Raw genomic sequence first — 72,089 nt, forward strand, 5'->3', positions numbered from 1 at the left:
CTTTGGTGCATTCTTCCGCTCCGCGCTGTCATCTTTGGGTGCGTCCACCATGTATACGTCATGTGACGAGGTGGCGTTCCAGGGCTCGATAGGCACTGATTCTTCATCGTCTCCTTCATCGGCGTCCATACCGTTAATGTCGTCGGAGTTGAAGTCGAGCATGTCGGTTAAATCGTCGACAGTGGCTACCAAGTGGGTGGTGGGCCGGTTTTGAATTTCTTCATCGTCCGAATCCCAACCTTGCTGACCGTAGTCTGGCCAGGGTTCTCCTGATAAAGAGAGAGACTTCAGTGACTTTAGGATATTGCCGAAAGGCAAGTGCTGAAAGACGTCCGCGGCCGTGAACTCCATGATCGGCGCCCAATCGGATTCGCTCAGCAGGGGCGCAGAGAGTTCGGAGTCCGGAGAAGAATCCGGCTCCATGGAGTCACGAGTCTTGATGAGTACGGGGCTGGTGTTCGGCTCAACCGCCGTTGGGATCGCAGCCCCCGAGGTGGCGTCCAACAGCCCATCCTCGATCGGCGTGGTCGGCTCCGAACTAAGGGTCGGAGCCGATGCGGGTGCGGCCTCCAGGGCACTGTTCGGCGACAGAGCTAGATCATGCTCGTCGTGACAGAGCGGCGTGCTCGACAGTGGTTCGAATCCGTCGAAGATCAAGTCCCCGCGGATATCGTCCGTATAGTTTAAACTTTCGAATCTGACCTGACGGCCAGGGGCGTAGCTTTCGATCTGCTCTAGATGGCCAAGTGAATCGGCCCGCAGTTCAAAGCCGCCAAAGACGAAGATCTGTCCGGGGAGGAAGGTCTCACCCTGGACTGCATCGCCATTGATGATCGTAGGAGCCATCGGGCCTGACAGCGACGGCACAGAGGAACTCTCAATGAAAGCACAAATGTCGGTGTCAAAACCGGCGGATCTCGGGTAGGGGGTCCCGAACTGTGCGTCTAGGCCGGATGGTAACATGAGGCAGGGGACACGAAGTTTTACCCAGGTTCGGGCCCTCTTGATGGAGGTAAAACCCTACGTCCTGCTTGATTAATATTGATGATATGGGTAGTACAAGAGTTGATCTACCACGAGATCAGAGAAGCTAAACCCTAGAAGCTAGCCCATGGTATGATTGTTGATGTGTATGTTGTCCTACGGACTAAAACCCTCCGGTTTATATAGACACCGGATAGGGTTAGGGTTACATAGAGTCGGTTACAATGGTAGGAGATCTGAACATCCGTATCGCCAAGCTTGCCTTCCACGCCAAGGAAAATCCCTTCCGGACACGGGACAGAGTCTTCAATCTTGTATCTTCATAGTCCAGGAGTCCGGCTTGAAAGTATAGTTCGGCTATCCGAACACCCCCTAATCCAGGACTCCCTCACACCTGAATTTGCCTCAATTTAGAGTACACTTCTCCTAGATCTTAGGTGAACAATCTTGAAGAATAGTGTTTGATTCTTGAAAAATCATATGAATTTACTTATGGTTTGAAGAAACATATGAATTTCTTTATGGTTTGAAGAAACATATGAATTTCTTAGATAATCATGGTTCTGATTTTTTACTCTCACCCCACAAACAAGACAACTAATCATGCTAACAGTTCATGTGATGATCCGTTAATCATCACATAGCAGAAATCAATGGTTCCTATTGTGCTTTGTATTTCTATTATGTCATTGTACTTCTTAGTTTGGCTGTGAAGACCTCAGCTATACTTCATTGTACTTCCTATCTGAGGATCCAAAGGTAGCTAAATCATGGGAATGTAAAATTGCATATTTATCTATATGGGCGTGGATTATTAATTTATTATACTTCATTGTGATTTAGAAAGTGTAATTTCACTGACATGCGGTTGTAATTAGTTAACCAAATAACCCCCATACGTGGTTAATCTGAAGGCAAATTACACAGTCCTCTCTTAATACTACCGTTGCATCGTATGAGATAAGTTACTCCAGTTGTACATAGGTATCCATCCTTTTCCTGCTCAAGTATCAAGTGGATCATATGTTGCCCTAACCTACATCATCTTTTCTTGCAGGTAGTTTCTTCGTTTAGCTGCATACTTATTTGGATCTCTCAGTTGTTAAGTGCAATCTTTTCTACTTATTCTCTATAGGCACAGTGTTACTGGTTTGTTTTCAATCTTAACATGCCATCTATCTGAATTTTGTATAGCTTGCATAGTGGCTAAGTTCATGAGCTAATTCTAATATTATCTATAGAGCTTCCATATTATCATTAGGATGATGAAGCCTGTCAAGTATTGTCCACTACTAATTGCATTAGCTTCGCCTCAAAACTTGGAAAGAGGAAGTAGAGTTATCAATAATGATCAGTTATAAAGTACCGTAGATATTGATGTTTCTAGAGCATCGTTTCCAATTGTATGTTATCTCATTGTGTTTATGAGCAGATACAACATCTCCTGTAACACTTATTCTTACACTTGCTGGTATGAATTGCCTAGCTATATTTATAGAATCTATGTCTTTATGTTTTGTACTATTTGATGCAAATCAGTTTTCCTCGGCAAACATTATGCCTAGCTTTTGGTACAAATTTTGCCCTTATGATCTGTAGTGAAATTGCGGTTATCCCGAGCAACAGCTATAGTTCGCTTTTGGTACATATTTAATCTGTATGCCCTATACTAAAATCAGTTATCTTGGGCAGAAACTATACCTTGCTGTTGATAGATCTTTGTAGTGTTTGTGATATATATTGAACACATTTATTCTAAGCGGTTATTCTAATTTCTTTTGGTTAAATGCTTTGTTATGTTGAGGGTTTAGACGCTGGGGTCACTGTGCTGAGCCAGGCAACGCGCGCCAAGGCACGCTTCCGATCTAGTAATTAATTAATAATTGAAGTCCACTTCACTTGCGATGCCCACGAACTTGGTTTTCTTGGGGGCAGACATTTGATACGATGACTGTAATATCTCTAGGGGTATAAACAAAGATTGTCGACATGATACAAAAATGAGCCAAATTAGTGGAATACAAAAGGTAATATGACAAAGAAAAGATCGATAATAATATTGAAAAATACCTTGTGCGAGAACATTTAAATTGGCATTTTTTGGGTTTGTTATGAGATATCACTGTTTCCGCATCATTATGTTGTAAAAAAACTCGTAAATTTTCGGCCCCTTTCAACAACGTCACTTCGGAACCCTTGTCGATGGATTCTTTTTGTGCATCTCCAAAATCCATATATATGTCTCCTATATTTGAGAAAAAAATATATAAAAAATACACACTTTGTATTATCATGTTTAACATACATACAAAGAATGATTAGCTACATGCACATCCTCTCGTGGTGTTTCAGTCCGGTTTGTCATCGTTACATCAGTGCGTATGTCGGAATCCGTCACTTTCTATCTCTCATGAAATATAAACGCTATTTTATACTGCATCATATAAACATATATAATGTATAATAATAATAAAAGTGAAACTAACACAACTGTTTTATTTTGTAAAAAAGAACAGCTTTTTCATATTATTAAAAAAGACGTTGCATTTCTCTCGTGGAAAGCAACCAACAATAATGTTCATATATAAATAAGTACTCATCTAAAATTTCCTAAATCATTTTAAATTATTTATATAGGCTATGGAAAATTGTTCAACAAAAGATAAAAACATGCAAGCAAACCAACATAAACCAAGTATATTCGGTTTCTTCTCCCAATATTTTTTGTGATACTCTCAATATATCTAAAAAGTATATAAAATATTTATTTGTATGAACCATGTTTAATATATATATACATTATTTATTTTTTTGAGGTATATATACTTTATTTATCTATCTATTTTCGTAGAGCAAACGTTGCCGATCCAAAGCCCAAATTAGCTATCCAGCACGGCCCAACCAGCACCCAATCTAAGCCTAAAAAATTAGGAATTCCAAAAAAAAAGTTTATTTCGTTCGGCACCGAACGAAACGCAACCTTATCTCCCCCAGTACTCTCTCCTCTCCTCTCCACTCACTCAACCTCTCTCGCCCCTCTCCCGGTCTCCCCTCCCCCGCCGCATCCGCTGCGCGTGACCACAAGCTCCTGCCGCAACCGCGCGACTCTGCCGGCCGACCACCGCATCCGTCGCATGCATCGGCGGTTGCCGCACAACGAAGGTCACGGCTGGTCCCGCGACGGCCTCGGTTGGAGGAGGACGATAGGTCCATAGCGACGGACGCTCAAGTAAGAGGAGCGGCCCAATGGCGGCGGCCTCGAGCACAGGGATAAGTGCAGGCTGGGGATGCAGGAGAGGTGCAGCGCGGGGTTTGGAGCTCCCATGAGCTGGGTGTGGCGCATCCGACGGCGACAGACACAGGGACGCGTTGATCCGGGTGTGGGTGCTCAATTCGGTCCCGTTCTGGCCGGATCCGTGGCGGTGCTCATCTCCGGCGAGGTGGCCTGTGACTCGCGGGACGACGGCGGCGCAAGACCACAGGAGGGGCTCATCTCATGGGACAGGGGCGCGAGGTCTTGTTGGCTTCGGTTGCCGGTGGCTTGATGAAGGGGTGGCCGGGGTCCGGCGCCATGGAGGCTCTTCGAGGACGAGGAAGCAGACAGCGACGACAACTTTGAGGCCGGCGGGGGCGCCGTCTCCGCGTTCGATGGTCAGGGTCCAACGCGGCCGCCGTTGGCTCCATCCCCTACAGGTAATTCCCTCTGATTTTTACCCCTTGAAATTGCCATGATTATCCCACGGAGAGGCACAACCTTTTTCTTTTTGAGATTCAGAGTAGTAAAGCTACTATGTTGAAACCACAAATTCAGAGATCATAAGCGGGTGAGGCAGTCCGGTACGTCAGCAATCCTCTCCTGGTCTTCCGAATTCCTGGCCAACGTTCCAATCCCATCAGCAAGGGCATTGCACAATCTCCCCACACTGCTGATACTATGATCCGAGAAGTTTGTCGGTGCTTGCTTGATGTCTCTTAGCAGTCCATAGCAGGGGGAGAGGGACTGCTTCCCTGTCATCAGTTCCTTAATCCGAATTTGGCAGTCAAGTTCCAAAATCACGGGGCTCCTGTAAATCCTCGAGAGTGCGTGCAACCAAATAAGGGTTGCTTTTTCTTCAGCCTCCTCAACACTACGGCTAGGTGACGTATTCTGACAGATAGAAATAACAACATGCCCTCTGCTGTCCCTTGCGACAGCACCTGAAGAATATTCACCCGTTTCCTCCAAGTACGAGGCTACATAATTTACTTTGATTGATCCCAAGGCCAGCCCTGTCCAATGCAAGTGTTGCGTGGTGGGGCAGCGTGGCTGCTGTCGTGGTCGCATCGGTAGGAATGCTCGTGGGCGAAGAGGGCGCGTTGGCGATTGCCGGAGAGAGGGGAGCGGTGCTGGGTCTTGAGAGAGACAAGAGACGTGGGCGGTGGAGGCGGTAGTGTGGGGATCGAGTTGAGCGAGCGAGAGAGGAGGGAGACACGCGAGTGCGTAGGCCTCTCTGGTGTAGCGATTTTTTGTTTCTGTGATTGCGGGGTGCGGATATCATGTTGTCTATTTCCTTTTTAACGAAGGCATTTGGGGGTGGGGGATTGTTTTTAGTTCGATGGAGGGGTTGGGTATCAGATGTTTGGATAAGTATTGATTCTGTCCAGATATGTCGGGAGAGAACAGATGCAGCAGTTTTTCTATATTAGTGAATGAAACCAGTTAAGCATTGGACAATGCATATCCTTGTTCTGAAACATTGCTACATGCATTTTTCACTCCTCTGAGATCACTTCCTCTGAAAACAAACAGAGTACTATAGGGACCCTGATAAGGTTGTTTTAGATTCAATTTAAATCACACCCTGAAAGCTGGCATGGCATTTGACTATATGGGCATTAATCTCTAGCAAAATACAATGCTCCAGTAATAGAAGGCTTTAACTCAAGATTAATGTAAACAAGAACGCAAGCCGAGTTCACCAAAACAACGACTAAAATAATACTCCCGCTGTCCCAAAATAAGTGTCTCAAGCTTAGTACAACTTTGTACTAAAGTTAGTACAAAGTTGAGACACTTATTTTGTGACGGAGGGAGTAGAAGACAATAAATCAGAACTTCCTATTGGGTTTTAGGCAATCAAGTTCAGGTGTAAACGACAACCACATGCATGCAGTAACTAAAGCAAGATCATCATGTGCCTATTCACTGTCAGTCTGAGGTGAGGAAAATGGAACAATGTAGGCATAACTGATAATGCCGTTTTTAAATTGATCACCTGGCCTTCTTTTTAGGCATAAAATAGATGGGCTTGTCAATGTGAAATGCACATATGTGAAATCTGGACATTTGCTCTGTCTTTTGTTGTTCTGATGCATGCAAATCTGTTCAGAAGCATATATATTATGCTTTGCTTTGCTGACATTCTATTTTGAATAACGGTTTGCTACAGTTATCATGCGGATAAGAGAACCAAAAACTACCACATTGATATCTGCTTCAGGAAAAATGGTAAGGCCAAGTTCATGTACATCTGATGCAGAATATGTTCTTTTGTAGTTTGATTATCTAATGATGTTGGAGCTGATACTGTACGCGCATATGAGTAGATATTCATGTTGTAGTCAGCTAAGTGTTGAAATTCAATGCAGATTCCCCATGGACACTAAGTGTTTGGGGTTCACTACATATTTTTCTTATTATCTACATGTCAGAATTAAATCTTTTTAATCAGTAGAAAGTCCCTCTATTCAGCCATTGAAAAGTTAAGCAAAGATTTGTCGAGATTGGATTGATACTATACTTCAATTAAAATTCCTTGGGTATTAGTTGATTCCATTCACCTTAATGGAAACCTGCAAAAATGTTTTGATTCAGTGGCCTTTGTTAACATTTTACAGGAAAGTGAATTTGATAGTTATACCAGGGAGTTATTGTCTTAGTGGTCTTATCCTCCTAATTACATACTGATGCAAAGTATACCGTTGCTGTGTTATCAGGTTTGCACTGGAGCAAAAAGTGAACAGCAATGTAAACTCGCAGCTAGAAAGGTATTGCCTAGCTTTATTTCCTTTCATACATATCAGAGGTGAAAGGTTCAGAAATTGTAAATGTTTTCTACTTTCATTATGCTCTTATATCCAGAAGCTTGGCTTTCCTGCAAAATTCAAACTTTGAACTGAAATAAAACTTTGCTTTTTGGGAACCATGTGATCAAGTTAGATGAGATACCACGTGATGAGGTTACATATAATGAAATACATGATAGTGTACTGATATGAACAGGGCTTTGCGTTTATTGATCAAGTGAAAATGAGATGAATAAGCATCAACCTTGATGAGTCATGATCTTATTAGCAGTTTAAGAAATAAAAGGGAAAAGGAAATTACTATATATATTGACCTTTTTAGAGCGAGTGAAAAAATAGTGCTGATAAAATATACAAACCATATGCCCACCTTTTAGTGCATGTTTGTCATGGTTTACTCAGGCATATGAAAATGAAGATGTGTGTTGCATGTGCAAACTTTATTTGGAAGTATCTTTTTTTGTGTGTGGCCGTGGATTCTAGATAAGCATCACACTGATTCAAAACATTCTTTCAGGTCAAATATTTGACGATGTTTTCTTCTCCCAACCTGGCAAGGTATTGTACTACCTACATGCATCACTAGAAGGTGTGATTTTGCTGTCGATGGTTCTACTTGGTACTGATTGACATACATACATTGTTGGAACGTGAAACATGTAGTCAAGGAACAATCTTTGCAACGAACAAAAGTGCATATATAGAGTGCACCCTTTCCATTCTGGTGCGTTAAATATAGGTTCTTAACAGATGTCTCTTTGTCATAATGTGGATATTTGAACATGCGATGGATGTATGATATATGTGTAAGCTGTGTTCAAATAATACCTCGCTGTCTGGGGATCAGCGCAGGCTCAGGGTTCCTGAAGGGGATCGTCGCCGGATCATGGACGTGACCTCAAAGGGTTCAGCGGCGGATCAGGGGATCGACGTGTGGCTCCAGAAGGGGATCTCCGCCTCCATCCTGAATGTGATCGGTGGTGGGTTCTAAACGGATCGGCGACGTCTCCTCAAGCGGATCTTGATGTGCGAGGGCGGCAACGAAGGGATGGAGAGCGGCCGCGAACGAGGGCAGTGAGTCGGGCGTAGTTAGGCGTGCGAGTGGAGGGCAGGAGAGTCGTGCGTGCAATTGGTTTAGGGTTTTTTTCGCTGGTTAATTTTTGTATGTTTTTTTCGTTGGTTAATTTTCATAGGTTCTTTTTCCTTCGCTTGTAGATGGGTGCGACAGGAGGTGCGGCCCTGTACTGCATGGGGGCATCGGGACGTGTTTTTTTTGGTTTGACGCGGCTAACAGTGAGGTGGGATGAGGGATGAAAAAAAACCATGATAGGTGGGACAAAAATTAACCGCGGAGACTACCAACTGAGACATTAGGAGTAGAGATCCCTACTAAAATGGATAAAATAAAGGACTGATACTACAGATGTAGGCATTCTTCATCTCTACTAAAATATATTCTTCATCATGTGGTTATTCACCTGTAATAAATCACCCCTGCATACCTACCTGCTTTTCTTCTGTCACAACTCACATTCATAAGCAGTCTTACTTCTTAGGCGAGCTCTGTCTTTTACTATTCTCTTTATCTGCATTTTTTCTTGACTCGGCACATTTACTTTTTTCGGTTATACCTTTGTACTACACTGAATCTAGGAAATATAAAGTAGATGAATGATGTGTTTATTCCTGTGTATACTATTTGACCTTCAATTATGTTTGCTTTCAGGAGTAAGAAGTCAGTTGGAGTGAGAAGTGAAACAAGTACCATGAGCTCAAGTGAATCATTCACCAAGCTGGTAAACGCATAAACTTCAAAAAAATCATCTCAATAAGGTATGCAAGTAATTTATTTTGGGTGTTTGAATTGCCACATTTTGGGTTTTGTTTTCTGTCCATTATATATTCTAGGGACAAACTTCATCTCATTTCTTAGACCAAATAATATTTAACTACAGGATCAGATTCGCGTAAAGTAATTTGCAATGTTTATTCGATTTTGTGCATGACAAGGGGCAAGTAGAATTTTTTCTGTATGCACTTAGCAAGATTAAAATAACAGGCACAAAGTGAATCAAGTGTGTTCAACACACAATTTAAAAGTGAAAGTAGATACACAGCTTACTGATCCACATAGAAGAGTGCCGAGTATTGAGATTTGATTTGCCGCATTGCAATGGTCCGCTATGGTCCTGCAGTAATATGTGTATGACAGCAAAAGGATCTTCAAATCAGTATGTACACTTAACTTATCCATTATAATTCGATATATTATATGAGATAACTTGAACATCTTTAGAAACTAGTGTGAAAAAAATATAGCAGCCAAATCGCATTACAATACTATTACGTGTGGATTTTCATATGCACGTTCCCAGACGCTACAAACTTGATCAGAGCCGAAAGCAAGGAAATGCACATCATAGTTGCAATGACGCTAGGAGAAGCCTCTCCACATCTGCATGTTGAGAGACTTGAGCTATTAATTTTGCAGGCACTCCACACAAGCACATGCATGTTAAGTGAGGGTATACGTTATCATTTTGGGTATGATCGAATGGAAATACCTGTTCATGTCATCCTCTGATTCACTGATCCAAATCATCCTGCAAAGCTCATGCATAATGGTTTAGGAAATAAGGTATAGATGCTCAAAGGACAAGATTGATAGCTAACAAATAGTTGATGCTTACAATTAGCCTGTGGTCTCCTCCTCCAACATGTGTTTCCTGTTTGAGCGTTGTGAAAGGTCAGGAGGTCCAGGCAGGTCAAGGCGATGGCAACCTTTGACTTTGGAAATGCAAACCCCCTCTCGGTGGCCCTCTCCACAACATCATCCAACATATTGACGTTTAGCTGACAGAAAGGAACTATACACATTTAGCTAGGAAATCTAGGAACAAGAAAATAGACCGGTCGGCATGTATGATTAAGGATAAAGAATGCACTAACTTTCAAACTGTTTTGATGCCTGACCACATATATTGTCAACATGGAAATTCTGGTTTCTGAAATCAGTTTCCTTGCTGAGTAGAACACCTATTATGAAATTTGTTTGTTCTAGAGCCGAGTGCAGACATCACTTTTGTTAACCGTGATGCTATAATACTCGGGAAAATTGTGTTATTAGGAAATTGGTCAAGGCATATAGCTCCATCTATGCTCCCATAGACATAAGATGATGAGACTATTATAAACAAATTCATCTTGTTTTCTGCAGTTCTGAAATCTGTAATGCAATGTTTCACTTGTTTGGTCCTCTCTTTTTCATACGATGTTCTTGGTTTGTGTCTTCGACAATGCATAGACAGTAAACTGCATGCATTACAACCTTAGATTAGTAAGTTGTAACTTTTGCAGCCAATAAAAATATAGGTAATTAACGCAATCAACCTTAGATTAGATGTTTTGTATGTGTCATCAATGCACGCACTCACTGGATTATTACTTATTTTGGCCTACAAACTGTTGTTTAAATGTTTATCATGCATCCATCTTCCATTATAATTCTGGCAATCCTTTGCTCCCTTCATTTTAACTAAACCTTTTCTTCAGATCTGTGAAAGCCATATAATTTGCATGCTCCAATTTTAATTTTAACTATAATGGAACAGGTTACTTTTCTGGTTTCATTTTAACTATCATGGAACAAGTTACTTTTCTGGTTTAGTGTATCTTTTTGCTTCTACCTTGAACTAAGCGCAATTGCTTTATTATAAACAATTGATCCAAAATGCATAGTGCATCTTATTGTTCGGCGAAAAACTTTCCTGGTCGACACTATAGCTAAACCATCTTTTCACAAAATCCTGCTATTCTCTCTGTACATTTGCTTCACTTATTTTGTTGTCTTAGTTTGATAATTCGGTTATGGTTGAAAAATGTAAAAAGATTAGTGTCCTGTTTATTGTGTTTCCGTGTGAACTTGTTCTGAACAGCACGTGCTGAACCTTATGGTTTGCAGTTTTGTCAGAGATATGTTTTGCTAGGCTGGAGGCTTGTGAGATCTTCAGATTATCCTAATTGCTTCTACATAGAAGGTGCAGCCGTCGCATGGTTCCAAATGTCTCATTGATCCAAAATGCATAGTGCATCTATTTGCTTTCCTGGTTGACACTATAGCTAAACCATTGCTTCACGAAATCATGCTATGCTCTCTGTACGTTTGCTTCACTTATTATGTTTGGTCAATTTGTTATTTCGGTTATGGTTGAAAAATGCAAAAAGATTAGCTGTTTTACTTATTCTGAACCTTACGTGCTGTTGTTTTACTTTGCAGTTTTGGTTGGCTGATAGCTTGCAAGATCTTCATATTCTACATAGAAGGTGCAGTGTGATGTGATGCATATGGAACTGGTATTACTTTGCAGTATGGAACTGGCGGTGGGTGTATGAAATGTGATGGCTGTAACATTATACCTAATTTCTTATCAGTTCATGATATGGCTGTTTGAAATGTGATACCTGGATGTGAGTGTCTCTGGCGCGGGATCCTGGACGCCTCCGGCGGCGGCTGGTGAAAGGGATAGACGGATCCTGGACATCTTCGGCGACGGGTCCTGAAAGGGATCGGCGCCGGATCCTGGAAGCGTTCGGCTGAGGGTCCTCAACTGGACATGCACCGGATCAGTGGAGGCCGGATCAGTGGAGACCAGCGGCGGATCAGTGCCAGGGCGGCGGCGAAGGGATGGAGCGGCGGCGGTGAAGGGATGAAGAGCGGCGGCGGGCGAATGAGGGCACAGACTCGGTCGTCTGTTTCTCGCTCGAGGGCACGAGACCTCGCTCGTACGTGCGGGGGATTGGTTTGTGATTTATTTTCGCTGGTTAATTTTCGCCGGGTTTTTCTCGCTGGTTAATTTTCGCCGGTTTGTTCGTGTCAGATGGGTGTGAAGGGAGGTTAGGCGCGTGGGGGCGGATGTGGGACTCGGCCCTGAGGGTTTTTCTTGGTTCATCGCGGCTGAGCGGGAGGTGGGAGCAGGTACCAAAAAAACCGGGTGAGGTGGGACGAAAGTTAAACCCGGAATGCGACCTACCAACTGAGATATTAGGAGTAGAGATTGCGCTGTCCTTTCCAATTACTTCTGTTGTCTTACTCTTATCATTAAACCCCCACTACACCTAAATTCTCGGGCTTGTGATGATTGAACTCTTTTTAAGGGGTGGTGCACACTACACAGACTGATTCCTTCTATAGCATTTTTGTTAGACAAATTCTTTATAAAGCAAATGGTCTACACACTTTTTTTGTGGTTGAGAAAATGGTGTACACAATTTTTTTGAGAGTTTGGTATACACACTAATACATCGCTCTCCGTGGGATGGGCCCGGCTCCTCGCTTGCTCAATTACTTCATGGGCCAGCGCCCAGCCTGCCCTGTCCCTTCCTTTCCAATTCGGGAGCTCTTCGCCCACTGCGCCAAGATGCCCCTGTAGCGCTTGCTAGATAGCTCGTGGGCCACGGCCCAGCCTGTGCCCTCGCTCGGCCGCCTTCCCGGGCGTGCCTATGCCTCTATTTAAAAAAAAAGCTAGAAGCGAGAGCAACTAATAAGTGTACCCCTTGCAGGAGCCTCGCAATGGTCACTTTTGGTGGTAAGAGCATGTCATTTGGCGTGCTCTCAGCCACCGTCACGTGTCGCGTGTTGGGCTCTCCATCGGAATGGTTTTTTCTTTGTTTTCATATGCATTTTTGGGGTTTAGATGATTTTTTCCGTGTTCTTTCGTATTTTGGTTTTTCCTAGATTTTGAAGAAAAAAATTGATTCTTTTTTGCTTGAAATAAACGTGTTTTCTTTTGCTTCCACGAGCGGCATAGTTGTGTTTCTTTGAAAAGAAAAGACACATGTATTTTTTTGCTTCCACGGGAGGCACAGAGTTGCTTCGTGTGAAGATACAGATTTGCATCCGCAAGAGGCTGAAAGCGCAACCAATCCCCGGATGGTTTTGGTAATTCATAACAATATATATCTCATTGAACTAATATCCATTCAAGATAAATATTTCAGGATGTTCAATGTTTGGCATGGTATGGAATAGAGATGTAGACCCCTGAAAATGATAAGGACAAAGATTGGCAAAAGCTCAAGGCTTTACATTTGAAATTACCTCATCATGGCCGGCTCGACTAGCCTCAGCATTATCCTGAGAAGAAGGGGCGTCAGCCAATTGAATAAAAAGAAGGCTAAGCGAGTCAAGTTCTGCCTCCGGCTCATTTTCACCGACTAGCTCATCTGCATTGACCGGCTCATTCTCTTGAGGAACTAGGGCAGGGGTAGACTTGCGAGGTTTCTTCTTTTTCCAAAACTTGTCGTCTACCTGCATACATGATAAGTCGGAAATTAAGATTGAGATGAACAAGTCAAACATAGAATGAATAAGAAAGTGCAAGGATACATACTGGAGGCAGAGGATTTGTTATGCAGAAGGGAGCCAGCCCAGTCTTGTTACATTTTTCCTGGGGCTCTCCTAGCAACTTCTTCGTAGCCTTGTTGATTTCACCAACATACAAGTTAACTTGACTGAATCGTCGCGCATCCGCCGGCTCACCGGTATAGTTACACATCAAATCACCTCTCAGGCTAAGGGGCTGGATGCGCCAGCTTATCCAGCACCAGGTCAAGTCAATCCCGGTGAGCCCATTGGCTATCAAGGCCCTCAGTTTTGAATATACAGGCGCGACTTGTTGTCACTCTTCATCAGACGGTCAATCCAGAAAGGCCACCATTGCGTTGACCCAGTCCAATCTGTAAACCGGCAAGGGGTTTTCGCCTTCAAGAGGCGGTGTTCTTGCAGTAGAACCAAGTTCTGTTCCATCCCTTCGGATGACTCGCTAGCCCGGCCTTTGGAGAAAGGATTGTTTTTCGCCTCTGAATGGAAATCCCACCAAGTTCTATACTAGGACTATCTGTGAACTCGGTCTGGTGGTTGATGTAGAAAAATTCCCGTAAGAGAGGGACAATTGGCTCCATATGAAGATAGACTTCACAGAAAAGTTGAAATTGGCAAAGATTGGTCATTGAGTTTGGACCAATATCCCAAGGGCAGAGATCAAAGAAATTGAGGAATCCCGGAAGAATTTTGACCCGGGTGGTGAGAAGCCCCTTTGGAGATGATATGTGAAAACAATGATTTCTCCTTGGTCGGGATGGGGAGAACTCTCTTCATCAGGTGCCTGCCAGCTGATTATTTCTTGAGCTGGCAATAGGCCTTGTCCCACGAGGTCGGCAAGCACAAGGGTAGAAACTTGGGATCTGACCCAGTTGCAAGCCTTATCAGTTTTTGCCATGATGAGTCGCCTAAAGTTGAAACTGTGAAATGAAACAATGATGATAAACAGGCATCTTATAGTCATAAGCAATAAATCGCCAGGTTTATTCAAGTTATAAGTCGGTAAAATAATGAGACTGCTACAATCAGGAATGAGCTGACACATATGGCCATAAGCGGTAAGTCGCCAAGCTTCTCAAAGTGATAAGTCGGCAAGGCAAAGGGCAGTTATATCCATTCAAACTGGCCATCAAGTTTTAGTGAGTTACAACAAGTAATGATGAGCCAACAAATCATAAAGCCAACTCTAGCTATTCGAATGCCTCGTGGGTTTTTCTACTAAGTGTTGGCTATAAACAAGATTCTGATAAAGCAGTTACAATTACAGATTTACAAAATAGTTCGAAAAGGAAATATTTACTAGACCTAAAACAAGAAATGGAAGTATGAACTTGTCCATCAGTGGGGTTCGAGAGCAATATGGAGATTTCAGATGCGAAAATGGCGGTGAGGCCGCAACTAGAGCACTTTCACAGTTTGCTAAAAGGAATCTAGATCGGCTAAGAATGGTGGTAAGCACCGATGAACTACGACGAACTACACAAGAGGATGAATGCTACAAATCTAATGAGGAAGATCTGAGCATACCTAGTTGCAGCGGAGAGTGGCCGGAGTTTTTCGGCGAGCTCTGGTGACGCCGAGGTCGTAGACGAGATGGTCGTCGAACCTGAAGTGATGCGGCGTGGCTTTGGGTGCGACGGAGCTCGGGCGCGAGGAAGAAGACGACCGAAGGATTGCTACTTCTTGAGCTTTCATTGATTTTTCCCTTGAAGAAAGGATGATGCAGCAAAGTAGAGATAAGTATTTCCCTAAGTTAAGAACCAAGGTATCAATCGATTAGGAGGCACAAGCAAGTCCCCAATATATGCAACTGCACAAACTGACAAACACTTGCACTCAACGTGAAAAAGGGGTTGTCAATCCCTTCAAGGTCACTTGCAAGAGTGTGATCTAATAGAGATAGATATAAAAGATAAGTAAAAGGAAAAATAAAATAAATATAAATAAATTGCAGCAAGGTATTTTTGGTTTTTTTATAGATCTGAAAATATATGGTAGAAAATAGACCCCGGGGCCATAGGTTTCACTAGTGGCTTCTCTCTTAAAGAAAGCATACGACAGGTAAACAAATTATTGATGAGCAATTGATAGAAAAGTGCAAAGTTATGACGATGTCTAAGGAAATGATCATGAATATAGGCATCATGTCCGTGACAAGTAGACCGACTCCTGCCTATATCTAATAGTATTACTCCACATATCGACTGCTGTCCAGCATGCATCTAGAGTATTAAGTTCATAAGAATGGAGTAACACCTTAAGCAAGATGACATGATGTAGAGGGATAGATCCAATCAATATGGTAAAAAACCCATCTTTTTATCCTTAATGGCAACAATACAATACGTGCCTCACTACCCCTACTGTCACTGGGTGAGGACACCGCAAGATTGAACCCATCACAAAGCACCTCTCCCATTGCAAGAAAAACCAATCTAGTAGGCCAAACCAAATTGATAGATCATAGAGAAATACAAAGCTATCTTAATCATGCATAAAAGAGTTCATAAAAAAATCAAATAATATTCATAGATAATCTGATCAGAAGTCACAATTCATCGGATCTCAACAAACGCACCGCAAAACAAGATTCCATCGAATAGATCTCCAAAAACACCGAGGAGAACATTGTATTGAAGATCAAAGAGAGAGAATAAGCCATTTAGCTAGTAGTTATGGACCCTTATGCCCGTGGTAAACTACTCACACATCATCGAAAGGGCACCAAGGTTGGTGTAGAGGCCCTTCGTGATCGAACCCCCCCTCCGGCGGAGTGCCGTAAAAGGCCCCAAGATGGGATCTCACGAGAACAGAAGCTTGCGGCGGTGGAAAATTATTTTTGGTGTGCCCCCTGACATAAGGGGAATATTTGGGAATTTATAGTGCTGGAGTTAGGGTTAGGAGAGTCACGAGGGGCCCACAAGCCTAGGGGCGTGCCCGCGCCCCTAGGGCTTGTGGCCTCCTCGTGGGTCTTCTGGCCTCCTCCCTAAGCTTCCTAGGTGTCTTGTTGTCTAAGAAAAATCGTCAAAAAGTTTCATTCCATTTGGTATTGATTTTCTGTAAAAGACAAAAGCAAGGAAAAAACAAGAACTGGCATCAGACGCTAGGTTAACAGGTTAGTCCCCAAAATAATATAAAATATAATATTAATGCATATAAAACATCCAAAACAGATAATAAAATAGCATGGAATGATAAAAAATTATAGATACATTGGAGATGTATCAAGCATCCCAAGCTTAATTCATGCTCTCTTCGCGTAGGTAAATGATAAAAACAGAATTTTTGATGTGGAATGCTACCTAACATATTTATCAATGCAATTCTTCTTATGGTGGCATGAATGTTCAGATCCATAAGATTCAAAACAAAAGTTTAATATTGACATAAAAATAATAATACTTCAAGCATACTAATAAAGCAATCATGTCTTCTCAAAATATCATGGCTAAAGAAAGTTATCCCTGCAAAATGATAAAGTCTTGTCATGCTCTATCTTCATCACACAAAATATTTATCATGCACAACCCTGATGAGAAGCCAAACAATTGTTCATACATTTAATGTTCTCAAGCTTTTTAACCTTTCACGCAATACATGAGCGTGAGCCATGGATATAACACTATAGGTGGAATAGAATATGGTGGAGGTTGTGAGGAGAAGACAAAAGGGGAGAAAGCCTCACATTAACTAGGCAAATTAATGGGCTATGGAGATGACCATCAATTGATATCGATGCAAGTGAGTAGGGATTGCCATGCAACAGATGCACTAGAGCTATAAGTGTATGAAAACTCAAAAGAAAACTAAGTGGGTGTGCATCCAACTTGCCTGCTCACGAAGACCTAGGGCAATTTGAGGAAGCCCATCATTGGAATATGCAAGCTAAGTTCTATAATGAAAAATTCGCACTAGTATATGAAAGTGATAAAATAGGAGACTCTCTATCATGAAGAAAATGGTGCTATTTTTGAAGCTCAAGTGTGGAAAAAGATAGTAGTACTGTCCCTTCTCTCTTTTTCTATCATTTTTTGTTTTTAGGCTTTTGGCCCTTTTTATATTTTTATTGGGCTCTTTGGCTATTTTAAGTCCGAAGCCTCATCTCGACTTGTGGGAGAATCATAGCCTCCATCATCCTTTCCTCACATGGGACAATGCTCTAATAATGATGATCATCACACTTTTATTTACTTACAACTCAAGAATTACAACTCGATACTAGAACAAAGATATGACTTTATATGAATGCCTCCGGTGGTGTACCGGGATATGCAATGATCTAGTGTGACATGTATAAAAAATATGAACGGTGGCCAAGCCACAAATATTATGCCAACTACATGATCATGCAAAGCAATATGACAATGATGGTGCGTGTCATAATAAATGGAATGGTGGAAGTTGCATGGCAATATATCTTGGAATGGCTATGGAAATGCCATAATAGGTAGGTATGGTGGCTGTTTTGAGGAAGGGTATATGGTGGGTTTAATGCACTGGCGAAAGTTGCGCGGTACTAGAGAGGCTAGCAATGGTGGAAGGGTGAGAGTGCGTATAATCCATGGACTCAAAATTAGTCATAAAGAACTCACATACTTATTGCAAATATTTATTAGCCATCGAAGCAAAGTACTAATACGCATGCTCCTAGGGAGAGGTTGGTAGGAGTTAACCACCGTGCGCTCCCGACCTCCACACAAAGGATGACAATCAATAATAAATCATGCTCTAACTCCATCGCATAACGATAGACCATACGTGCATGCCTCGAAAATCACAAAATTTAACACAAGTATTTCTACTAATACGCAATTACACTCTAGCATGACTCTAATATCACCATCTTTATATCTCAAAACAAATGCAAGGAATCAAACTTCTCATATATTCAACTCTTTATGAAAGTTTTTATTATATCCCTCTTGGATACCTATCATATTAGGACCAAATTAATAACCTAAGCAAATTTCCATATTGTTTTAAGACTCTCAAAATAATATAAGTGAAGCATTAAAGTTCATCAATTTCTACAAAATAAAACCACCGCCGTGCTCTAAAAAATATAAGTGAAGCCCTACAACAACTACCTAGCTCAAAAGATATAAGTGAAGCACATAGAGTATTCTAATAAATTCAAGATTAATGCGCGTCCATCTCAAAAGGTGTGTACAGCAAGGATGATTGTGGCAAACTAAAAAGCAAAGACTCATATAATACAAGACTCTCCAAGCAAAACACATCATGTGGTGAATAAAAATATAGCCTCAAGTAAATTTATTGATGGATTGAAGACGAAAGAGGGGCTGCCATCCGGGGCATCCCCAAGCTTAGATGATTGGTTGTCCTTGAATATTACCTTGGGGTGCCTTGGGCATCCCCAAGCTTAGGCTCTTGCCACTCCTTATTCCACAGTCCATCAAATTTTTAGCCAAAACTTGAAAACTTTACAACACGAAACTCAACAGAAAACTCGTAAGATCCGTTAGTATAATAAAGCAAATCACCACTTTAGGTACTGTTGTGAACTCATTCTAAATTTATATTGGTGTTATATCTACTGTATTCCAACTTCTCCATGGTTCATACCCCCCTAATACTACCCATATATTCATCAAAAATAAGCAGACAACACAAAGAAAACATAATCTGTCAAAAACAGAACAATCTATAGTAATCTAGAAATTTTGTATACTTCTGTAACTCCAAAAATCCTGAAAAATTTGGACAATCGAGGCAATTTGTATATCAATCTTGTGTAAAACACTCAAGAATTTATCATGTTCCAGCATCTCAGATCAATTCTATTACAGGGCACAAAAGTTTTTGTTTTTCAGCAAAATCAAATCAACTATCACAATGGACCATCCCAAAGGTCTTACTTGGCACAAACAGTAATTAAAACACTAAAACACAATTATTACAAACGTAATATTTTGTATTTATTCAAGAACAGAAGAAAAAACAAAAAATAGAAAATAAAATTGGGTTGCCTCCCAACAAGCGTTATTGTTTAACGCCCCTAGCTAGGCATATTGCATAGATCTAGGTATTATCATCTTTGGTATTAAATCCATAAGTGGCCCTCATAATAGATTCATATGGTAATTTAATTTTCTTTCATGGAAAGTGTTCCATCCCCTTCCTTAATGGAAATTGAAATCTAATGTTTCCTTCTTTCATATAAATAATTGCACCAATCATTCTTAGGAAAGGTCTACCAAGTATAATAGGGCATGTAGGATTGCAATCTATATGAAGCACAATAAAATCTACGGGCACATAATTCCTATTTGCAACAATAAGAACATCATTAATCCTTCCCATAGTTTTCTTAATAGTGGAATCCGCTAGATGCAAATTCAAAGAACAATCATGAAATTTATGGAAACCTAGCTGTCGGTGTCAAAACCGGCGGATCTCGGGTAGGGGGTCCCGAACTGTGCGTCTAAGGTGGATGGTAACAGGAGGCAGGGGACACGATGTTTTACCCAGGTTCGGGCCCTCTTAATGGAGGTAAAACCCTACGTCCTGCTTGATTTATTCTTGATAATACGAGTAGTACAAGAGTTGATCTACCACGAGATCGAACATGCTAAACCCTAAAGGCTAGCCTATGGTATGATTGTATGTTGTCCTACGGACTAAAACCCTCCGGTTTATATAGATACCGGAGGGGGCTAGGGTTACACAAGGTCGGTTACAAAGGAGGATATATCCATATCCGTATTGCCTAGCTTGCCTTCCACGCCAAGTAGAGTCCCATCCGGACACGAGACAAAGTCTTCAATCTTGTATCTTCATAGTCCAACAGTCCGACCAAAGGATATAGTCCGGCTGTCCGGAGACCCCCTAATCTAGGACTCCCTCAGTAGCCCCAAACCAGGCTTCAATGACGATGAGTCCGGTGCGCAGTGTTGTCTTCGACATTGCAAGGCGGGTTCTTCTCCAGATTTCGAATGTTTGTAAAGTAGTGTCCGGCTTCATAAATGTTGAACCTCTTGGCTTCTGTTCCCAGTTAGGGGTATCTCCCACGCGTCGAATGAATGCGAGGTGCCAAGGCGTTTTTACATTCGCCCCCCTAGCCAGATAAATAAATTGTCTATTAAAGGGATGGGGATTCTTAGATCCGATCCACACCATCCTCCCCCAGTGAGAATCCATCAGAGCGTGCTTCGGAAAGATCCATTCCAGCATGGCTGACCTCCGCAGCTCCTCCTCCCGCCACCGTATCCCTAAGCCCGATGATTAGGAGAGGTGTTCAGTCCCACACAGTTGATTAGTCAAACTGCAGACCAAGGGATTTCTCCCTCCAGCGTATATGGTGCCCATCCGGGCCGGGCTCGCCACCTACAATGGCGGGGAGCAAGTGGAGAGCTTCCCCAACCCCTCTACGGGGGAGTGGGTATGCCTTGTCCCTTATTTATTGAGGGGACTTGGATTTCCGATCCATCCGTTCCTCCACGGGCTCCTAGAGTTTTGTGGCCTCCAACTGCATGATTTCACCCCTGCTTCCATTTTACACATCGCCGGATATGTTGCCCTCTGCGAGTTGTTCCTGGGCTGCGAGGCTCATTTTGAGCTATGGAAAAGGTTATTTTGCCTCGTCCCTCGCACACAGCAGGGGTCACTTTATCAAGTGGGCGGAGCCGAAATATGGCGCATCGCCGAAACCGGGTACCTGTCCGGTACTCCAAAGAAGACATCCGAAGACTGGCCTTCGGAATGGTTTTATATGGAGGGCGTCCCCCTTCCGGACCCTGTTCAGCGGGGTCTTCCTGAGTTCAACAATGCTCCTCTGAAGAAGCGCCTAAGTTGGCGCCCACGGAGCCCCCAGGCGGAAGACAACGGGGAAGTCCTTTACCTGATGAACCGGATTAAAGCACTGGCTCAATTAGGATTGACAGTAAATCGAGGTTATGTCAATATGCATTATGCGGGGAGTGCAGCCACTTCAATATCGAGGGCACCCCTTGTGGTGTTTTAACGGGGAAGATGACGCCACCCGTTGCGGGTGCAAGGGTCCGTACAATGCTGATGCGTTAGCAAAAATTCTGTCTGAATTGTTCAAGGGAGAGGAGGAGTTCATCCGCATTAAGCCACGGGATGGATTTTCCATTTACAACCCTCCAAGCTGGGTGAGTTACATCTCCTTACTCCTATTCTTCCCGCATTCTTTGTCGTAGGTACTCACCTTGTCATTTTGCGGCAGTAATTGCGAAGATCCATAAGGGAGGTCAGCATCCCATCTCCACAATCAGAGGACCCTGATCGGGCCCTTGGTCCCGAACTCGAAGAAGATCCGGACATATTCGTGGAGCTGATAGACCGGTAGTTCTACCAATTAAGCTGCGATGACACCATGGTGGCCATTACGGCCGACTATCCCGGACTGCTTCCTGTGTCGCATGTAAGAAAAACCAAAAGTCCCAACTCCAAAAACTAAGATCCCCTTTTAGACACTTCACCTACCATATACACATGGTGTTTTACAGGGAAGGCATTCGGGACGCCGTGCCGAACCCGCAGCAACTCGCCCACAAGAGGCACCAAGGCCGGGCAGGCCGAAAAGGAAGGCGGTCAGGACGGAGACGCCGACGCAGAGGTATGAAAGAAACCCCGCTCCGTGGTTTTCATCTTTCTCGAAAGGTAATGACGTCCATGTTTCTTTAACAGAAAAAACGCTTGCCGGAATATGTCCGGTGAGGCTGCCGATCATGCTTCCACCAGTCGGGCTCCAGGGCCGGACATAGAGGCGGAAGCCGGCACAGGGCGGATGCCGGATAATAACTCTACATAGGATGCAGATAGATTGTCCGCTACAAATTCGGAAGTGGAGAGCGCCATGAATCATAGGCGTCGCCGGGCCGTACTCTGTGACGCTTGTTTCTCACCAGAGGCATTTGACGCCTTCAATCCTGGAGAGGCGTACCTACGTGCTGCTCAAGATGGTCTAGCCAGAGCCACGGATCAGTATGTAAGGGATGTACGGGTAAGTAAATCTGACGATTATATATATTAGTAGCCCCCGAGACTTAAAACAGTTAGCAGAACTGATTTAAGGATCAACTATTTGTGCAGGTTCTTATAGAGAAGAATACTCGACTGTCTCAGGAGCTAGAGGAATGCAAGACCCAACTTCGGGCCGCTGTTGCCACATTAAAGGAACATAAAAGTCCCCCGCTGGTAACCTTTCTGTTCAAAGAACTATAGGTACCGTATGGCGTGCGGCATGGCCGCAGATCTAACAATAGATGTTGCAGATGACTCCAGAGAGAATCCGAAGGACCAGCATGTCGTACGATAGCTAAAGGCTGGCGAGTGCATGCTGAATGTGGTCAGGCGGGAGAAAAAAATCTCCAAGACGCCAATACCAGGCTGAGCGTGGAACTAAAAGACGTTCGAGCTCAGCTCGCGGACTCCGAGAAGGAGAATAAGCGACTTCAACGCGACTTTTTCAGTAAGTGCTTGAACGAACTTTAAAAGAGTTTGGCGAAGAAGCGAACTAACAGAGTTATGTCTGCAGGTATGCTGACGGGTCATCCCGCAGAGGAGATGCCCGGGTCTGCGGGTGATCTTCTATCCGAGCTCTCACAACTGCACGAACAAGTTCGGCAGGTGATGCAAGGAATTGCCCAGGCCTTGTGGCCATCCGTCTCCCTTCCAGAAGGTGTTGGAGAGCTTGTGGAGAAGCTCAAGGGAGCACGGCGGCGCTTCCGATTATGGAAGATATCAGCCTGCTGTCAAGGTGCCAGGGAGGCCCGGGCCATGGTGAAGACGCGGTATACCAAGACTGACCCGAATCACATGGCCGAGGTTGGACCTGTGGGGCCCGACGGGAAAGAGATCCCCGTTATCTTAGTCTATGGGCAAGTAAAATTGGCCTCAAAGTATTCCCAACAGGATTGTAGGCTAGACCACCTGTTGGATGGTATAGAAGAGGAATTTAGTCAGTCTACATGAATATGTAATTAAAGTGACATGTATAATGCCTTCTAGCCGGATTGTATATCATTTGTCATGGCAGACCTTTTCGCTTCGACCTCGGGACCCGATAGTCCGGAGTGTATCCGAATACCCTCTCGGTTATATAAGAACCGGGGTATGCGTGGAGACCAGGCGTAGGGGTCATTAGTGCTTGAACAGACAAGTGCCTAACTAGTTATGTTATATTACATGGGTAGTAAGAAACATCTTCCAGGGAGAATAGTTCTGTTAAGGGTTCCTTTCCCTGGGTATGCATGCCCTAAAGTGCATGTCCGGACTGCGAGAGAAAATGCAGGAAAAAACATCTGGGGGCACATATGGAAAATAAATAAAAATCATCTTTTGTTCACCGACCGAATATTCCCTTAAGAACGCTAGCTTTCGGCTTCACCCAGTCCGAGGTACACATCCGGGTGACCCGGCAGTAACAATCGCAGAGGTGCTCCCCTTATGCCCTAGCCGAATTAACGGGAACGTAGGGCATAAATACAAGAGCCAGGCAACCCAGCTTGGCCAAAACTTAAGTCATATCGATGCATATAATGGCGAAGAAAAGGTACATGCAGAAGAATAACACACGTGGTGGGCATAAAACCCAAAGAGATAATTAATCTTCTGTGTAAGAAGCCCCAGGTATAATGAGCGCGGTTAGCGCATCTATGGTGTGCAAGCGAGGCACAAGTTGGCCCTTGAAGGCCTTGAGAAAGAATAAAAGAAAGAAAGAGAAAAAGACAGATAATATATATTTAAAAAATGGACAAAGGAAGGAGACAAACATATAGTCCGGCGCTAGGCGTAGAATCTTCGGAGCTTGGCTGCGTTCCATGGGTTTGGCTCAAGTCGATTATTCGATGCATCCGCAGACGGTATGCTCCACCGGTCAGAACTTGGTCAATAATGAAGGGACCTTCCCATTGGGGCTCGAGCTTGGACTTTTTCTTCTCCGGTAGGCGTAGAACTAACTCGCCAACGTTATAAGTTTTGGCCCGTACTTCTCTGCTTTGGTATCTGCCAGCCTGTTGCTGATAAAATGCGGAACGGGCTTTTGCCACGTCGCGTTCCTCCTCCAGGGTGTCCAAGCTATCCTGCCGATGGAGCTCGGCTTCTCTTTCTTCGTACATGCGCACTCGAGGTGAGTCATGAATTATGTCACAAGGCAGGACTGCCTCTGCGCCGTACACCATAAAGAAGGGTGTATATCCGGTACTATGATTCGGCGTGGTCCGCAGCCCCCAGAGTACGGGGTCGAGCTCCTCTACCCAGTGCATGTTAGACTCTGTTAAGGACCGCACTAATCTGGGGTTAATGCCGCTCATGATAAGACCATTGGCTCGCTTAACTTGGTCGTTGGTTTGTGGGTGATAGACGGAAGCGTAATCGAGCTTGATGCCCATGTTGCTGCACCAGAGTTTTACCTCGTCGGCCGTGAAATTCGTGCCATTGTCAGTGATGATGCTGTGGGGGACGCCATAACGGTGTACGACCCCGGATATGAAGTCTATCACCGGTCCGGATTCAACTGTTTTAACAGGTTTGGCCTCTATCCATTTGGTGAATTTATCCACCATGACCAGTAAGTATTTTTTCTTATGGGTTCCCCCTTTAAGGGGTCCAACCATGTCAAGCCCCCAGACCGCAAAAGGCTAGGTAATGGGGATTGTTTGGAGGGCGGTGGGTGGCATGTGGCTTTGGTTTGCAAAAAGCTGGCAACCAGCGCAGCGTTGGACCAAGTCCTGGTAAAATTCTGGACACGCCAAAGAGCCCGCTTGACCGGCTTGAATCCCTTTAGGATATTGAGGCTGTGCTCAACCAGCCTGCGTGGGATTCCTGGAATGTCTAAGGGGTGCCAGATGAATATGTCCCAATTCTCGCGCAGGAACTCTCGTAGTGCGGCGTCCACTACGGGGTTTAACTGTGCCCCGATGGAGGCTGCTTTTGTAGGGTCCGTTGGGTGGACTTGGAATTTGACTATTTCATCCGCTGGTTTAAAAGAGGTGGACTAGGATCTCTTGTCAAGTATTACGTCATCCCTGTCCACCGTGGAGCATAGCGCGGTTAATTCCTAAGCTGAAAAGGCTTCGGATAATGCCTCGAGGGCCAATGCGGCTGTTTTGTTTTCGGCGCGGAGTGTTGTGTCCGGATCACTAGCGAGAGTGATGATTCTGTTGGGTCCAGGCATTTTGAGCTTCATGTACCCGTAATGGGGTATGGCTTGGAAGATCGTGAACGCCTCCCGCCCTAAAAGGGCGTGGTATCCACTGCTGAACGGGGCCACTTGGAATGTAATTTCTTCGGACCTATAGTTCTCCAGCGTGCCGAATACCACACCTAGTGTGATTTTTCCAGCACAGCGTGCTTCCCTACTGGGGATGATTCCTCTGAAGGTTGTGCTGCTTTGCTCAATGCGGTTCCAGTCTATTTCCATTTTCTGAAGAGTTTCCTCATAGATGAGGTTTACTCCGCTGCCGCCGTCCATGAGTACTTTGGTGAGTCGAAAGCCGTCCACAATTGGACTAAGGACCAGTGCAGCTGGTGCTCGAGCAGTTCGGAATTTAGGTTCGTCACTGGCGTTGAAGGTAATGGCCGTGTCACTCCATGGATTCATTGCTGCTACGTGGCAGATTTTGGCGAGGTTGCGGAGTGTTCGCTTGCGCCTATTATTTGATGCGAAGGTTTCAAAAACTGTTAATACTGTATTGTTATCAATAGGATGGTGCTCTGTGGCATTCGGGATAAGAAAATCCTCGCCGCTTTTGGCCACCTGCCGGAGTATCCAACATGCTCTAAGGCTGTGCGTTGGTATGGTATCCGATGTGCTATGATTTTTGCAGGGTCCGTTAAGCCATCACTCCAATACGGTTCCATGCCCTGTATAGGGTTTTTGTTTCTTTGTAACTGACTCGAGTGTCTTATGATAGTGCACCCTTTTACTTCGGACTGGGTGTATATTCTTGGTCGGATTATCCCAAAATTTTGTTTCGGTTTTCCAGGCGCTTTCCATCACATAGTACTTTCGTACTATGGGGCCAAGTCAGCGAAGCATGATATATCACGGCGACTTAAGGCGTTAAGGATTCCCTTGTCCATGCAATTATTGCAGAAAAGTGAGACTGTGTCTTCCTCGCGGCAGTCCTTAACCTTGTTCATCACAAGGAGGAACCTGGCCCAATAATGATGTACTGTTTTGTGGGGCTCTTGCCTGATGTGGGAAAGATTGTTTATGTCCGGGTGGGTGGGTGGTTTGAGTCCAAATCCCTACCCGATCTGAGACCCAGGGGCCGAGGAGTTTCCGATCTTGGAAGTTCGGATTCCGGGATGTTGCCTGATGAGTCTGGCCCGCTGCCTGACTCTAGGTTCAGGGTTTGGGCGATGTCCTCCCGTAAACGGGTATCCGGCTCGGAGAGCTCAGGAATTCGGACATAGTTAGTCCTCAAGATAGAGGAAGAATCGCCGCATTGTTCCTCCACCACCGCAACATGATGGGTGACCGGTGGAGAGTTAATCTCCCTTTGATCGGGTTTAAGCCCAATCCGATCATAGTCCGTAGTGACTCCCAGGGCAGTGATGCGATCCAAGAGCTCGTTTAGGGAAGAGAACTCCATTGGATCCATCTGCTCGGCGAATTCTGAGCCGACGTGGAGGCTGTTTTCGATGACCCGAGAAGTCATCGTTGGTGCAGCAACCGAACATGCAGTCATGACGAAACTGCCTAGCCGGAGAGTTTGGCCGACAGCCAGGGCTCCCCCGGCGGTAATGTCGTTTTTAACGATGAGATGAGGCATCCTTCCTTACGGCGATGACACAGAGGAACTCTCAATGAAAGCACCAATGTCGGTGTCAAAACCGGCGGATCTCGGGTAGGGGGTCCTGAACTGTGTGTCTAAGGTGGATGGTTACAGGAGGCAGGGGACATGATGTTTTACCCAGGTTCGGGCCCTCTTAATGGAGGTAAAACCCTATGTCCTGCTTGATTTATTCTTGATAATACGAGTAGTACAAGAGTTGATCTACCACGAGATCGAAGAGGCTAAACCCTAAAAGCTAGCCTATGGTATGATTGTATGTTGTCCTACGGACTAAAACCCTCCGGTTTATATAGACACCGGACGAGGCTAGGGTTACACAAGGCCGGTTACAAAGGAGGAGATATCCATATCCGTATTGCCTAGCTTGCCTTCTACGCCAAGTAGAGTCCCATCTAGACACAAGACGAAGTCTTCAATCTTGTATCTTCATAGTCCAACAATCCGGCCAAAGGATATAGTCCGACTGTCCGGAGACCCCCTATTCCAGGACTCCCTCACTAGCACATCACATAAAGTTTTGGGAATAGTGGAAACGCTAGCACACAACTCACACAAAGCATTGCACTAGTAATCTTTAATTTTAATCTTAATAGTAGGTTTCCATTCATCATAAAGCTTTCTAGGGATTAAAACTTCCAACTCAAGCTTTTCTTCAAACGATTTCATCATAGCATCGACGATATGTTTAGTAAAAGCCTTATTTTGATTATAAGCATGAGGTGAATTTAGCATGGATTACAACAAGGAAATACAATCTATTAAAGAACAATTATCATAATTAAAATCCTTGAAATCCAAAAGAGTGGGTTCATCGCTACCTAAAGTTTTGACCTCTCCAATCCTACTTCTATCAATTTTTTCATTAAGATCTTCACCCTCCAAATTATTGGGACGCCTTCTAGCTAAAGTTCACTCATCTCCAGTCCCATATTTATCAAGTTTTATATTAGAAAACAAAGATTCAATAGGATTCACACCAATCACTTTAAGATCTTTATATTACTAAAAGCTTCAGGTTTAGCAACCATCTTATTTACTAAAGTGGTTTGCTTCTCAGAAAATTGACCTACTAGATTTTGAATATGAGCAAATTGAGATTTAATGCCAAATATTTCCTTAGTAACATCATCAAGCTCTTTATTGATATATTCCATCATAGTTTTTTGTTCTTTAAGTTCGTTCCTAAAGAAACTATTATGCTCAAACTATAAAGACATAAAGCTTTTTGTATTGTTTTCAAGTTCTTCCAACCTTCTAAAGTAAAGATCAAGATTCTTGGGTTGATACATGATGGCAAGTAACCAATCTAGCACACAAGAAAACAAAAAGCAAACGAAAAGACGAATAGAAAGAAGGCGAATAAAAAGGCAAACATTTTTGTGTTTTTTGAAAACATTTTAGAAGTGGGGGAGAGGAAAACGAGAGGCAAATGTCAAATAATGTAATGAAAGGGATGAGAGTTTATGATAGGTACTTGCTTGGCTTGATGTAGAACCTCCCCGGCAATGGCGCCAGAAATTCTTCCTGCTACTTCTTGAGCTTGCGTTGATTTTTCCCTTGAAGAGGAAAGGTTAATGCAGCAAAGTAGAGATAAGTATTTCCCTCAGTTAAGAACCAAGGTATCAATCCAGTAGGAGGCACAAGCAAGTCCCCAATATATGCACCTAGATAAACTAACAAACACTCGCACTCAACACGAAAAAGGGGCTGTCAATCCCTTCACGGTCACTTGCAAGATTGAGATCTAATAGAGATAGATATAAAAGATAAGTAAAAGGCAAACTAAAATAAATAAAAATAAATTGCAGCAAGGTATTTTTGGGTTTTTTGTTTTATATATCTGAAAATATATGATGGAAAATAGACCTGGGGGCCATAGGTTTCACTAAAGGCTTCTCTCTTGAAGAAAGCATACGGCGGGTAAACAAATTACTGTTGAGCAATTGATAGAAAAGTGCAAAGTTATGACGATATCTAAGGCAACAATCATGAATATAGGTATCACTTCCGTGACAACTAGACCGACTCCTGCTTGCGTCTAATACTATTACTCCACACGTCAACCACTATCCAACATGCATCTAGAGCATTAAGTTCATAAGAACGGAGTAACGCCTTAAGCAAGATGACATGATGTAGAGGGATAGGTCCAATCAATATGGTAAAACCCCCATCTTTTTATCCTTAATGGCAAAAATACAATACATGCCTCGCTACCCCTACCGTCACTGGGTGAGGACAGCTCAAGATTGAACCCATCACAAAGCACCTCTCCCATTGCAAGAAAAACCAATCTAGTAGGCCAAACCAAATTGATAGATCGGAGAGAAATACAAAGCTATCTTAATCATGCATAAAAGAGTTTAGGGAAGATTCAAATAATATTCATAGAAAATTTGATCTAAAATCCACAATTCATCAGATCTCAACAAACGTACCGCAAAAGAAGATTCCATCGAATAGATCTCCAAGGACATCGAGGAGAACATTATATTGAAGGTCAAAGAGAGAGAGAGAAGAATCGATCTAGCTAGTAGCTATGGACCATTAGGTCCATGGTAAACTACTCACGCATCATTGGAAGGGCGGCAAGGTTGGTGTAGAGGTCCTTCGTGATCCAACCCCCCTCCGGCGGAGTGCCGAAAAAGGCCCCTATATGGGATCTCACGTGGACAGAAGCTTGCGGCGGTGAAAAAGTATTTTTGGTGTGCCCCCTGACGTAAGGGGTGGAATTTATAGTGCTGGAGTTAGGGTTAGGAGAGCCAAGAGGGGCCCACAAGCCTAGGCCCCCCCCTGGGGCACGCACTTAGGGCTTGTGGCCTCCTCGTGGGTCTTCTGGCCTCCTCTCGAAGCTTCCTAGGTGTCTTGTTGTCCAAGAAAAATCGTCAAAAAGTTTCGTTCCGTTTGGACTCCATTTGGTATTGATTTTGTGTAGAAGACAAAAACAAGGAAAAAACAGCAACTGGCACTAGGCGCTAGGTTAATAGGTTAGTCCCAAAATAATATAAAATAGCATATTTATGCATATAAAACATCCAAAACAGATATATAATAGCATGGAACGATAAAACATTATAGATACATTGGAGACGTATCAAGGATAGAGCAGTAAAAGTGAATCTAGGATCCCTCGTGCGTTTTTATAAGGCCGTGAGAAGGGGAAAAGGCAGATGCGAAAATAGAGACAGTGTAGTAAATTTTCAAGAAGGGACGCCTCAATTTTCAGGCCTGATAGATATACTCCAAAAGATTCATTGTGATGTCACACCCATACTACAAAAATCTAGGACGATGATGTCATGTCATAAGGAAGCAAGAAGTGTCAAGTGCTAAGGTGCCATAAGCCGACAACATATGACCCGGCCACAATGCAAATTTAAGAGCCAAGAATTTCTTGAAAGATTACCCAGAGTTATCATCATTCTGAAGATTAACATGGATAAATCCAAGTCAATCTGGGGGCTAATTTTAGGGATATATGAAAGCACAAGTGCTCCCTGGGTGATTTTAGTAATTAATTTCAACATATCTCGTGTTGGACTAATGGATTTGTCTAGTGTATTTCAGACAAGTTCAACAATGGCGTGGGAAGGACAAGAGGATGTGGAACCCGCCCTTCAAGGTGCTAAGGACATGCATTGGCAAAAGCTCAAGACTCTTCATTTCTATTTTAGTGATCCAAGATCACATTGAGTCCACAGGAAAGCCAATACTATTAAAATGGGATGAGGTGTTTCTTAATGGCTTGCTTGCTCAAATGCTTAGTGATATTTCTCCAAATCCCTCAACCACTTTCTCCATCCAAATATGTCAAAACCCTAAACTCCAACTCGGCTCCACCGATATTTCCTACCCGGTGCCACCGAGTTCATATGACGTAGCCACTGCCAGAAACCCTAGCAATTTGGTTTCGTCGATACGGGTCTTGGTCTCACCGAGATGGCCTTGCCAACGCTCTGTGACTTGTTGCATTTATTTGGGTCCCTCTGAGATATGCAATTGGTCTCACTGAGTTGACTTGACATTCTCTCTGTTGCCTTATTGCTCTACTTGGTCTCATCGAGTTGATGCAATCGTGCCATCGAGATGATGTTTGCCCTAAAGCCCTAGCACATCGGTCTGACCGAGTTGTTCTAGTCGGTCCCACCGAGATTCATAATGTTCACATTTTGAACTAATTGGTCCCATCGAGTTTAGCTATTTGGTCTCACCAAGATGGGTCAAATGTATGTAACGGTTGAATTTTGTGTGGAGGCTATATATACCCCTCCACCCCCTTCTCCATATGTGAGATCCATCAGAACGTGCCTACACTTCCACCATACATTTTTTGAGAGAGAACCACCTACTCATGTGTTGAGATCAAGATATTCCAGTCCTACCACAAGAATCTTGATTTCTAGCCTTCCCCAAGTTGCTTTCCACTCAAATCATCTTTCCACCATATCCAAATCCGTGAGAGAGAGTTGCGTGTTGGGGAGACTATCATTTGAAGCACAAGAGCAAGGAGTTCATCATCAACACACCATCAATTGCCTTTTAGAGAGTGGTGTCTCCTAGATTGGTTAGGTGTCGCTTGGGAGCCTCCGTCAAGATGTGGAGTTGAACAAAGAAGTTTGTAAGGGCAAGGAGATCGCCTACTTCGTGAAGATCTACCCGAGTGAGGCAAGTCCTTCGTGGACAATGGCCATGGTGGGATAGACAAGGTTGCTTCTTCGTGGACCCTTCGTGGGTGGAGCCCTTCATGGACTCGCACAGCCGTTACCCTTCGTGGGTTGAAGTCTCCATTAATGTGGATGTACGATAGCACCACCTATCGGAACCACGCCAAAAATCTCCATCTTCATTACGTTTGCAAACTCCAATCCCATCCCTTTACTTGCTTGCAATGCATGCTTTACTCTTTCCACTACATATACTCTTATCATGCTTGCTTGAAATGTATTGTGAATGCTTAAACTTGTGCTAAAACTCAACCTTAACTTGAAGAATCTAAAAACTGTTACTTTTGCTGTTAAGGGTCTAATCACCCCCTTTAGACCCTTCTTCTCGATCCTCTCAATTGGTATCAGGGTTTTGGTCTCCATTGCTTTGGTTTAATCGCCATCGGAGGAAGATGGATGAGTCTATGATCGTTCGTATTGGATGTAGAGTGCCTATGCTTGACGAAGAATTCTATAGTTATGGGAAGAGTGAGATGCTTGAGATTTTCAATGAATATAATTTGAACAAGTATATTACCAGCCCTTATGTGTCTCCTATTGATCATTTGCATCCTACCCCCGATGAGTATCTTTGACATGGTTCGCACTCTCTTAGGACCGTTGATCTTATCATTAGAGATTTGCCTAGAAATCTTCTCATGTGCTTGCCTACCTTTGAATGTGCTTATACTATATGGAAATATCTTGAGGAACGCTTTTCGAATTATTCCTTGAAAAATCTAGATGAGATACTTCAAAAGTCAATTGCTTTTTAAAATATGGACCCTAGTGATCCTAAGTTTGATGAATTTCTATTTGAGCTCTGTGACCTTATGCGTGCCAAAGGAAATGTTGGAGTCATTAGTAGCATCATTTCACAAACTACTAGAATTCATAAACATGCACATTGTCATAGTCATAAATCTAATGAATCACTTGCCCTAGGTGATGATCACATGGATGATGATATTGAGCATGGCCATTATGATGAAGATGAAGATAGTGACTTTGACCTTGAAGAGTCTATGAGACATTTTGGTCTTATGGCTAACCTTCATGGTTACATGGCCGAAGGGAAATAATGGATTCTTGATAGTGGATGTATTGATCATATGACTTGAGATAAGGGCATGTTCCATGAGCTTGCTAAAAATGACGACCCATGCAAGTATGTAACTTTTGGAGATAAGTCCAAGGGTAAGGTACTTGGCCTTGGTAAGGTGACCATTTCCAATGATAGCTCTATCCAAAATTTTATGCTCGTTGAATCTCTTGGCTACAATCTCCTTTTAGTATCTAGACTAGCCGACTTTGGTTATAATGTTCTATTTACTGAAGTAGATTGCCAAGTGTTTCGTAGAGATAATCATAATATGGTCTTTAGCGGTATTCTTAGAGGTGACCTATCCATTTTTGATTTCACTAAGAGAGCCCAACCTCATACTTGCTTAATTGCTAAATCTTCTAAAGTATGGTTATGGCATATAAGGTTAGGTCATGTGGGCATGCGAAATCTTGATAAGCTTATTAAAGGTGATCATATCCTTGGTGTTAAAGATGTCATATTTGACAAGGATAGACTCTGTAGTGCTTGTCAAGCAGGAAAACAAGTTGGAGGAAGTCATCCTGTGAAGAACATCATGACCACGAGAAGACCGCTCGAGCTACTTCATATGGATCTTTTTGGTCCCAACGCCTACAAGAGTCTCGGTGGTAACTCATTCGGTTTGGTCATTGTTGACGACTTCTCAAGATTTATGTGGGTGTTCTTTCTTGATGAAAAATCGCAGGTACAAAAGATCTTCAAGAACTTCACTAAGAAGGCCCAAAACCAATTTGAAGTGAAGACCAAGAAGGTTCGAAGCGACAATGGAATAGAGTTCAAGAACGTCAATGTGGATACCTCTCTTGATGAAGAAGGGATTTCACATGAGTTCTCGGCTACGTACATGCCTCAACAAAATGGAGTTGTTGAGAGGAAGAACTGGACAGTTATTGAGATGGCAAAGAAGATGCTTGACAAATACAAAATGCCAAGACACTTTTGGGCGGAAGCGGTTGAGTCAACTTGTCATGATACGAATCGACTAGATCTTTACAAGCTTCTCGGCAAGACGGCATACGAGCTTCTCACCGGTAACAAACCCCAAGTTGGATACTTTCGAGTATTTGGCTCAAAGTTTTACATTCTTGATAAACATCGTCGCTCAAAATTTGCTCCTAAATATCATGAAGGTTTCCTATTCGATTATGGCTCAAACTCTCACACTTACCGTGTCTACAACAATTTCACCCGAAAGGTTGAAGAGATGGTAGATGTGAAGTTTGATGAATCTAACGGCTCGTAAGTAGAGCAATTGCCAATTGATGTAGGAGACAAAGATCCTTCGGAAGCAATCCAAGACTTCTCCATTGGCAAGATTCGCCCAACGGAGGTGAAGGAGAGTACTTCATCCATTCAAGTGGAAGCCTCAACTTCACATCAAGGTGAACCACAAGTTCACTTGGAGGCATCCACAAGTGGAACATGTCAAGACGAAGGAAATGAGGAAATACAACAAGATGAACCACCTCAACATCCTTCCCCACCTCCATAAGAGAACGACAATGCCACCAACAATGAAAAAGAAAGAGTAGATGATGAGGATGTTCCACCCCACCCCAAGCAAAAGCTTCCACCAGTTTGAGCAAGAGTCTCAAGAGATCCCCCCGTCGAACAAATCTTCAATGATATTTGAACCGGGATAATCACTCACTCTAAAACTCATTTGGCTAACTTTTGTGAACATTACTCATTCATATCTAGTGTTGAACCTATGAAGGTGGAAGAAGCTCTTGAGGATCCGGATTGGGTGAATGCTATGCATGAAGAGCTACACAATTTCAAGAGGACTCATGTGTGGACATTGGTTGAAAATCCCAACGACGATCACAGTGTCATTGGAACAAAATGGGTGTTTCGGAATAAGAAAGATGAAGAAGGACAAGTTGTACGCAACAAGGCCCGTCTTGTCGCTGAAGGCTACACTTAAGTCGAATGTATGGACTATGGTGAGACATCTACCCCCGTTGCTAGATTTGAGTCCATTCGCATCTTACTTGCTTATGCCAATCACCATGATATCACTTTATACCAAATGGACATTAAAAGTGCTTTTATAAATGGAGAAATTGAGGAGGATGTTTATGTTAAACAACCTCCCGGTTTTGTTAATCCCAAGAAACCTAATCATGTCTATAAACTTCATAAAGCTCTTTATGGTCTTAAATAGCCCCCTAGAGCTTGGTACAAATGCTTGACTAAGTTTCTTATTGAAAAAGGCTTTGAAATTAGGAAAATTGATTCTATGCTTTTTTACTAAAAGGGTTAATGGTGAATTATTTGTGCGCCAAATTTATGTGGATGATATCATATTTGGTTCTACTAACCCCCATTTTAGTGAAAAATTTGGAATGCTAATGTCAGAGAAGTTTGAGATGTCTATGATGAGTGAACTCAAATTTTTCCTTGGGTTGCAAATCAAGCAAACTAATTTGTCTCATAAACAAAGGATACCAAGGAACTTTTCAAGAAGTTGAACATGCAAGAAAGCAAAGGTATGAAAACACCCATGCCTACTAGCGGACATCTTGACTTGACTAAGGATGGCAATCCGGTTGACCAAAAGGTTTACCATTCTATGATTGGTTCATTGTTATATCTATGTGCATGCCGTCCCGGTATTATGCTAAGTGTGTGCATGTGTGCATGATATCAAGCGGCCCCTAAAGAATGTCATCTTAAGGTCGTGAAAAGCATAGTGAGATACTTAATTCATACACCAAACTTTGGGATTTGGTATCCTAAGAGGTCATCTTTTGATCTTGTTGCATACTCCGATTCGGACTATGCCGGTGACAAGGTTGATAGGAAGTCCACTTCGGGTACTTGTCAATTTCTTGGTAGATCCCTTGTTATAACGCCCTCGATGCGGCTATATCTCCCATGTGTCGAAGCATGACTTAGAGGCATAACCGCATTGAAAGCAATGTCGCAAGTGAGGTAATCTTCACACAACCCATGTAATACATAAGGGAAAGAGATACATAGTTGGCTTACAATCGCCACTTCACACAATTACATGAATTAAAGCATTACATCATCCAGATACAATCAAGGTTCGACTATGGAACCAAAATATAAGAAGACTACCCCAAATGCTACACAGATCCCCGATTGACCCCAACTGGGCTCCACTACTGATCAACTAGAACGAAACAACACAAAGGGCAAGATCTTCATCGAGCTCCTCCTTGAGCTTGGTTGCGTCATCTGCACGGTTCAACGGCACCTGCAAGCTGGGTTTGGAAGTATCTGTGAGCCACGGGGACTCAGCAATCTCGCACCCTCGTGATCAAGACTATTTAAGCTTATGGGTAAGGTAAAAGTATGAGGTGGAGCTGCAGCAAGCGACTAGCATATATGGTGGCTAACATACGCAAATGAGAGCGAGAAGAGAAGGCAAAGCACGGTCGAGAAACTATGATCAAGAAGTGATCCTAGGACAACCTACGTCAAGCATAACTCCAACACTATGTTCACTTCCCGGACTCCGCCGCAAAGCGACCATCACGGTTACACACGCGGTTGATGTATTTTAATTAAGGTCAACTTCAGGTTTTCTACAACCGGACATTAACAAATTCCCATCTTCCCATAACCGCAGGCACGGCTTTTGAAAGTTCAAATCCCTGCAGGGGTGTCCCAACTTAGCCCATCACAAGCTCTCACGGTCAACGAAGGATATTCCTTCTAGCGGGAAGACCCGATCAGACTCGGAATCCCGGTTACAAGACATCCTTGAAAAATGGTAAAACAAGTCCAGCAAGACCACCCGCTGTGCCGACAAATCCCGATAGGAGCTGCACATATCTCGTTCTCAGGGCACACCGGATAAGCTAAGCGTACGGGAGCCAACGTAACCCAAGTTGCCAAGGGATGGCCCCGCACAGTGCTCTGGGTTGGACCAACACTTACAGAAGCACTGGCCCGGGGGGGGGGGGAGGTTAAAATAAGATGACCCTTGGGGTGGCCGACCCAAGGGAAAGAAAAGGCTAGGTGGCAAATGGTAAAACCAATGTTGGGTCTTGCTGGAGGAGTTTTATTCAAGGCGAACTGTCAAGGGGTTCCCATTATAACCCAACCGCGTAAGGAACGCAAAATCCAGGAACATAACACCGATATGACGGAAACTAGGGCGGCAAGAGTGGAACAAAACACCAGGCATAAGGCCGAGCCTTCCACCCTTTACCAAGTATATAGATGCATTAATTAGATAAGAGATATTGTGATATCCCAACAAGTAAACATGTTCCAACAAGGAACAACATCTCCATGTTCCAACAAGGAACAAACTTCAATCTTCACCTGCAACTAACAACGCTATAAGAGGGGCTGAGCAAAGCGGTAACATAGCCAAACAACGGTTTGCTAGGACATGGTGGGTTAGAGGCTTGGTTTAACAATATGGGAGGCATGATAAGAAGGTGATAGGTATCGCAGCATAGGCATAGCAAAAGAGCGAGCAACTAGCAAGCAAAGATAGAAGTGATTTCGAGGGTATGGTCATCTTGCCTGAAATCCCGCAAGGAAGAAGAACGAGTCCACGAAGGAGACAAACGGGCGTAGTCGAACGGGTCCTCACAAACCCGACGTTAACGGAACCAACCCGAAGAAGCAACACCGGAAAGAAGCAAACAACATGGTAAACAACCACCACATAAGCATGGCATGATGCACAACCAAGTATGATGGATGTCCGGTTTAAATATGCATGGCATGGCAAAGTGCACAAACAAAACTACAAATTAAGTGGAGCTGAATATGCAACGAGTTGCATATTGACGGACACCACAATAATTATTTAGTTCTCTCTCGTTTAGGTACCCAACAATATTAAATGTTGATTAACATGGCAAGAGGTGAGGCATAACAAAACTACACCATCTAAACAATTTAAATGGGGCCGGATATAACAAATAACGAATCCGGTAAATCCCCATACGCATTAGTAATTTATTGCAACAACAATTTAAACATTTTAATTGTTGTTATCATGATGCGGATGACATGAACAAATTTGTGCAATTTTTGTTAAAAGTTGACAAGAGCATTAAGAAGCATTTGTCACCGTGGTGGAAAGAAAAGGGGTGCCACGGCGACGATAATGAAACGGTGCCACGGCAACATTCCGGTTCTGGTAACTCAATTGAGATATCGATGCAAAGGAGAAGTGTGCGGATGCGTGCAAAAGATGGTGGGACGCTCCCGGATTCCGGGTGTCCCACAAGACGACGGTAACAAGGAAAAAGAGGGGCAACGTGCATCGACAATTCGAACACGGTTCGAACATGAGAATCTCAAACATCGCAAGCATTCGATCACGGATGTCGTCTCGATGGTTATACCTTCGAAGCGTGTGTTCTCGGAGCGGTTTGGGTCAAGCGGTGTAGTCGTTCACGATCGTTGTGGGAAGTAGTGGTACTCGGCGATGGTAGAGGAAGTAGTTGTTCACATGACGGTAGTCGAACTTGACGGTTCCGTTACACGGGTCTTCGGCAATGGTAGTGGTACCCATTTTGTAGTCGTGCACATTCCGTAGATGTTCGAAGTCACAGCAAGGATCTTGACGTCCACGGTTCTTCGAGGGTCGACGGTACATGTTCTGTAGACGTTCGGGCGGCGGTAGTGGTACACGTTTAACGTCGACGGTAGTTGTTCACGGTTCGTAGACGAACTTGGCGTATCCGTGCAGTGGTCGAACTTGAGGTGGTCCCGGACCGGCTGGACTTGGCGCATCCGACAGCAAAAGTATGCAAACGGGTTCAGTGGTGACTATGAGGAATCCAACTATGTGGCACTCGGCATCGAGGTCCCGCAGCTCAACAGCGACAGTAGGCAGGCCCTAACAGAGACGAAACAAGGCGGACATAGGCGGAGGGGAATGCGACGAGGCGGGCGGTCGCGGCAGTGGCTCGCTCGCCGGCAACTGCTGGAGATGGAGGTCGGGCGGATGGAGCTTCTGCTCCGGCGATGCAGCGGCGCAGGGAATGGAGGGACGTGCTGCTCCGGGCGCTCGACGGCGTCTCCGGTGAGAACTGAGTCGAGGCAGGGGTTCGGCGACCATGAGTTGGGCTCCTGTTACATAGAACAAGAGAGATGAGAGGTGGAGGTGGGAAGGAGAAGGAGGAAGAGGCGCGAGGGAAGGGGCCTTGGAGGTCGAGGTCGGTGGGAACGGCACGCAGGCTGATCCGGGCGGAGGCATGCGGGATCCCGTCGACGGCGTGGCCTGAGACGACGGCGCCATGGGGGTTGGTCCCCTGGACGCATCCTGCGATGCTGGAAGAAGCAACAGCGGGGTTTGTGGAGAGGCGAGGTGGAGGAGGAGCTGGCGGCGCTAGGAGAACCAGAGGGAGAGGGTCGAGGGAATCGGTTGGATCAGGGGATCGAGCGGATGGGGCGCTGCGAGGGAGATGGGTCTCGGGCTCCTGGTGGCACTGGTGGGAGCGAGAGGGCGGAGGGGATCGGGTTAGGTTAGCAGCGGAACTAGTGGGCCGGCGCGAGAGGCCCAGGTGGGCTCGCTGATGGGCTTAGAGGTAAATGGCCGGCCTGGCTCCCTCTTCTCACTCCTCTTCTCAGCATTTTCAAAACAGAAAAATAAAGAGAAAGAAAAAGGGGAGAAAAGAAAGGTTAGAGAAAGAGTTTGGGCACGAGGATAATTTTCACGGACTCATAAAAATGTGCACGGTCCATGAAAATTAGGGGAGACATGATTGAAAGATGTCATGCAAACACATTTGAATTTAATTCAAATGGGTTTGAATTAGGGCTTGGTTATAGAAGTGTCCAAAAATGTTGAGGTTTTAGGAGGAGCCTCGATAAAAGAGATGGGAGATATTGGCAAGGTTTGAAGGTCAAACTCGAAGAGGAATAGACATGGGGAATTATTGCACGTGTGTTCATGGGTGATTCCGAAAATGGAATATTTAATATAGCTCCCTACACATATTGGGAGATATGTTATAAAGAGAATTTCACCATGTGAATATCCCTCTATTTAAATGGACCGAAGATCCATCCGATTTTATTTTGTTGAGTTAAGAAAAAGAAATGACATGATGGCATGATGACATGATGCAATGCACACGATGCAAGGATGAATGCAATGAACCAAACAAATCACACGACGGAACCCGAAAACCCTGGAAGGCATCTGAAGCTTTGGTCTTGGGGCGTCACAACACTCCACCACTACAAGAGGATCTCGTCCCGAGATCTAGAATGGCACCGGAGGGAAAATGGAAGAGAAAGAGAAGAGGTAAAACTAAGTTGCTTCTTTGACAAACGAGTGAAACCACGAGCCTGGAGAGGTTGAACAATTGAAAGAAAGAAAGCAACGAAGGAGAACAAAGTTGAAAGCACTCCGGTAGGGAAGAGGAACAAGGAAGAACAAATTCAGACAGCACTCCGGTTGAAAAAGAAGAATTGAATAAGAAGTAAGATGAGAAGACACTTGATGAAATCACAACACACTTCCTCCGGAACTATTGAATGAATGGAAAAGGGGTAAGAAAGATCTCAGACAGCACTCCGGTTGAAAAGAGATGTCAGGCTTGATAATGCGAAAAGAACTTGAGCAAAAAGGGTACAACACTCCAGTTAAAAGGATAGGCATGAAAAGAACACGATCCTGACAAAACGAAAAGATGGGTTGAAGAGAGCAACATCACAAAGCCTCCGTAACAAAAGTAAGAATGGAATGGAATGAACGAAGGGAAAACAAGATCTTGAGGAAGCACGCTTACCACAAATGCTAGAACGGAGTTGTTGAAAAAGCAACAACGAAAAGAATAAGCTTGATATGGTCTTATAGAAGACATCTCAAAATTATGAGGTGACAACTTGCCACTCTTGGTATGAACAAGGAGACGAGAAAGCTTATTTCACCGGAAGGATGAAAGAAGAATTTGGGTCCTTTAAGAGCACCATAAATAGCAACAATCCTTAGGGAAAGCTTTAGGTGAAATATAACCCAAGATACTCCAATGAAGAGATTGATGGATTTAAAATACCCCATTCTTAATAACATGTGAATCATGAAACATCAACTCAAATTATCAAGAATGACATAATACCACCTCTAATGATAAGGTAGAAAGAATTGCACTCCGGATACAAGATGAAGAATGCTTGAGCTCCTTAGAAAAGAATCTCGATGAACACTTTAGGAAGTAATATAAATCCTTGATGAAACATCATGTAGAGCCTCCATGAAGAACTCCGGTAAACAAATGAATGATCAAACGGAAGGAAAAGAAGTTGAAAACACAAGGTGAAAATTTGTAATGATTTAGATGGATCTCTGTGACGAGGTAATTGAAAGAACTTGGAACTCCGGGAAAAAGAGAAGATGAAACAATTGAATCAGGAATTTGATGAGCCTCCAGAATAGGGAATTGAGTTTACTCGATGAAGCAAGAATAAGAATTACATTATGCTTATCTTTCATCAATTTAAATTGACGACAAGCAATGGATTTGGCATACTACTTATTCTCGTAGAAAGAATTAAGATAGATATAGCGCCAACTTGAGAAGGTCTTGAACGAACCACCGGTATGATTGAAACAACGAATAAATTGATATGATAAGAAAGAAGAAAAAATCTTGAACGAACCACCGTATGAATTGAAAATGAAAGTAGCAAAGGCACAAATCACCGGGTAGAACTGGAAAACGAATGAAGATACTTGAGAGTATTTAGATACAAGTGAACAAAGTGATCATGAACTGAATAGAGAATATATGAGCGATGCACCGGTAAGATTTAGAGAAAAAGAGCTGAAAGCTGAGAACGAACAAATCTTAGATGATGGGCTCCGGATAATCAAACTGAGAAGACTCTTGAATTGCTTCGGATAGGTGAAAATAATTCTCACAATCAAAACAATTATGAGAGGATGGACTCGAACTAGAACCACGAATCTCTGAGAAAACGGATAAGATATGGAGGTAAAACTCTTCTTCGGTCTTCAAATGTTGAGAATGACGACGAGAAACAACACCAAGAATTATTGAGGCACACCGGAATGAAGAATGGAAAGGTTGAGCCAAATATGAAAATAATTTGAAAGATCTTGGAGAAAGACATTTGACTGATGATAAATCATTCTTACGTCTAACTTTAGAAAAGAATTTGAGAACCTCCGGAAAATAAGAAGAGTCAGGTAAGATCCTGGGAAAAGACCTGTGGGTTAGGGCCCACTCAAAAGATACACCGTTGAACGATTACTTGAAAGGAGAGATTGCACCGGTTGAATTAAATGGCTTGAATGAGATAACATCCTCGAAAGAGCTTGAATGAAAGCGGAGTCGAAACACGAATTTTCGAGATATCTTCAGCACTCCAGACCAAAAGAATAGCGAGAAGTGGAATGATAATAAGGTGCACCGGCATGGGAAACATTTGAAATGAGTTAAGCGATATGATCAACACCAAAAGCTTGAATTGAATACACCGGAGAAGAAAAGAGGACGAAGAATGATGAACTTGAAGCTCCGTTAGAATCTTCATGAGAATCACCGAATTGACGGAAAAGAAATAGAGAGACTTCACAAGAATAAAAGGATACTTGATTAAGACATCAGATTCCTTGAAGAAAAGGGTGTGTGGGCGGGAAAACAAAGGCAACTTGGGGATGGATGAAACAAACACCGTTGAGAAAAACTGATACTTGATCTTGCGGATGTTGCAATGATCGGATCCACTTGAAGAGAAGCACACCGGTTAAAAAGGATTGACATGACAGAATCGATGATCGAGAAGGATTAGTATTCACATAGAAATATGAGAACACTGTTTAGGAAAGGTATGGAATCAACACTTGACATTGAAGCAACTCGAATACCATAACTCAAAGAAAAACAAGGATTGGCTTGCAAAATAACCCGGAATAAACATATGATAGAGATTTCGTCCGAATTTTTCGTGGTGGGGCCTACACGGGCTCGATCGTACAACACCATCATGTACAAGGCAGTGCACATGACATACGAAGCGTCCCCGAGTCGGCATAGCCAAGGACTCTTTAAGACACAACGAGACCACTGTAAAACCAACCATGGATAGGCGGACCACTAGATGTCGAACCCCAATTTCATATCATACATCCATCGGAAAGATATCCTAAGGGCTACTTGAATTCCCACTTATAAACTCCCGAAATTTTCCGGTTATGCAATCAGGTGTTGGGGATACAGGGGAAGCATAATATCTCACACAAAACTAACAAATCCTACATCCAGCTGTATCCATCCTTCAACACATAACCAAGAAACCTTCGGAAATCGTCTACCTCAACCTTCGAAAAGCATCCGTTATACGAGTTATGGCAATACTCCCTAACTCCCACCCCAGTACTGGGTGGCATCGAGGTTATCTCACCAACAACTATATAAAAGAGATTTTCGATGTCGGCGAAACTAAACTCAGGTATTCCAGAACTGCAACGATAAAATTGTGACGACAACACCTCGGAGCTCAACTCCCCGGGACACTGTCACAACCCCTAAATGTCAGGAGGCACCAAGAACAATGTTCTCGTCACAAAACCATCGGGACGATTCCAAAATACCCGCGTGATCCTAAATTTTTTTTAGTGAAAAGTTAGAGAAGAGAAGAGTCAAAACTCTACGTCAAGATGCCTTACCAGAGCGATGAAGGGACTGGGGAGTAAAAAGAATTCCCAAACTCTCCGATATATAATTCCTAATGACTCAAAACATTTTTCTAGACTCAACAACATCAGCTAATTCGATCAAGCAGTGGGGCTCCTAAGGTCGGGGAAGGCTCTGATACCAACTTATAACGCCCTCGATGCGGCTATATCTCCCACATGTCAAAGCACGACTTAGAGGCATAACCGCATTGAAAGCAATGTCACAAGTGAGGTAATCTTCACACAACCCATGTAATACATAAGGGAAAGAGATACATAGTTGGCTTACAATCGCCACTTCACACAATTACATGAATTAAAGCATTACATTCCAGATACAATCAAGGTCCGACTACGGAACCAAAATATAAGAAGACTACCCCAAATGCTACACAGATCCCCGATCGACCCCAACTGGGCTCCACTACTGATCAACTAGAACGAAACAACACAAAGGGCAAGATCTTCATCAAGCTCCTCCTTGAGCTTGGTTGCGTCATCTGCACGGTTCAACGGCACCTGCAAGCTGGTTTTGGAAGTATCTGTGAGCCACGGGGACTCAGCAATCTCGCACCCTCGCGATCAAGACTATTTAAGCTTATGGGTAAGGTAAAAGTATGAGGTGGAGCTGCAGCAAGCGACTAGCATATATGGTGGCTAACATACGCAAATGAGAGCGAGAAGAGAAGGCAAAGCACGGTCGAGAAACTATGATCAAGAAGTGATCCTAGGACAACCTACGTCAAGCATAACTCCAACACCGTGTTCACTTCCCGGACTCCGCCGGAAAGAGACCATCACGGTTACACACGCGGTTGATGTATTTTAATTAAGGTCAACTTCAGGTTTTCTACAACCGGACATTAACAAATTCCCATCTGCCCATAACCGCGGGCATGGCTTTCGAAAGTTCAAATCCCTGCAGGGGTGTCCCAACTTAGCCCATCACAAGCTCTCACGGTCAACGAAGGATATTCCTTCTAGCGGGATGACCTGATCAGACTCGGAATCCCGGTTACAAGACATCCTCGACAATGGTAAAACAAGTCCAGCAAGACCACCCGCTGTGCCGACAAATCCCGATAGGAGCCACACATATCTCGTTCTCAGGGCACACTGGATAAGCTAAGCATACGGGAGCCAACGTAACCCAAGTTGCCAAGGGACGGCCCCGCACGGTGCTCTGGGTTGGACCAACACTTAGAGAAGCACTGGCCCAGGGGGGTTAAAATAAGATGACCCTTGGGCTGGCCGACCCAAGGGAAAGAAAAAGGCTAGGTGGCAAATGGTAAAACCAATGTTGGGCCTTGCTGGAGGAGTTTTATTCAAGGCGAACTGTCAAGGGGTTCCCATTATAACCCAACCGCGTAAGGAACGCAAAATCCGGGAACATAACACCGATATGACGGAAACTAGGGCGGCAAGAGTGGAACAAAACACCAGGCATAAGGCCGAGCCTTCCACCCTTTACCAAGTATATAGATGCATTAATTAGATAAGAGATATTGTGATATCCCAACAAGTAAACATGTTCCAACAAGGAACAACATCTCCATGTTCCAACAAGGAACAAACTTCAATCTTCACCTGCAACTAACAACGCTATAAGAGGGGCCGAGCAAAGCGGTAACAAAGCCAAACAACGGTTTGCTAGGACAAGGTGGGTTAGAGGCTTGGTTTAACAATATGGGAGGTATGATAAGCAAGTGATAGGTATCGCAGCATAGGCATAGCAAAAGAGCGAGCAACTAGCAAGCAAAGATAGAAGTGATTTCGAGGGTATGGTCATCTTGCCTGAAATCCCGCAAGGAAGAAGAACGAGTCCACGAAGGAGACAAACGGGCGTAGTCGAACGGGTCCTCACAAACCCGACGTTAACGGAACCAACCCGAAGAAGCAACACCGGAAAGAAGCAAACAACATGGTAAACCACCACATAAGCATGGCATGATGCACAACCAAGTATGATGGATGTCCGGTTTAAATATGCATGGCATGGCAAAGTGCACAAACAAAACTACAAATTAAGTGGAGCTGAATATGCAACGAGTTGCATATTGACGGACACCACAATAATTATTTAGTTCTCTCTCGTTTAGGTACCCAACAATATTAAATGTTGATTAACATGGCAAGAGGTGAGGCATAACAAAACTACACCATCTAAACAATTTAAATTGGGCCGGATATAACAAATAACGAATCCGGTAAATCCCCATATGCATTAGTAATTTATTGCAACAACAATTTAAACATTTTAATTGTTGTTATCATGATGCGGATGACATGAACAAGTTTATGCAATTTTTATTAAAAGTTGACAAGAGCATTAAGAAGCATTTGTCACCGTGGTGGAAAGAAAAGGGGTGCCACGGCGACGATAACGAAATGGTGCCACGGCAACATTCCGATTCTGGTAACTTGATTGAGATATTGATGCAAAGGAGAAGTGTGCGGATGCGTGCAAAAGATGGTGGGATGCTCCCGGATTCCGGGTGTCCCACGAGACGACAGTAACAAGGCAAAAGAGAGGCAACGTGCATCAACAATTCGAACACGGTTCGAACATGAGCATCTCAAACATCGCAAGCATTCGATCACGGATGTCATCTCGATGGTTATACCTTCGAAGCGTGTGTTCTCGGAGCGGTTCGGGTCAAGCGGTGTAGTCGTTCATGATCGTCGTGGGAAGTAGCGGTACTCGACGATGGTAGAGGAAGTAGTTGTTCACATGACGGTAGTCGAACTTGACAGTTCCGTTACATGGGTCTTCGGCAACGGTAGTGGTACCCATTTTGTAGTCATGCACATTCAGTAGATGTTCGAAGTCACGGCAAGGATCTTGATGTCCACGGTTCTTCGAGGGTCGACGGTACATGTTTTGTAGACGTTCGGGCGGCGGTAGTGGTACATTTTTAACGTCGACGGTAGTTGTTCGTGGTTTATAGACGAACTTGGCATATCCGTGCAGTGGTCGAACTTGAGGTGGTCCCGGACCGGCTGGACTTGGCGCATCCGACAGCAAAAGTATGCAAACGGGTTCGGTGGTGACTATGAGGAATCCAACTATGTGGCACTCGGCATCGAGGTCCCGCAGCTCAACAGCGACAGTAGGCAGGCCCTAACAGAGACAAAACAAGGCAGACATAGGCAGACAGGAACGCGACGAGGCGGGCGGGCGCGGCAGCGGCTCGCTCGCCGGCAACTGCTAGAGACCGAGGTCGGGCGGATGGAGCTTCTGCTCCGGCGATGCAGCGGCGCAGGGAATGGAGGGACGTGCTGCTCCGGGCGCTTGACGGCGTCTCCGATGAGAACTGAGTCGAGGCAGGGGTTCAGCGACCATGAGTTGGGCTCCTGTTACAGAGAACAAGAGAGATGAGAGGTGGAGGTGGGAAGGAGAAGGAGGAAGAGGCGCGAGGGAAGGGGCCTTGGAGGTCGAGGTCGGCGGGAACGGCGCGCAGGCTGATCCGGGTGGAGGCATGTGGGATCCTGCCGACGGCGTGGCCTGAGACAACGGCGCCATGGGGATTGGTCCCCTGGACGCATCCTGTGATGCTGGAAGAAGCAACAGCAGGGTTTGTGGAGAGGCGAGGTGGAGGAGGAGCTGGCGGCGCTAGGAGATCCAGAGGGAGAGGGTCGAGGGAATCAGTTGGAGCACGGGGATCGAGCGGATGGGGCGCTGCGAGGGAGATGGGTCTCGGGCTCCTGGCGGCGCTGGTGGGAGCGAGAGGGAGGAGGGGATCGGGTTAGGTTAGCAGCGGAACTGGTGGGCCGGCGCGAGAGGCCCAGGTGGGCTTGCTGATGGGCTTAGAGGTAAATGGCCGGCCTGGCTGCCTCTTCTCACTCCTCTTCTCACCCTTTTCAAAACAGAAAAATAAAGAGAAAGAAAAAGGGGAGGAAAGAAAGGTTAGAGAAAGAGTTTGGGCACGGGGATAATTTTCACGGACTCGTAAAAATGTGCACGGTCCATGAAAATTAGGGGAGACATGATTGAAAGATGTCATTCAAACACATTTGAATTTAATTCAAATGGGTTTGAACTAGGGCTTGGTTATAGAAGTGTCCAAAAATGTTGAGGTTTTAGGAGGAGCCTCGATAAAAGAGATGAGAGATATTGGCAAGGTTTGAAGGTCAAACTCGAAGAGGAATAGACATGGGGAATTATTGCACGTGTGTTCATGGGTGATTCCGAAAATGGAATATTTAATATAGCTCCCTACACATATTGGGAGATATGTTATAAAGAGAATTTCACCATGTGAATATCCCTCGATTTAAATGGACCGAAGATCCATCCGATTTTATTTGGTTGAGTTAAGAAAAAGAAATGACATGATGGCATGATGACATGATGCAATGCACACGATGCAAGGATGAATGCAATGAACCAAACAAATCACACGACGGAACCCGGAAACCCTGGAAGGCATCTGAAGCTCCGGTCTTGGGGCGTCATACTTGTGTCTTGGTCCTCCAAGAAACAAAACTCGGTATCCTTATCCACTGCCGAAACAAAATACATTGCCGTCGGATCATGTTGTTCTCAATTAATTTGGATGACCCAAACTCTTAAGGATTATGGCATACATGTGAGACATGTTCCATTGCTTTGTGACAATGAGAGTGCTATTAAGATATCTCACAATCACGTGCAACATTCTCGAACTAAGCATGTTGAAGTTCGTCATCATTCCATTCAGGATCATGTTGCTAAAGGAGAAATCAATCTTAAGCATGTTCGTACCGATAAGTAGTTGGTGGATATATTCACCAAACCGCTTGATGAGAAAGTATTTTTCCATTTGAGAGGTGAATCGAATATCATTGATGCCTCAAACTTGGAATAGAAATTACATTTGGATACATGCAAGGCATGAGCCTTTTTGTGACTAATCCTTGATATATCTCTTATGATGATGATCACATGTCTTGGATCCACGTGTACCCTTGCATGTTATCTAACCCGTGTAGGTACTTGGATGAGCCTCAGTCTAGGAAATTGCAAGTCACTCCAATCCCAAGCAATTTCTACATCATCAAGTTCCTATAGTTTGGTTGTTGATTATAAGGAAGCATGAACTCACTCAACATATCCTTTGACCTTTTTCTACATGTCAAATTTCATGATTGTCAATTTGGATACACAAGTGATCTTCCATGCAAGACTAACCCATGTAGGAAGATGAACTTCAACTACTAGTGGTGCTCCCAACTCTTGATGGACAACATCAACCTTGAGCATCCAACACAAGTTCGACTACATGATCAAGATCCACACCATAACCCAAGGTATGTCATTCCATCTTAGAGAAGCTTTACTCCAAAACATGAGCTAAAGAAACTCAACAAGATGTGAATACATCAAAATTCTTAAAAGAAAAATGGTAGCACCATTTTGAGCTTAAACGATGAGTATGGCCTACGATCAAGTGCTATCTCTTGACCCCTCAGTCAATATACTCTAACATAGGTGACTTTGTCGCTGACCTTTTCTAGATGAAGTTCTCTAGTGTTATTCTTGCTTAGTTGATTTTTATTTGCATGTTTTTCTTGCCTTTGTATCTCCCTCTAAAACAAAAAAACTTCATGTGGATCTCTTTTAAGTTTCTGTTTTTCATCTGTGATTCTATTGTAAATTCATTGCAAATCATTATGATAATTCCTTGCAAATCCTTGTGAGATTTCATTTGCCAAGTGAGCTGAGTTGACAATTTTTTTGCTCTATGTTGAACTCGGTCTCACCGATCCAAGCCCATCGGCTAGACCGAAATACAAGGTTTCCTTGCATTTAGTTCATCGGTACAACCGACAGGGAGTGACTCGGTCTTACTGATGGGCACCCTATGTGATTCTATAATCTCGGAGTCACTGATGGAAACAAATCAGCGTCACCAATTTCAACACTGAGAAAACATTATGTCATTTGATATTGTTTTTTTCTTCAGCTCCACTCAATGATTCTTTTCCTCACTACCAAAAAAAGACACATCCGTGACATTTTGGGCCAAATAATTTTTTTGTGTCATACATATGACACTTCTATGACGATAATTGTGACAAAACCCGGTATCATCATAGATGTGGTGGACTCCTACCTCTATGACAAAAAATCATGACAGAAAATGGGCTTTTCGTCCTGGGCGGGCCGGAGACGCAGCTGCATGACATTCTTTGGGCCGTCCATGACGGAAAAAACCATGGTAGAAGCGAGGGGGAAGAAAATTTCGAGGAGTTCCCGGTTACGGTGGGAGGTCGGGGGCCGAGCGATGCGCGTTTCTCTCGTACACGTACGCACCTATGTGCGAGGCGTTGGCTCTAACTGAACCTGAGCGAAGCGTTAGGCTCTAACTGAACCCGAGCGATTGTACTGCAGGCTATGTGTTACTGAACCCGAGCGATCGATCGATGGCTGTTAACTGAACCCGATCGAGCGATTCCTTCGCTACTGCTGCTAACTGAAGCGATCGATGGGATGAACAGTGAGCGTTGCGGGGGGGGGGGGGGGTTGGATGAACAGTGAGTGGTGGCGTTTCCTCTGGATGAACAGGACCCCGTGGTGTGGTGGAGGGCTGGATGAACAGTAGACGGTGGAGGGGTGCCCGTGGAGGGGTGGATGAACAGGACCCCGTGGTGTGGAGGGCTGGATGAACAGTAGACGGTGGAGGGGTGGTTGAACATGACCCCGTGGTGTGGAGGGCTGGATGAACAATAGACGGTGGAGGGGTGCCCGTGGAGGGGTGGTTGAACAGGACCCCGTGGTGTGGAGGGCTGGATGAACAGTAGACGGTGGAGGGGTGGTTGAACAGTAGCCGGTGGAGTAGCGCGCCGTGGAGGCCGGATGAACAGGAGCCCGTGGATGAACAGTCGCAGGTGGAGGCTGGAGGAGGTCGACGGTGGATGAGCAGTAGCTCGTGGAGGCTGGAGGGGGTCAACGGTGGAGATGAACAGTATCCCGTGGAGTCCCGTTTTGCGGTACGCCACACCCCTCCCAATGAACAGGACCCCCGTTTCGACCATAGCGCTCCAACACAAGTCCGTTTCGTCCGTTTTGCGGTACGCCACACCCCTCCCGATCAACAGGACCCCCGTTTTGACCGTAGGAGGTCCGTTTCCTTTGTTTTGCGGTACGCCAGACCCCTCCCGATGAACAGGATCCCGTTTCGAACATGGCCGGTCGAACACAAGGCCGTTTCCTCTGTTCTGCGGTACGCCAGGCCTCGTTTCCATCGCATGTTCCGTCCAAGCCCTCCCGATGAACACGACACATTCCGTTGCCTCCCCCATTGCCTCCCCATGAACACGACGACGACGCTGTTTCTCCATTCTGACCCAGCCATGTACACGAGCCCTGGCCGTACGTATGCGCGAGTAGGCGTTCGAGACCCTGCCCGTATGTACACATACGTGGCCGTATTTTCTTTCTTGCACCCTGGCCGCTGTACGTACGTGTACATGCTACGTGCGCGCCTCTACTATGACACGTGCGCGCCTCTACATCGACCAGTATATATGTACGTACATGTTCGGGACCAGAATTACAATGCTACGTACGCTTCGACCAGGTGGGTCCCGACTGTCAGGCACTTCATTGCGTGCGAAGATGTACCTAGTGGGTCTCAGCAGTCAGGGGCAAACGTTTTTTTCGCGAAACACGGTGCCCTGTCCGGTGGGTCCCCGCTGTCAGGTGGAGGAATAATTATTTTGCGCGTAATAAGGAGGCACTTCCTTGCTGCAGCCGTGGACCCAGCTGTCAGCGTCTCCACGCACAGTACTCTTCTGATGGAAGTCGGTCGTTGACCACATTGACCATGCCGCGCCGAGAGCACCACAGCGGTGGACAACGGCGAGGCCTAGAAAGGGGACGACGCGGAGCCGGGGAAGACGCGGCAGTGGAAGCCCGCGCGGAGAGGAGTATGAGGGTTCACTGGTTCGGCTGCGGTGTGAGGCTGCCGTCGCCACAGGGCCTAGCCAGCGGTGGGAATAGTAGGGGGCGGTGAGGCCTCCGCGGCATCACAACCGACCACGGGAGGCAGGAGCATGCGGCACGACCGGCGCTGATTTGGGCGGCTGGAGCAAGAAGACCAGAGGTTGAAGAAGCACTACGGCCCTTGGATGGACATCGTACGATCATTGGAGCTAGAATCGTTCATATTGACTAAGTTGACAAAGCCCTTCGTCCTCGTCAACTTAGTAGGCCCACAAGTCAGCCTCCCACCAAGGTGGGTCCCAGCTAGGCGGGGGAGTATTCATTTTTTTATGCGTAATAAGGAGGCACTTCCGATGGGTCCGAGCTGACAGCAGGGGGAACGTTTTTTTCGCGAAATATGGTGGCCCGTCCGGTGGGTCCCAGCAGTCAGGGGGAAACAATTTTTCGCAAAATACTGGTGACCCGTCTGGTGGGTCCCCGCTGTTAGGTGGAGGAATAATTATTTTGCGTGTAATAAGGAGGCACTTCCTTGCGGCTGCCGTGGACCCAGCTGTCAGCCTCTCCACATACAGTACTTTTCCGATGGAAGTCGGTCGTTGACCACATTGACCATGCTGCGCCGAGAGCACCATGGCGGTGGACGACGGTGAGGCATAGGAAGGGGACGGCGCGGAGTCGGGGAAGATGCGACAGTGGATGCCCACGCGGAGAGGAGTACGAGCGTTCACCGGTTCGACTGTGGTGTGAGGCTACCGTCGCCACAGAATAACAGGGGGTGTGGGTGAGTAGAGGGATGCCCTGGCCAGCGGTGGGAGTAGTAGGGGGCGCTGAGGCCTGCGCGGCAGCACAACCGGCCACAGGAGGTGGGAGTAGGCGGTCCCACCGGCGCTGCTTTGGCGGCTGAAGCAAGAAGATCAGAGATTGAGGAAACACGACGGCCGTTGGATTGACATCCAACGGTTATGTCTGCTAGAATGGTTTGTTGAAGTATATAATAACTAAAAAAATCTTGCATACGCATCAACTAAACAGGCCCACAAGTCAGACCACTCCCTCTTTTTTTAATAATTTATATATAGCTCATGGCAACTTCTTATGCAATTTATTGCAGTCGTTTTTTGGTTGGCCAGGGCCAATTTTGCATATTTCTGTGGGTTCCAAACTATTTTTAATACCGAAATGTCCAGCCAGATTTAAAGTACTTTGAAGATATATTTAAATTAGGTTAATGCCCAGTGAAATAGGAATCTGAAAATGTAATAAAATTCAGAAATTATAAAGTAATTGCCAATTTGTCATCTGTTTTTATATTTACAACCCATTTCATATTACTTTCAAGATTTGCAGGCGTCTTGAAAGAGTTGCAGCCCATCAGGGCGTAGAAAAATAAGTAGGCCTGGATTGGGTATTCTTCAGAAAAAATAAACTGGGCTCATTTTCACAAAGAAAAAATAGCTGGGCTGGTCACATGGTGAACATAAAATATAAGCCTGGGCTAGACGGGCCACAGCCCAGTTCAAACCCTGCTCCGTCTCAACAATACCAAACAAAAAAAATACTGCTCGAGTAGCTACGTCCCAGGTGTCAGCTGATCTTGTGCTGTTCTCTTGTCTATTGACTATATACGCTCCCAATGTCGTGGGTCCCAGATGTCAGGAAAACACTAGGAGGAAGCATTTTATTTTTCCATACGCTGATGTGGTGGGCCCCTACTATTATCCTCTCCACGTACTTCTGCCGATTCCTGTTGTTTGTTGACCATGTTGACAACGCGAGAGGGCGGCGCCGCGGCGAGCGCACCAAAGCGCGTGGAGGACGTCGGCATTAACGATTTAGGAGACGGTGGGGCGGCGATGTGTGCGCTGAGGCGCAACCAGCCATGGGAGGTGGAAGCAGGCGGCCCCGTCGGCGCTGGTTTGGTTTTGGCGGCTGGAGGAAGACAAGACTGAAGAAACACGACAGACTTTAGTACTTAACAACCTTAACTAAGACCAGCAGGGGCACTTAACAACCAAAGCTGAAAGCAGTATGAATACTTATACAGGTTCAACCGTACAAAGCATGCCTCGAACAGTGCTACTTCGCCTACATTTAACAAAGGGTGAGGCTGCCAAGCCCCAGGAGAAGGCCCAGGCGCCACCCCGCGCATCCACAACTTTCTGAAAGCGGGTTCATCTCGCAACGTGGTCAATAAACAGGATATTCGCTTTAGAGCCATGGAAAAGCATGAACATAATCTTCTGTCCTATTCTCCAAGATGGACGGGCCTTCATTATTTGAGACCACCCATGAATAAGTATCTTTTCACCTCCAAGGGGAATTGAGTAGGTCGACATAAACATCATGTTGTGACCAAGCGCAAGTCTAACCCGACCATGGTCAGGCATCTGTATAGGAACAATAGAACTCGGCAGTTCCTGTTTCAAGAAGATCACAGCTGTAAAACTGTGTATAAGCAATAGTTTATGAACAACATATATAACAGAAAACAGCTCGTACCATAAGTTTCTCGACACAGTTGGACCTGTTCAACGAGTGCAGCAGTGGCACACATATCCCACGTGGCCTTCCACCATTGAAACGCCCCACAAGGACCTCAAGACGATCAATAAAGTGTAGGAACTTGTGGATGTCGATCCAGTCAACTTCAGTGCCATTAGTAACAGCCGAGTTATTACAGAGTAACAAACGAGCAGACTGCTTTACTCTGAAAAAACCTACACGTGCCACCAATTATAAGAAAATATTAGTTAGAAGTAGCATCTTCGTGAGAGATTCGTTGCTACTTCTAAAGTTAAATTGTGATTAGTTAGACAGAATAGGTGGATTAAGAAGTAATCGAGGCAACAAGCAAGAACCAGATACAAAACTAACATGGATGAACAATTGGAACGACGTCGGGGTGGAAGATCGCAGTGAAGATGAGACCAGGTTCTGCTATTTCCATCAACATTCGTGCGCCAACTTTCAGTCCGTAACACTTGAGAAAGTTTATCCAAGTTCGGCCATAAAAAAAGCAGCGATCTTCTTGGTTCATGAACCCAACTCGGAACTTATATCCATGGCTTGTCTTCACTGTGACCATTAAACTAGTGTATTCAGTTATGGCAAGGCCGAGCATCTTGAGTACATGTGTTCTGGCAGAGCAAATAATACACTGCAGGAAAAATAATATGAGAACACAGCATGTTCAAAAAAACCCCACCCTCCCGGATAGAAAAGAGGATTCTAGGAACATACTGTGCGCGTTTCAAAATGTTGTGTTAGGATGAGAAGGAACAAGTGTGGCGTCTCGCCGAGGGCGCAGAAACCTGTAGGGTACTCGCACTTTGGGCACTGCAAATGAAACACACTAGATTCAGTAGGAAGAAAAATGCATCAACGGCGGCGGCTGCCATCCTAGGATTACCTGCGACCAAGGGACTTGGGTTTATCGGGGATGGATGAAGAATTCGTACCTGGTTCTCCATGAGAAAACCCTATGCAATCGCCGAGAGGGGGTTTTCTCTGAACAAGCAGACGAGGGAGAAAGGGATTCAGGCCCAGTGAAATATTGCCGCTTCGTCCGTCCAGCTTACTGCTAAAGCTGGAAAGGGGGGGTTGTGATTTGACGGCTCATTGGGCATTACTGCGGCGCTACGACCGGGGTGTGTCTACCGTGAAGTTGTGCACTCTAATTTGTGCATATGGCACGTGGACCCCGTTGCCGGTTGCCCCACATATCAGCGAAAGGAAGTAGAAAGACAGGAGTAACTAGTTACACATAAATATATTTTTTGACAGAGAGATACTCCCTCTGTAAAGAAATATACAAATCTTTTATATCACAGGCTCACCTTGCCGAGAAAAATACTCCCTCTGCAACGCACGGGCATTATGGGGGTTCAGCTGAGAATATAATACTCAGATGTTTTTTTGAGGGATAAAAGCTGCTTTATTGAAGATTAACAGTCATAGGTATACAAATAATTTCGGGGGTTCCTGTGAGCCAAAGATGGCGTCCACAGGGCAAAGAAGTAGCAGCTTTTGCGAGCACATGCGCTTCAACATTACACTCGCGTTTTTCATGTATGATCTCCATGGTTTGGAACATATTCTTCTTCATCTTGATCTCGTCCATAATAACTTTGCTGGGCCCCAAGTATGCCTCTCCGATATGCTTGACTGTTGCTGAACAATCGGTGCTAATCTGAACTTGTTGCAGGTTTAAGTCAAGAGCCAGAGATAGCCCCTCGCAACATGCCATTGCCTCTAGGATCTCTGGATCAGTAACACTTTCGCACACCAGTGCCGATGCTCCAAGGAAGAAGCCTGTATGATCCCGGCTCACAACTGCCAGGGCTCCCCTTTCACCATTGCGAGATAACGCAGCATCAACATTCATCTTCGCCCAACCCACAGCAGGAGGAGGACGCCACTTCTGCACTGAGCTAGTGCTTCTCGAAACCAGGTTCTGGACTTTGGGCCGCAGGCCGACCCTGCATGTTTGGGGGCCCATGTGTTCTACCTCAGCGCTTTTCATATTGCAAGCGATCGGTACGGCGCTGGTTTTAGATGCTGTCGCAAGGCGAATACACAAAATTGAATAAAGCACGGCAGCTGTTGGAATGAAATCGAACGACAGTTCCTAACCAGCAATCAGAGTTGCAATTCTATCAACGATATACCATGTGATAAATAATACTATCGTACTACTTATACACACAGGACACTTGTTTCACCATGCCAGATTATTACATCAAAATCTCTCGGAGGATAGATCAGTTAGGCAGTTGCGTGCTGCTACTGAAGAATTTCAAAGTTGATTTGGACCAGCTCTCCTTGCCGAGAAAGTTCGATTTTGACATCATCCCCTACCGCAAGATATGATTTAGATTTGAACCTTGACCATCCTTTAGCATCAATCATCATGCGACCATCCTTTGTACTTACGATATATTGAGCAGGTTCATTCACACCAAGGCTGCGCATGGTAAGAGAAACTTGGCCGCGGTCGCCCGGATTGTTGAACGACTCCCTCGTTGCTCTAGGAATTCTCTGTTTGCAAACAAGAAGACATACCCAAACAGTTAGATCAACACAGTGAATCATGTGAAACAACATGGAAAGAAAAAAGAACGAAGCACTTGGGCGGCCAATGCTTACCAAGAAGGTGGACATGTCGGTTTTTGTAAGGACTTTGGTATATGAAGTGCGAACTGCAGCCCAGTCTGTTGCCGGTGCAACTGCACGGGCCGGAGCAGATGCAAGTGCAAGTGTTGGTGCAGGTGCCGAAGCCGCTGCTGCTGCCGGAGATGGTGCTCCTTGTAGAGCTGGTGCCGGTGTCGGAGCAGGTGCCGGTGTCGATGCCCGATCCTCCGGTAGATCAGACTGATCCGCTGACGCGGTCGGTGCCCAATCCTCAGCTGGATCAGACTGAGCTGCTGCCGCTGTCAGTGCTAGAGCAACTGTCGGTGCTCGATCTGTGCGAGACAGCGGCGATCGTGTCTGGTCTGCTATGATCAGCTTTCTAACTTGACTAGGATCCGTGACCGTGATCCAGTCTTTTTCTTCATTTCTTTTAAACGCGAGAAGGACTAATTGTGGCATTTTTGTTAAACCAAACTGCAGTTCATCATAGGGATTCAGCTTGTACTCAGACAATAGACTGATCCAATTTTTTCCAGTAATATAAGTGATGGACAGTGCCTTCGTTACTGACACGACATAAGAAGTGAAACCTGCAAAAATAGCCATCGTAGAGCAAACCAAACGGTTTATTCTGTGATGAATGTCACATGGCAAAACCTGCATCGTAAAATTGCAGGAAAAGAAAGAAAACATGACATTAATCAAATTAGAAAATCAATAAGATTTACTTGATGTGACACGAGTGAATCCTTACCAGGAAATCACTATGTTGAAGTACTAAACAGAAGATTGATCGTTCAACTACGCGTGGCATGCAGGGGCCCCGCCTACTCCCACAAGCAGGACAGTCCAAAGGTCGTGACAAATCATATGGACCGAACATCCATGGGGCTGGAAATCCTGGTGGGTGCGATAAACCCTGCAATGCATACAGATATTGGAGTGTAACCATAATTGATAGACCGTCCTCACAAAAAATATGATATGGATACTTCAAAATATACAGACTGAATTGAGTGGACAGACATTAACATAGACCGTTCTCAGGACTGACCACACACCAAAAGCGGCAGTACTAATAAACAATACAGGGTTCACAAACACAAATCAAGTACTGAACAATAGTACTTACTACAGACAAGCAAAGTTGCACTAACTAAACTCTGCAGACTATTTTTTGCCACCGACCTACGGGATGAACCCCGCATAACTGACTAGGCCATGGACTTCGTGTGAGATGTCTACATGCACCATCACCATCTTGTCAACCTTGGAGAACCTAACAGAGTGGTCTTTCCACTCATAAACATGATGATGAAGACAGGCCGCATCAGATTTGTTGGGAAGCTTTACAAGAACCACACCCTTCGTAATCGAAGGCACAGCCAGGAAATTGTTGTGGTCAAGTACAGCCTCGAGAACACGCCTGACAACAATGCTACAGGAAAACACTAGTTCAGGACACGTGGCGACAAGGACACAACAGCTGGATAGTTCAGCAGTAGAACTCATCATCAGGTCTTCCAGTTCACACGGCATGACTTTGAGAACTTCATCTCCACCGCGGACCTGGTTCTAATTCAAACAGAAACCATATTTTATTACTACCTCCGTTCAGAAATATAAGATGATTTTCGATATTATACTCCATATATGACTACATATACGCACAGAAATGAGTGAACAAAGACACTAGAACATGTCTTCAAAGGCATGAGAGCAGAGGGATTACATGCAATATCCATAACACAAGTTACTGAGGCAAATATACCCTCTTAAAAGGTAGCATTGATGTTCATAAAGTACTCCCTCCGTCCCAAAATTCTTGTCTTAGATTTGTCTAGATACGGATGTATCAAGTCACATTTTAGTATTAGATACATCCGTATCTAGACAAATCTAAGACAAGAAATTTGGGACAGAGGGAGTAGTTGAAAGTAATCTATAAGAAATCAGTGTCAACCTCTCGCATGTTTTGGTCAAAAGAGGAATTTAGAACCGTCATTTGGCACACAAAAATCACATGCAAGATCACCCAGAAAGTTGTACTACTAGTACTAGTACTGCGTGTTAGATGAAAAAACACGATCAAGATCGAGAAAAAGATCGTCAAGAAGAGATATTACCTGGACTTGCTTAATGAGGGATCCCGGAGAGGGGGGCTTGGACAGGGCGATGGCTTTGAGCTTGTCTGCGGTAGTCTCGGCGGGGTGCTTGCGCTTCTTCGTACCATGAGCCTCGACGGTTTTGGCCGGAGCCATAGACATCACTTCGGCCGGTGCTCCAGCGTCCATCAAGAAACTGTCAAATAGAAATAAAAGAAAAGAAACCATAATCACAAACCCAAAAGAAGAAAAGAGAGGGAGTTATAGGATCAGTCTCGGGGTTGCAAGACCGGGCCTTGGCCAGAATCAACACCATTGATGCGCTCACCTTTCCTTCTTTGGGAGAGAAGAACAATGGCAGAAGCAGGTCGGGGTTTTCTTGAAGAAATGAGGAAAAAGATGAGGCAGAAGCGAGGGTTGGGTAGAGAGAAGCTGAGAGAGAAGAGTGAAATGATGGTTGCTTCGTCCGTCCAACTTACTGCTGGAAAGGAGGGGGTTTTGTGATTTGACGGCTCATTGGGCATTACTGCGGCGCTTCGATCGGGGTAGTCTACCGTCACTCTACTACGGAGTAATTTAGTGCATGGCTGGTGGACCCCGATGCTGGCTGTCCCACACGTCGGCGAAAGTGAGTAATTTAGTGCATGGCTGGAGGAGGATCCGCACGGTAGAGCGTGTCCACTGTTTTTCAGAAGAAAAAATGATTACAGCAAGCGTTTCCACTCTTACGACGGAGGAGTGCGAAACACGGCAGCCACTTGAACATACACAGTGCTCCTACTACTAGGCATGTGCAGTGGTTCATACGTCAGTACTACACAATCTTGTTGCTAGTGTAGTAAGATATGACGATAACAAATGATGTTGTGCGCATGTCAACTACTCCTATATGTAACATAGTACCGCTTTTTCGACTGTCCGGTCGAGAATGGACGGTGAGATCAATGTTAACAGAACTAGGTCCACAGCGCACGGAGAGTACGGTGCTACAGTACTCCACGAAACATGAACCACATGAAGCACGAATAGTGTTAGGCAGGGTGTATGAAGGGTGCACGGGATGGGAGCAAAAGTTCCCTTCTCGACCCACTTTTGGGTGTTTGGCAGAGTGCATGAAGGGTGCATGAGTCCACACTAGTAGGTTGACAAAAATACACGAAGAGGAAACAACTATATTGAGATGAGAATGCAACCAAACACACCCACACGCTTTGTGCTACAGTGACTGATCTGCACCGTCTGAGTTTGATCCAACGGTCATGTTGCGCCGAGACATGGACATGCCCATGCAGAGGGTTTAGCCCGACGGCCGGCATCATCGCGCTGGCACGACGGTAGGCATCGCGCAGCCGCAACACGTGCGTGGCAACTTGGTTCACCAAGTGGCTGAGGCGATCCTGGACCTCGTCACGATCGGCCCGCTCGCGCTCCAGCCGGCTCCCCTGACGGCCTATCGTATCTCCCGCTTTCTGCAGCAACGCCGCCGACGCCTCGAGCATCTTTGTGGTGGACGCCTGCCGCTTTTGAAGCTCCGTGAACTCCCGCACATAACGGAGGAGCATGGCACTCCTCTCCTCCTTGAGCTCACGGAGCTCCACGTCCTTGGCCCTGAGCTCCGCATCCTTGGCATGGAGCTCCTGTGTCAGGAGCCTCACCTCGGACTCCGTGATCTGCTGCGCCGCCATGGCACCAGGTAGAAGCAATGGGGAGAGGAAGCAAAGGGGGCGAAATGGCTGAAAGGCAATGCAATCTACGGGAAGGCGGAGGGAGCGGGGAATCTTTTGGTTTTCACCACGGTAAAACACCAGTCGACGACTTCTCACATCAGGGAGCAGTGGGTACAGGCGGAGTCATCATGACTAATTGCTGCCGCGCCTGCTCCCGTCAATCAAAAAATTAAAAATCCTGCCGCGCCTGCTCCCGTCAATCAAAAAATTAAAAATCCTGCCACACCCAAACACCAGAGCAATGCCGCGGTGGATATTTAAATTTACCTGCCGGCAAGTAGATAAAAAAGGGGTGAAAAAACAAATGTGGCGGCGGCCTAGCTAATCGGTCGAACTAGCCCAACTAGCTAGCCACCGTGCTTCACTGATGTACTCGGCGGGAAAGGTGGTCTTTCGTGATTTGATGACTCATTTACTTGCTTCGGCGCTACGACCGAGGAGGACCCAGAAAACGCGCGGTAGGGCGTCCCACGTCAGGAAGAATATATGCGTGCACCACCCGGGAGGACCCCGAAACCGCGCGGTAGGGTGTGCCACGTCTCGGCACGGAGGAAAAATGTGCGTGTAAAAATATACTGTATCAGACGTAGTAGAGTACCTATGTTTCGACCTCGGGACCCAGCCAGTCGGTTGAAAACACCCCACTAGCCACACAGCTTCATCATGCAAACGTGGCACGGAGGATAGATGTGGTTAGCTCCGTCTCGACCAGCCACAACATCTCTTGTTCTAGGCGATTCTTCTATTTTCCAAGTTTTTTTAGTTGTAATAACACCACAGGAAGCTAGCACCGCTCTTCGTGTGTGCCCGTGCAAAGGTTAGACGATGGAGAGAAGAGAGATTGAGATTGCAGACCTGGGACCCACCAATAAGTGAGATAACGATCATGCACGTGTTGACGAGGCACTCCCTCTACTCTACTCAACGCAAGTACTGTATAAAATCAAGTTATGGGACAAAGCCAACAACCATTCATTTTTTCAGGCTATCGACTTATGCTTTGTAGTCCAGGTTGCCAGTTCGAATCTCGTCTTTCAGATATGTTAGTTTTAGGTCCAAATTTGATTGGGCCAATTCCAGTTCTGCCCCTAACTCGAACCCACTACTCAGTTTTGCCCCTAATTTTTAGGTATGCTCAGTTTTGCCCCTCCGCCGTTAGTATCACTTATAGAAATGCCCTTTTGCGCCGTTACCGTCTGGTCAAAGGACTTTGACCACCCAGGAAAAAATACCAAAAAAAATCAAAAAAATCTGAAATTTTGTGGGATCGAAGATAGTCATGTCCGCAAGGCGCGTGCAAATTTGTGTGCCGTTCGGACACCCTGGGAGCTCGTGGCAAAGGAAATCATAAATTTTGTACGCATGTGAACAGTAAATTCGAAAAAATAGAAAAAAATTAAAAAAATATGAAATTTTGGGAACTGAAGATACTTAGGTGCACAAGATGTGTGCACATTTTTGTTGTGTTTGGACATCGTAGGAGCCCGTAGGAGCTCGTAGGAGCTAAACTTTATTTTTTTCTCCGCGAGCTTCTACGATGTCTAAACACAACAAAAATGTGCACACATCTTGTGCACCTAAGTATCTTCAGTTCCCCAAAATTTCATATTTTTTTGATTTTTTTTCTATTTTTTCGAATTTACTGTTCACATGTGTACAAAATTTATGATTTCCTTTGCCATGAGCTCCCAGGGTGTCCGAACGGCACACAAATTTGCACGCGCCTTGCGGACATGACTATCTTTGATCCCACAAAATTTCAGATTTTTTTGATTTTTTGGTATTTTTTTCTGGGTGGTCAAAGTCCTTTGACCAGACGGTAACGACACAAAAGGGCATTTCTATAAGTGACACTAACGGCGGAGGGGCAAAACTGAGCATACCTAAAAATTAGGGGCAAAACTGAGTAGTGGGTTCGAGTTAAGGGCATAGATGTAAATGTCCCAATTTGATTAATGACAAGTGGGACCCCAGTGCGTTGTTCCGATATTTTAGTGTAGGATGGTTTTTTTGAACAAACACTTTGCGCGGTTAGACAAGTAACAACACGAGTTACACGTTTTTTGCAAGTTTACGAACAAAAATGACAGCGACATAGAATATCACATCCACCCCGTAGCTTAGATACTATGGTGATACGAGTTTTTACACCGTTGGAAGTGAGATCCAATGCTTGGGAGTAGTCTTTGTAATTATGCGCAATTTCCTAACTCTCCAAATGTTTTTTTGCAAATAAAACATTTAGGCCTCGTGTGTGCCACTGCATCTTCGATCCAACGGCTCCCCGGTGCTCATATTAGGTGCTCCCCATAGCTTAATTATCCGCTACGGTGAATGCTACAAAAATATAATCTAAACCGACCGGAATAAATGCCAACACAAATTAATCCAAGGTTGGAGTGCCCCTAGCAATGTAAATAGCTCCGGCTTTGCGAGGGATGGAGAGGTAGTAGCTTCAATGCATGGAAGATACGGTGTGAGAAAGCAAGGTCAATCGAGAGACATATAGATAGAGAGACAAAGTGGGTGTGGCCCGACATTCATTGAACAAATATATATGCTCTGGAGAGATATTGTCCGAATTGAGCTTTTTGGCAAGGGTGAGGGCTGTAAGATAGAGCTTGAGAGATGATCCAGTCATAGATGTGTAGATATATTTTGTGCGTGAGAGGAAGCAAGGTCAACCGATCACATAGGGTCGCCGTGCGATCGAAAGAGTGAGACGGGTTGGAGAGAGTGACCTAGATAGATGATGTGCATGAGAGAGTATACAATGTGAATAAGTCGAATTGGGCTCAACATGTTGATATATCATTTTTGTCCGAGAAAGAGCGAGGTCAACCGAGACATACGGAGAGAGAGAGAGAGAGAGAGAGAGATTGAGTGAGCGTGGCCCACCATGAGGTCGAAAGAGTGGTGGCGGCTTGGATGGACTGACCTAGATAGACAATCTGTGTGAGAGAGTATAGAGTATGTCGATCAAGGCCCGAACAGGGAGATATTTGTGTGTGTGAAAGAAAATGAGGTTAAACGAGACTCAGATAAAGAGAGCGAGATTGAGCGAGTGTGGCCCGCCGCGTGGAAGAAAGAGTGAGACATTCTCGAGGGAGTGACCTAGATATACAACGTGCGTGCGTGCGGATGCATGAGAGGTTGGGGGGCTAGATAGGCAATGCATGTATTTAGCGCGAGAGGGTGAGAGGGAGAGGGGGAGAGAGAGAGAGCTCGGCATGGGGTGCAATGGCGGGTGTGTGAGGTAAATACATTTGGTAACAGAGTGGAAAAAGGGGTTGTGTAGTTGAGAGACTAAGAGATCGAAACATGGAGAGAAAGAATGAACGTGTGTTGGAAACCGATAGCTTCCTAAGGTGGTTAGGAGAGGAAGATTGACCGATACAGGAAGTATGTAGGGTTTGTGCGGGGGGGGGGGGGGCTAAAAACAACATTTGAATGTACATAGTACGAGACTTAATATCGATGTTTCAATTCGGTGTACATTGTAAGATTTGAACCGAGGACCAGGCATACGGGTAATTATTTCGAATTCGTGCCATACTAAGTTTCGAAAAGTTGACATTGACTCAGTTTGTTGTGCTATTTTGTAGGTCATATGTTTGAATCCATCCAAAAGTTTTCTCACTACCATGGTGTTCATCATATACATATGAATTTGTATTAAAAAAGTAGCGTGGATACAGTGAAATGCGAAATCCACGTTAGAATTGGAGATCGCTACGTGACACACACTCTAATTCAAATAACTAACTACGTGACACACACTCTAATTCAAATAACTAATTATGTGACACACACTCTAATCCACGTTAGCGTGGGTACCGTTTCGATTTTTTTCAAATAACTCCTCATTAATTAATTTATAGTACTCCCTCTGTTCACTTTTATAAGACCTTGAAGACATTTCAGACAATGTGCAAAACAGTTCATTTTAAGTTGTCTGAAACGACTTACAAAAGTGAACGGATGGAGTATCTCGTTTCGAATGACTAATTATTGCAAGGAAAACACGGGCATGGTAATACATACAGATTCGTTTGCAAATGAAAGAAGATTCGTTTGCATTCTCAAATGTAGGCGCACCAGGCAAACCAGGGTCGTGTCGGGGTGGACGCTGCTTCGGTGCCTTAAAGGCAACTGCCTTTGGGTCACTGACATGTGGGCCAGCCACCTGTTGGGCCCATATGTCATGGACACAAAGGCAGGTGCCTTAAGGCACCAAAGCATAGTCCTGTCGGGGTGGTCGCGTGTGTCGGACGGACGCGTAGCACCCAGCCACCCACCCCCCTCCCCCAAAAAAAGGACAACGACAATATAAGTTCGCGCTTCCACGTTTCGGATTGAAATATCTGGCGGCCCCAATTCCAGCCCTGCAAAATCTCTCTTCTCCACCGTCCCCTTCCGCGCCCAGATTGCTCAAATCCCTAATTCGCCGCCAACCCTCGAATCGCCCCTCGTCTCGTCTCTTTCCCCACCGTTCCCCACCTCTGTGCCGGACGACGACGACGAAGACGACGGTCGCGCTTCACCACCGCACCGGAGCTACCTCATCTACGCCCTCGTCCACCGCACCGGGTGGTCCACCGACAACGTCGGCCGCCGCAACCGACGTGCCTCACAGACACCGAGTTCCACCGCATCAGGTGCGCTTCACCGACGCCGTCTCCCAGCTCACCGGGGCTACTTCACCGAGCACATCGTCGCACCTCCGCCCCCCGAGGCCGTTGGGGCTTCACCAACGGTCTCGTCCACCGCATCGTAGCGCTCCGCTGCCACTCAAGATCTGCATCCGTGCGCGGCCAGCCAACGCCAGCGCATCACCCTCAACGGCTCTGAAGTGACCCGCACTCTAGCTAGGCGAGCATGCCCAAACGCCGGCCCGAACTAGGTATCCACACATCACTCCCTTGTGCACTGTTCCGACGATGTTTGGATATCCTTTCACTGCTCTCTTAGCTTACACGCCTATGCAACTCTGACCTTAACTCTTATTTCTTCTGGAGATATCATCTGAAACAAGCAAATCCATATTTTAGCGAAGCATGACGGCGCTACGGGATCTGGTACACATCCTGCACACCCGTATAACCTTGTAAGTATCTGTCCTCCGGTACAACATCAAGGTCGATTCCTCTTATTTGATCAACCATTCGCCGTGTCAAAAATGCAGAGGGGGATGCAAGGAGCACAAGGCCTGCACATCCAAGCAAGTGGTAACATGGACTTGTACATGGAACATCCCAAGCGCAAGCAGAGCTGCAGTGAGCCTGTACAACGAGCTAGCGTAAGTCCCTGCATTTCATTTAATTCGTACTGGCATTCGTGTATGATTTGTGTGCAGTGGCTGATCCACGAATTCAAGTTACCAGGGGCGAACATTTAACTTAAAAAATACGAAGGCACTTGCACTCCGGAAATCAACATAACTTGAGAAATGTGAAGCTACATGCACTTTGAAAACCAGCTAATGATCCAAAGTAGTTCAGATTATAAACACTAAATGATGCAAGCACCAAAAAACACAAAATGCAACATGGTGTACAAGGACTACAAACATGGTCTGTACCTGCTTGAATTATTCGTTCTCTGGCTGAAAATATCGAAGTGTAATTGCACGTATAACCAGTGCGCAAACTGCATATCAATATATCTATCCTGCACAAGTATGCCAATAGTTTCAAACAACAGATTAGAAAAGTATTTATGCTATGTTGTCATGATACGGGGACTTTCTGGTAGATGGCCTCGACGTTTCCTCAAGCTATGAAAATGCACTATAATTTGCTTGTCATCAATGCCTGCAAATCTCTGTCTCTCTCAACATAGTAGATCATCATTAGACACTAAATCCTTCAATGAGCTTGCAAAATGCTTGCATTAGATCCCTCATTAGACACTATATGTTCATCACCAGGAGCATGTAAAATGTTTGCATCAAATCCTTCATTAGCAGTCTGTTCATTAGACACTTCAGGCTCAAGAACAACATGAGCTTGTATGTTTGCACCGGAAACTTGATTAGATACATCAGATTCAGTCAGTTCAGTATTGATTGGGGGAGTTATAAAATAAGTAGAAATTGGTTTCATTTTCTCATAGATTCCCTACATACAAGCAGTTTTACAACACCGTCAGGTTTAACTATTGGCCAGAAATTGAAGAGTTGAATTAGATATAATCAGGGATGTGATGTACCTGCTCGTTGCGCATGCTACTCTTGCAAGCTGCGACTGTCCGTTTGCGCAAGCTCGATGCCATGCCCGTGCTGCCGCCGCTGCCTCCCACGCAGGCTACACCCAGGGTTGGATCTTCATCTTCTTGTCCTTCCGTTCGCTTGAAGCCCGGCGACCGCCCTCCAACGAGGGCGCGAGGAAGTGCTGTGTCGGTCTGTCCAGCGGCGGCTAGGTTAGGAGCGAACCAGACTGGAGGCTGGAGCGAATGAATTGGGATTTTTCCTGCTGTCGATCGATATGGGAGGCGCTCGTTTGGGCCGCGAGCCTGCTATAGGGCCTGCCTTGCACTTATGTTATTGGCCCATCCAAATTGAAACATTTTTCTTCATTTTTTACATTGCCTGCTCGTGCGTTGGGACGAACAAAACTAGCGTGGGCCAACCTGGACGACTCAAACTAGGTGCACACTTTCCAGCCACCTGAGGCGGCCGCCCATACCAGCCCCTATGGTGGCGTCGCCCCTTTTTGCGTGTATGATTGGATAGTGAAAAATATTCCAGTGGCGCTTTTGATTTACCCACAGAATGGTTGAATTGCTTGTTTCTATGAACTGAGTTCGCCAATAATGTGAAGGATGCCAGTCTTTTCATCCTATTGTAGATTGCTTAGATCTCGATATGCCAAAAGTAATCGCATGAAATATACAGTAAAAGCCAGTGTGATGTGTTTGGCTACAACTAGTCTGACTACACGTCCTCATATAACATATCAAGGACGCACCATCTTACCAGATTAACCATTCGACTTACCCATGCAGTGTGGGAAGAAAGAAGTATTGGGACTGCGTATCCAAGCAATTGATGCCATGGACTCCTTCGTACAACCTTGTAAGCGAAAAAGAAGTTGCAGTGTGCCTGTACAAAGAACTAGCGTAAGTTCAGTTACCTGCTTCTCGGAATTTTAGTTAGCCACTTATTGCAAAATTGTTCAATTACGTTGCTTGGCTTAATTTAGTTTGCTACTGATTACATAATGGCACAGCCTGTTAATCATATTGTAGACTGCGCCTATCTATGTGTTTGATACTTACTGTTAAGAATTACCTGTTTGCCTTAACTTAAATATCTACTTGTTTGTTTAACTGCTTTGCTGCTGCAACAGCGGGTTACAATGATGTTAATAACTACTTTTCAGCATCCAATTGAAACTCTTTAATTCCTTGTTTGTTTAACTGGTTTGCTGTTATAACTCCCAGTTGAGATGTTTTGCTAACTTCAACTTTTCTGAATCCAATCGGAACTTTAATGGCAAAACAGGTTAGCCCAAGATCAAAGAGCGAGGTCCCCATGGACGTTGCATCATCCCACAGCAGTGGCACCGGCCCAATCGTGCATTATGAATTGCCAACTGCTGATGCTCTAGAGGCTAAACTAGTGGTAGAAAGAGATTCTGCTTCTGCACTTAGAGATGAAGTTGACATGTTGAGGAAGCAAACAGCACAATCACAAGCAGTACTCAAGACAACCATTAAATATTTGGTGGATTTCAAAACGAAGCAAGCTGAGACTGACCAGATTGTTAAGGTCCTGAAGGAAAAAAGGAAATTAAATTCCTACTTGGTAAATCATAGGTGAAATGTTCTTTCCATAGTTGAATAACCTTTGTGTTGTCTGTTCATGTAATCAATCAAACCATTTGTTTTAGAGATCATGTAATAATTGTTTTTTGTTTTTTGTTTGTAATTTTATTTGAGCACAAGTCTGTATTAATTGATAAGACTCGGAGACATTTCATTTGGATTGCTGTGCCAGACCTACAAATATGCCAATCGGGCTGAATGTGCATTCAGCAATAGTAGTATAGATGGACCATAAGTGGCACGCATCGGAAAGGGCCAAGATGCTGGCTAAAAAAGGATGCTGTTGTAGCCAAAAAAAGTACAGCGGCCTGGCTTATGTATGTTAGTTGATATTATTGATCCATATACTCTATAAGTGTTTATATGTCTGTTAGTTCCGTACATTCTTGGTTGATTGACTCGGTATTTGAATCTTGATACATCGCTTGTGTACATATCTAAATGGGAGTACACATTATGCTGCGTGTGACATTTGAGTTGGACATGAAGTGTTCCAAATATTCGAATTCACCTTAAACTGGATTCTAGTTTCTGAATTTGAGTATCGGCATTTGTAAACCATATTCATATATGACAGTGGAATACATCTTTGTCGTCCTTTTGAAGATATATAAAAACACATAGAATGATTTATAAAGATTCATATAGGAATACAAAATGGATTCGAATTTAGTTGCCAGGGTAAACGTGGATGCTTATTGTCCCAAAATTCGAAAGAAACAGCAAAATGTCCACTCCCACATCGGCTGCCCGAAGCCAAGTGTTTGGGAGATGGAAATTACTGTCTACCCATTACACGGACAATCCATCGGCCCGATTTCCACTGCTCTAAATAGGGGTAGGTTAGTAACTTCAATTAGACGTGACACGACCGCCTCTGAGCCCATTCCGACACGGTGGGCGTCAAACATGGGCGGCAAAACTCATTTGATTCAAGCTCGTCCGAAAGACCTCTGTTTCTCCCTCCATTCCCCATTCATACACGGTGGGCGGCAAAACACCCTCTCCTCGTCCGAAATAGATGTAGGCTAATATTTTAAATAGGGGCAGATGTGTAACTTCCATCAGACGTGACACAACCGCCCTACCTGTCAGCCCCGTTCATACACCGTGGGCGCCAACCGTGGGCGGCAAAACACCCTCTCCTCGCCCGAAATAGTTACCGGCAAATATTTGGGAGATGCGAGATTACCGTCCTATCCCCAACCGACGAGACGTCCAAATTTGAAACGGGGGATAAGTTCGTAACTTTCCCATATTTCAGACAGGCGCGTCCCAAAAACATGGTTCCCCGTACCTCTCCCTCCATTTTCCCATTCATACACCGTCCGCGCTAGAACACCCCATTCCCACACCAGCCTCCGTCCGCCACCCCATCCATCGCCGCCGTCCTCCACCACATCCATCGCCACCGTCCTCCACCATGCCGGAGCGCCTACCAAGACCGCGTCGTCCACTGCTAGAGATGGACGTTTCTCATCCACGGCGACGGACCAATAGCCTTGCATCGCGTCCTCTCGCTTCATCGGCGCGTCGTCCTCTTTGCCGGGGCCGCTCACACGACCTTCTCTTCCACCGCAACGGGACTTATCCCCCGATGCACCCGTCTACCGTCGCAGATCTGCTTCAACGCCACCGACAGCCATCGCACCCCCGATGCCTACACGGCGCCGCAAGAGAGGTGGTACTTCATATCTCCTCAACTTTTTGATCTCAACCAGAAAATAGATCTTAACTTGGTTACTCTACTTTCTTTTCAGCTCTTAGAATTTAGTTCTTAGTTCGAAGCAAACAATGGATGCTAAATATCATTTCTCCGGTTTGCAGCTTCAAATCTGCCATGGCACAGCCATAATACGGTTTAATTGATCATGCTTAGGGTTTAATTGATCATGTTGGTTCCGTGGTGGTTTCTTTAATAGAAATCAGAGGGGAAACCCTCTTTTGCTAAAAAATATATGCTTAGAGTTTCCCCCTTTTATGATCACTATACGATCAGAATACATGCTTCGTGTCATAATAACACTGCTCCACCCATCAAGCTAAACAAGCTTAGTTGTTCAAATACGAATCTGATATTATTAAAACAGAGTTGTTTAATTGGTCAGCTAAATGTTCCTAAATTAGTTTCGAAAATGCATGTTCGCCGCTCGGGTGTGTATCTCTGTGTGTGGTCTGGTCAGCACGGTTGGGGAGGTGAACTTTGCATATGCAGGGGTTTATAGGGAGACACTCTCCGAGTTGAAACCGCAATGCATTCCATAGATAATCTGACTACTTTTTATGTTTTCATGAATCTCAGATTCTGAACAGCATCATAATGATTATGAGCTTGCGCGCATGAAAAGAATAAAGCAGAACAATGCCATGGCTGTCAAACTTGGCATTAAGGGACTGAAATCAAGTCTGGATGCAATGCAATGCAAACACTCTCCACCTACAGATTCATGCTCAGAATATGATCCTAACAGTGATTCTGAGCTAGAGGGAGACCTAAGTCAATGTAGCTCCCTAGTGGAGGAGTCAGAGGAAGATGCCCTATCTTATTCACCCATCAAGGTACTTGCTCTAACTTTCCAAGGTTACATTGCTCGCACATATCTTGCAACTGATGCTTTGCATTGCTTCTACTTTGTTGAACTGCCATTAGCTTAGTTTACACATCGTGTATGTGAATACGCCCTGCCTATCCATTTTCAGTACATATTCCATCTGTCATCATACCATATTTATCCATTCAAATGTTGTTCTTGTGTATCAGACGTTCAAAAGGAAGAGGGCGATTGCTGATCGTGGAGGAGCACAAGCAAAGTATTTGGAAAAGGTAGTGGCACCTGATAAATCAAATAGCCCATTAGGTGTAGTTGCAATATCACCTGACCCACAAAATACCCCAACTCTAGCAGACTCTAGCCCTACTACACTGGTCATTTCTGATGCCCCAACTCAGCAGACCCCAACTGCAGCAAACAGTATGATTATGCCAGTTGACATAGCACCAGCTGTACGACGCAAAACCCCCATTCCAGCAAAGAGTACACCAAATCCAGTTGCCAAATCCCTTTTCGAACCAGAGAGAGCCCCAATTGCAGCAAATAGGACCCCTGTTCCATTTCTTCCCAGTTTAGAAGACGAAGCTTATGTTGTTGTCAGGAACTTTGTGCGCATCTTTCCTTCATGGAAAGATTATACCGCAGACACAGAACAATTTCCAGTCTTCCTCCGCAACTTACGCGTAAGTAATGTACTAATGTTATTCATGGTCATTACTGCATATGTTTCTGCTGACAGAAGACACAAGATTTCATTCTTTTAAATAGGCGAGGCGCAAACTGGATTGTGATGACGAGCAAGGGTTGGTTGCGCTTTTCAAGCACTCGTTGATGAAGTATCGTTCCTACCTGAGGCAAGCGCACTTCGATGGCAAGCCTCTGAACGAAATTTCTGTAAAGTCTCCGGTGCTACATTTATCCGACGGTGACTGGAATAATCTTGTTACACATTGGTCTCGGCTGCAGCGTAAGGTACTGTCTATGATATCACATCACAATTTGAACTACATTTCTGCATTTGCCTTAATGTCTCACTTGTATGAAAACTGTTAGCAGAAGAACATTCGTTCTCAAGGGACCACAGAATCTCGCAACTATACTGCACACTGCATTGCTCTTGTGAGTACCTCTTGCCCTGTATGA

At 44.9% G+C, this 72,089-nt stretch overlaps 1 long non-coding RNA gene across 10 annotated transcripts; it reads left to right on the forward strand.

Moving 5' to 3' along the window:
• Window positions 1-3,960: 3,960 nt before the first annotated feature.
• On the forward strand, window positions 3,961-13,056 carry LOC123061549 (uncharacterized). 10 transcript variants are annotated; one of them, XR_006429117.1, is made up of 7 exons: window positions 3,965-4,677; window positions 6,414-6,472; window positions 6,961-7,011; window positions 7,568-7,608; window positions 8,777-8,883; window positions 11,012-11,206; window positions 11,327-12,185. It is a non-coding gene; the product is annotated as an uncharacterized lncRNA (long non-coding RNA). The 10 variants fall into 10 exon arrangements; XR_006429116.1 differs by having other exon boundaries at window positions 3,967-4,677; window positions 11,012-11,087; XR_006429115.1 differs by having other exon boundaries at window positions 3,961-4,677; window positions 8,777-11,849; window positions 11,928-13,056.
• The last annotated feature ends 59,033 nt before the right edge of the window (window positions 13,057-72,089 follow it).

Source organism: Triticum aestivum, chromosome 3A (assembly GCF_018294505.1).
Source record: "Triticum aestivum cultivar Chinese Spring chromosome 3A, IWGSC CS RefSeq v2.1, whole genome shotgun sequence".
NCBI lineage: Eukaryota > Viridiplantae > Streptophyta > Magnoliopsida > Poales > Poaceae > Triticum > Triticum aestivum.